At 32.2% G+C, this 60,948-nt stretch overlaps 2 long non-coding RNA genes across 2 annotated transcripts; both read left to right on the top strand.

Moving 5' to 3' along the window:
- The first annotated feature begins 375 nt into the window (after positions 1-375).
- Positions 376-20,477, top strand: LOC143074704 (uncharacterized). The gene is made up of 4 exons (XR_012978018.1): positions 376-658; positions 12,840-12,927; positions 16,645-16,778; positions 20,345-20,477. It is a non-coding gene; the product is annotated as an uncharacterized LOC143074704 (long non-coding RNA).
- Positions 20,478-40,527: 20,050 nt separating this feature from the next.
- On the top strand, positions 40,528-53,128 carry LOC143074705 (uncharacterized). The gene is made up of 5 exons (XR_012978019.1): positions 40,528-40,893; positions 42,769-42,856; positions 45,283-45,416; positions 49,484-49,622; positions 52,987-53,128. It is a non-coding gene; the product is annotated as an uncharacterized LOC143074705 (long non-coding RNA).
- Positions 53,129-60,948: the final 7,820 nt, after the last annotated feature.

Below are 60,948 nucleotides of genomic sequence, written 5' to 3'. Positions count from 1 at the left end.
GGATTATCTGTATACTAACACGCTTACATTCATATCTTATCTGATTATCTATATACTAACACGCGTACATTCATGTATTATATGATTATTTGTATACTAACACGCGTACATTCATGTATTATCTGATTATCTATATACTAACACGCGTACAGTCATGTATTATCTGATTACCTATATACTAACATGGGTACATTCATGTATGACGATAAGATTTTTTCTCTATTTCCTTTTTTTGGCGACTGAATGATATAAAAAAACTTTTCATAAACACGTTAGCAGAGTAGTTATACTATGATTTGTTTCAGATAGGTGTTAGGAATTTCTTTATAAACCTATATCAACATTATAAATATTTTGTATTCGTTCCAGGACAATGTTGGTTATTAAAGCAATGGTCACTCACTTACTTATCACAATATTGTATGTATTAACTGGTGGAACTTTTCATAGTGGAAAGTACCTTGATTCCAAGATACTGAAGGTGTTTTTCAATGTAGGACCAAGAATGTGCATGTTAAGATGCACCAGATTTGCTGGATGTACTGCTTTCAACTTTGTAAAAAGTCATTTGTACTGCGAACTGCTTAACAGGACTCAACAGGCCACAGCAGTAGATAAGGAACATTACATGTACTCGGAAATGTCAACTTGGACGATAGTAAGTACTAGCAAAAAATATGTTTGATATCTGTAAAACTCGAATTTCCATGTTCCCTCTTTCAACAGCAATTATTGTTTTATTCAGGCATCTTTTGGGAAAATTATCATTTTCAGTATTAAGTAGAGTATATACTGCAACAACTTTTGCCAATTAAACACGCTTTCTTATATTTTGTTCTAATAAAATAATATAATATAAATGTTTAAACCCCCCCCCCCCCCTCCCAACAAAAATACATGTTGTCCGTTGTTGTTTTCCGAAAAACTAAATCATTCAAAAAATATCGGAGTTAAGTAAAAAGGCTTCTGATTTTCACAAATATGAAAGATTATATAAAAAAAACTTGTCCCTTACTGGTCTGAGTTTATTATAACTAAAGCATGTGGTACAATTTTGCATTTTTAGGGTCTTTTAAATTTTGTCCCAAGTGATAATTTTTCTCCTGTTAGGCCACACCAATTTGATTCCTTGTTCGGACCCGCCCGCACCTATATTTTTCAAAACAGATTTTTTTTATTTTTTTTATATTCCCGCTTCCCGCATCCGGAAATGTAATCATGTTCATTTCCTGCACCGTTTTTTTTTTTGTAAATATTATAAAAAGATATTAACATTTGTTTTTAAAATCACAGTCTAACCTGTATATAACGATTTTAAACATAAAAGTACCCCACCACACTTTGTAAATATCTGTGATAATTTTTGTTTCAGCAAGAAACCTATTTATCCAAAGCGGGAGTGCTCCGATAACAGCGGAAATACCTGTAAAGAACAAAAAAATTGTTACTTTCCCCCTTACTTATATTCCCTATGAAAAAATGTTCGTTGTTAGAATAAAGTACAAAGAACTTCTGCAGGATTTGCCCTCAACTGCAAATATATTGTATGCTGGCGAAACAAAACTATCCATAGCCGCTGCATGTTTATGCACCTGTCCTGTTTGATTGAGGGGCCTGTCGTTCAGCAGTTATCGTTTGTTGATGTTGTTCATTGGTATTTTCCCGTTTGGATATACATGATATATAAATTAGATCGTTGGTTTTCCTGTTCGAATTGTGTACGCTAATAATTTTGGGGTCCTTTATAGCCTGCTGTTTGGTCTGTATCAAAGCCCAGTGTAAAAGGCCGTACTTTGACCTGTGTTTGTTATTATCAGGTTGAGAACAACCCTCCCTCAGACTGTCACGGAACAGAAGCTCCTTCATAATATAATTTCCAAATGGAACAAATATTATGGAATATTATTTCCACAGGAATAAATATTACAATAGATGTACCTAACGGAATAAATAGTATAGAATATTTGTTCCATCAGGTACAGGTATTATGACATTGTTTATAACAAAGTTTCCACTGGAAATTCTGTTAGGTGGAACAAATATACGTTGACAAGACAAGGGGTCATTTTACTGATGTAGAAAAGAAAATAGAAATACCAAGGATTTGAAAACTTAGAATTTTGTACTCTAAAAGAGGAGAGTTACATCATATTTTAAACAACTTTTTCTAAAAGAGGGGTCCACTTATTTTGAATAATATTAAACTGTTAAAGTAAATGTGTTAACATGGTTAAAGTCCAGGAATATTACAAAATTCTTGGACATGTTTTGATCATTTTATACCAGATAGATATATAGTTCTTTGAGAAAATATGAGCCCTTTTGTACAAACAAATATATTATAACTTATATTGCTCCCTCATAAAACATGTAAAAGGGATATTTATAACATTAAGGGGTTGTCCCCAAACTGATTATGACTTGGATTGAGAATTGTCTCATTGTCAGTCACACATACATAGACCAGATTTAATTATTTCTTGGTGAACAGGGAAAAAATACTTCAGAAGTTAAAGAAATGTCAAAGTACAAGTGATAAATCAAGCTTTAATATTGTCAAAACCTACTATTTTATGTTTACAAAAAAAAAATTATAATCGCTAGCCTTTACTTTTCAAGCTTCGCCTAAAAAATTTGCAAATTAAATATTTTTTTATTAAAATTTTCAAATCGCTCGCTCGCCCCAAATTTTGGAGTCCAAAAATCCGTAGAACAAGAAATTAAATTGGTGTGGCCTTGCCTCTGCTTTTTCACCTGTGGTGACGTTTGAAAGACCAATGTTGATTTCTTGTAATGCAATAAGAAGAGCATTATTTCCTGAATGTTTGATTCCACATGTATAGGTGAATGGCTGCAAGTTTGAAAAAAATCGAACTCCCCTAAGATCAGAATTTAGAAAAGAATAATTATGTTGTTCTCTCCTGTTACAGCCTTTTTGTGTACCTTTTGAGAATGTTTCATTGCCAGCACTATAATTATAGTAATTCTAATGCAACAACGTTTGTAACGTTAATTTTGATTGGATAACGTCACTTATTTACATGGTATCAATTGACAATTGATGCTATGGAATGTACGCGCAAGCGCAGACGACATGTGACAGTTTCTAAATTCATGTTTTAACGTTATTTTCTGTCAGTTTCATAAGAATGGAGATAACAATTTGTAATTTAAGCTCCGACGGCATCAATTGGGGATTTGGTGGTCGCAAATACCCGTTTACTGTATCCGCTAACTCGTCGCCAGTAAACTTAATTTGCAACCATCAAATCCCCAATTGATTCCGTCGGAGCTTAAAATAAAATACAGTTATCTCCTAAATGTGCTTTTATTGTGTCTTATTAAGTTGATATGTAGATGGAAGAAAACCTCTACACAATTCGAATAAAAAGACAAAAAGTACTGTGAAAGTATTCCTTTCTGCTAAGTTATGTCATGTACATGTACTTGATGAAAAGTAACAGCATAGCCATAATCAGTAAGAGAAAGGATATTAAAGACAATTTCACTGATGAATCACATAATTAATATACTATATGCCAACCATTTCGTTAATTATAAGTTATGAGCATCATATTAAATAAATCTCAACATCATATACCGTATATTGAATGAAAAGACACTTTTTTAAAATTTTTATAACAGCAGAGAACATTGTGCAATTCTAGTATAGAAGATGGTAACAAAAAGGAATTTACTTTAGACTTTCTTTTACCTAGGCATATTTTTCATCTTGCAAATACACGTTCAAAAGAAAAATGACATTGTTTGCTGTTATCTAACAATTGTTATCAATTTGAAATCATGTATTTTTCTTAAACCATGGAAAAACGCAATTGTTTTGAAAAAATAATTCCTTCTTGTTACCAACTCCATCCTGTTACATGTCCTGTTACTCAAGATTCTTTCATGTTACAGACATAACTGACTATATTTTAGTATATGTCTTAACCTTTTGTATTGCAAGGGCTACAATAAATAATTTGCACTTGATAAACTATTACAGGATATATTAGTAAATAAACTCATCATAGATACCAGGACTAAATTTTGTATATACGTCAGACGCGCGTTTCGTCTACAAAAAACTCATCAGTGACGCTCGAATCCAAAAAAGTTTAAAAAAAAAAAAAAAAAAAAAGCCAAATAAAGTACAAAGTTGAAGAGCAACCACAAATAGTATCTTTAACTTATTTCTTATTCCCATTAGAAACTTTTTAAAATTGTTTCACTTTGGTAACAGGAAACAACTGGAATTTGTTTGTACAATTTTTAAAATTGCAATAATTACAACATTTAACAATTGTTTGAATTACACTCAACAGTTCTTGAATCATTAATGTTTGTTCTTCGATTTGAGCTATGAAAATACCGGTTCAAAAGACATTTTTTTTTTGTTTTTTCCTATTGCAAAAAAACAGACATTTTCAGATATTGTCTTGTTTATATTTCCCCTTTTCAATATTAATTGTGAAGTATTAAAATCTCAGGACATTCACATATAAAATTATAAACATTTGGCAAATATTTCTGTTCATTCATTTATATTGTTTTTATTCTTTTATTATAATTTATTTCATCTGATAACTGTATGCATGCTTATGTGTGCTGCACATATTTTGACGGATTGTGCAGTCTTACTCTATCAAAATATGAGTTTTCTTCTATGTCGTGTCCACAGTTTTATATTGTTCTGTTGCATAAAACCATCATCTGTTGTTTAACGTTGCAGGTTGACTATAGACAGCTACTCTATGTTACATATTCCTTGCTTGCAAGATAGACACATACATCACATAGATAAAGGTTAAACTACTTACACAATAGTATTTTTAAGCCTAGTACTTTAAGAGATTACATGTTTTCGCTCATTTTAAGTTCAAGACTAGAATATTATCTTCTCTGCATTGATAATCTGAACAGGTTTTTGCAAGAACCAAATTATCATCACCGATTTCTTAGTTTAAGACAGCTTGGTTTCATTTAAACAGAACGAGTACAGTGAGCTTGCTTTAGTAACAGTTACATTCTTACGTCTAATAATTGAATTGATTGTTTAATTGTTTTTGTCTTCTATTAAACTTATGTTGTAGAGTTAAGTGATTGTCCTGCTAATATTGAAGTCACACTAGGCCACGATCGCACTATGATCTGAGATTTTTGACGATCGTAGTGCAATCGTGTAGATCGCAGTAAAGTCGTAAAGCCTTGGTGAGGTCTTCAAGATCATGATAAGCGTGGCTAACTTATAAGAACATCTTCAAAACAATAGTGGTGCGGTTGTGGTGATGTCAGGTCGTAGTAGAAGCATAGTGAAAGCACAGTTAGAACGTGGTAAGATCGCAAAGGTCGCCTTACCATCGTAGTGAGAACATCACGTTCTCACTACGACCATATCACGAGTTATCCGATTGCAACACGATCTTACAACGCTTCGAATGCGATTGTAGCACATTCATACCACGATTATACTACGTCCATACTGCGATCGTTCAACGTTCTCAGCGTTAACGTCAACTTCGTGTTCCATATCAATTCTGTTCCATTCATTCTGTTTCTGATTAATACGTAGATTTCTCGGAAAAAACAGTCATGCCACCAAAATCTACCAGAACATGTGTGCGTGGTGGTAGGGGTATATGTTGAGGCAGAGGGAGCTCTGATAATAACAACTTTTTCAGCAAAGAAATCGGACCGACATATCCAACCTGAGTCACAACCTTATGCTAGTTCATTAAACTTAAACTAAAGATGTTTTAGTGAACGATAGCAGGGATGACACAAATGTGTCAAGCATAGTTGAGACGTTACAGAAAAGAGACAAGAGGTCCAAATTACACACAGACAAACAAAACCTGGAGAGCTTTTATATATTTCATGTGAAAATGACAATAGGCGTGGTATATTTGTGTGGTCGCAGTGAGAACGCGATGGTCATATATAGTGAGGTCGTAATAACGTCGCTGTGAGAGCGTAGCGAAGCCTCTCGGAATAGAGTCGAGCTTTCACTACGCTCTAATAATAATAGTAATAATAATATCTTTATTTAGAGAGAGTAACTCATTTGGATTACACAAATTTTCAATAAGGCTCTCTTAATACAATAATAATTACATTAAAGATAAACAATGCATCAATAATAATGATAAATAAAGATTATATACAATTTAAAATACAATAAACAAATATGGCATTACAGTACAAATATGATGGTAATGTTAAAAGTACAAAGATTTCTATTTATGTTTAAATTCTGATACTGTATTAGATTTTTTGATTGAACTAGGAAGAGCATTCCACACTTTTGGTCCAGTGTACGAGAAACCAGACTTATACAACTCTGTATTTGGTTTTGGAATTATAAAATTATCTGAGGATGAAAATCTCGTATTATAATTTTGGTTTGCAAAAGCTGATAACATAAGACTGGACGTATATTCTGGAGCTAAGCCATACTTTCCCTTAAACATTAGTAATGATTTGTGATAAAGTATTCTTTATGTGATTGGCACAATGTTACGTTCGTGAAATAATTCTCTTGAAGGTTTGGTGTAATCATGTTCGTCTAAAATTATTCTTGCTGCCAATTTTTGCAGTTCTTGTAAACTATCTAATAGAACGTTATTATAGTTTCCCCATATTGAACAACAATAATCTAAGTGAGGTAAAACGTAAGCGTTATACTACATTTGTCTAGCTTTGTCATTTTAATAATTTCTTTATCCTTTTTAGTAAAGCTAAAGAAGAGTTAACTTTTTTGATTATATAATCGATATGAGAAGCCCAAGATAGATTTGCATCAATAAAAACACCTAGAACCTTTTCACATATACTTTGTATAATTTGTTGTCCATTTAAAGCAAGATTAATGTTTTCATTTGATGTAACGGAAAGCTTTTGTTTAGATCCAATGCGTATAGCTTTCGTTTTAGATACATTTACAGTCATTTTATTGTCATCCCACCAGCGAACAATATCTTGTAAAACCGTATTAAGTTTTTGACTGATGCAACTTTTGTTTTGTCTAATGACTGATATGGTGCTATCATCAGTTAATAGATCGGTGTTATGATTAGGATTAGACAAGGGAATATCATTAATAAAAATTAAAAACAACACCGGTCCTAATACGGATCCTTGAGGTACACCAGTTTTTTGTTTTTGTACGTCTGATAATGTATTTGGAATAGATACTTTCTGATATTTCTCAGCCAAATATGATTTAAACCAGCGTAATGAGGTATAAGCAAATTTGTATTTGTTTAATTTTTGAATAAGCAGTTCATGATTGAGAAGATTAAAGGCTTTTGCTGGATCTAGAAATACTGCTCCAACAATATCGCCATCATCAATGGCTTTAGGCCACTTATCTATTAAAGCTGTTAACGCAGCTTGACAAGAATGGTTTGCACGAAAGCCTGACTGCATTCTATACAATAACTTGCATTTATAATAAGGTATTTTACTAAGTGTGTTTTCACATGTTTTTCAAGGATTTTAGAAATGAGTGGTAAAATTACAATTGGTCTGTAATTAAAAACATCTTGTTTTGAGGCTTTTTTCTTATAAACTGGTATGACTTTTGCCAGTTTAAATGAAGATGGAAAAATACATTTTTTGATACTTGAATTAAAAATATGACAAAGTGGTATTGAAATAGCATAAGAAGACATCTTTTAAAAATTTTGCACTTATTGTATCAAGGCCTGTTGCTTTTGATTCATCTAGTGCTTTTAGTTGTAAACACACACAATCATAACTCATAAGTGGTATAGAAAAATACACGTCATCTGGTACATGACCCGATATAAAATCGTCAAGTTTGTTAAAACAACTACTAGAATTGTTTATGTTTTAATCTATATAAAGATTAACTGTGATATTTGTGAAATGAGCATTAACAACATCAGCAATGCTTTTTGGTTCTAAAATTTCCTTTTTGTTACAATCACTTATGATTTGTATACAGGTATGAGTGTCGGTACCGCTGACAGTATGTACGTGCTTCCATAATTTACTGCTGTTGCCCTTTTTTTGTTCTATGATATTGGTATGATAATTTTGTTTAGAGTTTCAACTTCGTACTTTATTTGGCATTTTTAACTTTTTTTGGATTCGAGCGTCACTGAAGAGTCTTTTGTAGACGAAATGCGCGTCTGGCGTATACAAAATTTACTCCTGGTATCTATGATGAGTTTATTTACTACCACTGGGTCGATGCAACTGCTGGTGGAGATTTATTTCCCCGAGGGTATCACCAGCCCAGTAGTCATCACTTTTGTACTGACATGAATTATCACTGATATGGTTATATTTATTAATTTACTGTTTACAAAATTTTTAATTTTTGAAATACTAAGGCTGTTCTACCTCAGGCATAGATTACTTTTAATTAGCTGTATTTGGCAAAACTTTTTGGAATTTTGGTCCTCAATGCTCTTCAACTTCGTACTTTATTTTGCATTTTTAACTTTTTTTGGATTCGAGCGTCACTGAAGAGTCTTTTGTAGACGAAACGCGCGTCTGGCGTATATACAAAATTTAGTCCTGGTATCTATGATGAGTTTTTTTGATGAGATATTTGACTTTATTTCTCCATAGTCTATAACTATACATATATGTGTTCTTATGATAAAAATCACGTTTTCTTATGCTATCTAGAATTTCATCATTCATCCACTCATTTTGATACAAACGTTTTACTCTCTTTTTAATGAGTGGAGCATGATGATTTAATACTTCAGTAAAAATATTCAAAAAAGACAACAGTGCTTCTTCGGGGTCATCGATTTCTAATACACAATTAAATGAACACTGTGATATATGATTGATAAAATCATTTTCATTAAAAAAAAAGTGTAGTAGATTTGAACGTAATATATTCATGAATTTTCTATTTCGATTTTAACCCTCTTTTGTGAGAAATGCATACTGGATAATGGTCATTGACAGAATACTTCGGAACAGATATAAAAGGAATATTATCTGGTTCATTGCTATAAATATGGTCTATCAAAGTGGAAGATGTTTGTGTGACTCGAATGGGAACTGAGACTATTTGAGACAAGTTAAAAATGCTGGAATTTTTATCGACGCCAAATTAACATTAAAGTCACCCAAAATAAGCATTTCCTTATAATCAATATCGACATTTGTTAACATTGATTCAATTTTTTTAATCCACTCTGCATTACTATTTAGTGGTCTATAAATGTTACCAAGTAATATAGGTTTTGAATGAACAAAAATAATTTCGATCCACATTGACTCTATATCATCATTTTCTAAATCATATCGTCTTATTGTGGTTAACATGTTAGAAATATAAATTAAAAACCCACCGCCAGATTTTCCAATTCTGTCTTTTCTGTTTGTATCATAACCCTTAATATCTATTTCTTTATTTTGGACATAATCTGACAAAATGTGTCACTTAAACATAGCACATCTGTGTTTGATTTTGATAGCAAATATTTTATTTCAGAAAACTTTGGCAATAAATGATTTATGTTTAAGTGACATATATTAAGTGACATGTGTGGAATATAAAAGGGTTTGTAAATGGAGATGATTTGTAATTAGATAAGAGAATATGTGTTGCAATACATCAATACAAAATAACAATACTGACAAGATTTCCTAAAATAGAATTACATGTTCTGGTAGTAGAAAAGTTATTGGTTAAATTATTTACCGCCAGTACGTTTGACTGGACACATTTTGTAGTTGAGTTGGTGTGTTGTTGAATGGTATAAATCTCCTCCCTGCTAACCTCACCGATTGAAAATTTGATTGAGTTTCAGATGTACAATTTGAGAATTCAAACAAAGTGTTCACGCAGAAGATAATGTTGTGGCTTAAAACTTTGGCACCAGCAACATTTGTGTGAACATGGTAAATAAGGTAAGATTAGACTGGTCTCCATATAGAAACTCTAAAGTATTGTCCAAAATTTCCGCATGTTGTTCCCCTAGGGAGAATAGATGATTGCTGACATTGTAAATTGTACGATTAGCTTGATAATGGGTTGACCTTGGTAGAATTGAGGAAATTACCAGCTTAGTTCTTGGTAAGCTTTGCCTGACTGTACAAATCAGTTTTTTGAAGTCGTCCATAATAGCATGAACAGAGTCTCCATCTGATACATTGTTAGTGCCCACATGAATAACAATAACATCAACACAATCAAGTCTGCCTTCTGAAATGTACTGAATTAGGCAATCTTCAATGTCTCTGCTCCGTCCTTCCCGGATAGTCTTGACTTTGACTTTGATTTGTTGAGTTGACATTTTCCTAGGAGACATCTTCTTTAGAGTTGAAATCTCAATAAGAAATATTTTTTTTCTTGTCAAAAGACAATAAGTAGAGTTGACTTCACGGTCCGTGTATTTTGTATTTATTAGTGACCTTTGTCTTTCCACATAGGTAGGACTTTGATCATCATGGTTGTTACCTAGATTTGTCCTATTTAAAGAAACTGGCTGATTAGAGCTACTTGCATTTAACATAGACAAATATAATCGTATAATATAATCAAAATGAGGATGTTAATTTGATGTATGCCTTTTTGTGCTTCTTCGTTACATTTGTTGTTTTTATAGTGATTAAGATGATAACACAATGTTGACTGCTGTACCCCTATTTTTGACATTTTTACCTATTATGTCTGTTTGTTTTGTTCACGCATCGGTGACTATATAATAGAATTTGATGCGACTGTCATACAAGTGAGAGGTTTAGCTAGCTATAAAACCAGGTTCAATCCACCATTTTCTACATTTGAAAATGCCTGTACCAAGTCAGGAATATGACAGTTCTTGTCCATTCGTTTTTGATGCGTTTTGTTATTTGATTTTGCCATGTGATTATGGACTTTCCGAATTGATTTTCCTCTGAGTTCAGTATTTTTGTGATTTTACTTTTTGGTAATCCACTTCTTACAGCGTTGCTGTATGGGCGTAGTTGGATCTTAAAAATCGTAGAAAAGGCGTGGCGAGAACGTTATATAATCGTAGGAGGATCGTTATAGAAGCGTAAAGAGGACGTAGTATCATTGTGAAAACAACAAAAATTAAAAGGCATGCCTCTCATATCGCAACCTTACAACGATCTGAATTAATTTAAGATCGCGATGAGCGTTGTGTGGTCGATGTCTAGTGTGACTGGGGCTAAAGGTTAGTGTAGGATCTCTTGTGTTAAGCTCTGATCGAGATAACAAGACCGAGAGATTAGATCTTCAATAAAATTATTTTCTGCGGCCGAATGGTCATGTGCCTGAATCAAGTATTACCTGAATCAAGTATGAACTGGATCAGGTATGACCTGAACTGTGGTTGTCGTTCGTCAAAGATGTCCATGTTAGTTCAAAATGTCAGATCTTTGACAGAAACTGTTTATTTATTTACAAGGTTTTAAGAACTTGGTATATTATAAAATTTACCATTGCTGAATACCATATGAAAACCAATAGATGGGTTTTGAGTTTTAGGGTTACTGTCTCATAATTTCATATTGAATATTACTTTTTATTCTTCCTTTGTTTAATTGTTTTATTTGATCTCTAATAATTAATGAACGAGGAAATGTGAGTTTGGAGATATTTTCAATTGGAAGCTTTCCTTTTCTATATTTAAAAATCAAACAGTTTACTCTTGTTTCCAGAGGATAATAACAGTGTAATTTTAATCTGCACTTTTTGTACTAGTTTTGAATTATCTGGAACATTCTTTAGAAAGGAAAATATGTTTTGGACTGTCAATCCAGTCATATGATTCCGATTTATGTAAATACTTCCGTTTGCGATGAATAAGTTGGTCTGAACATGACGTTCAACCAACTCGTTCCGAAACAACAGTGACGTACAAAATAAATAACTATGAAAGCAGATCGGGACAACAAAGAACTACAACACATCACAAATATATTAAATGAAAACAAAATTTGTCTCAGATTTACAACATTAAGTCGATTAAAGATGGAAGAAAAAGAATATAAATTGATCACTGTTTGTAACAAAAATTTGAATTTTTCGAAAACCTAAGGATTTTCTTATCCCAGGAATAGATTACCTTAGCTCTAGTTGGCAACTTTTTGGAATTTTAGGTCCTCAATGCTCTTCAACTTTGTACTTGTTTGGCTTTTATAACTATTTTGAACTGATCGTCACTGATGAGTCTTATGTAGACGAAACGCGCGTCTGGCGTATTAAAATATAATCCTGGTACCTTTGATAACTATTTGTTCATTTACTATGATCTCAGTTTCTATTAATGCAAATTTAAAACTAAATATCAATATACCTTTTTGTGTTTGAAGCGCTTTTTCTTGATTTACCTTCATCAGGAATGCTCATATCCGAAAAGATATATACTAGTGATCTCATTGAACAAGCAAAACGGAACAAAAAGTAACAAACGAGAGGCTGTAAATAACACCAAGCCAAGATCACAATCTAAAATGCTAAATAGTCGAATACCTCGATGAGTTGTTAAAGTTGTATAAACATTCATTTTTAGAAATTGTGTTCGACTTGGTGTCCCAAATTTTATAGACCATAAGAGGGATAAAGTTCAACTTTCTACACTTGACATACAAACGTATGTATAATTCAGCAAAATAATTCAAACTGGCAGCATAAAAATTTGCAATTGCTGAACGAAAAAAACACTTAAAGAGGTATACGAAAATACCACATTACTGCCAATATTTATATACCACATTCCAATCACAAGGAAATTTTCAATTATGTCTTACCATTGCGAAACTATGTCACTGAAATGCAATTTGTAAAATCTTTTGTCAGATTGAATGTAACCAATTAATAAAGAGTATTTTTACAGGAATCAGACACATGCTGGCCGAATCCTTGTTCATTTGGAGAAACCTGTGTCATCACTAACAAAGACCTTCCAGTTTGTGTTAAATTAGGTATGATTGTCTTATAGCGCTAATACAATGCATTTACTCATTATCTGTCAGCAATCAGTTTGATAGCATTGTGTAAATGAATAACCATATAACCATCCGACTGAACGTTTCAAAGCACATTAATGGAGAATGTCATATTGCTTTTTCAATATCACACATGTATCAACCAGAGACATCAAATTATCAAAGGAGCTCTGCACTAGGGATTAAAGTAGTTGCGGGTTGATGTGCTGTGTGATATTCAAAAGGCCATATAATTTACATTTTATTATATACATGTACTTCAAGAAGAACTAATATATCTAGGATATTTTTCACGAGACGTAACACAATATATATGGGCGATATCTTTTTGCGCTAAAAAGTAACTCATTTGCGCCAATACTTCTTTTGCGCCACCTAATTTTCAAATCTATAGGTATCATTTGCGCCAATATAATAATCATCTAATTGCGCCAATTTTATTTATTTTTATTCATAAATAACAGCTAAATGATTGACTAGGTACCATCAGCAAAAAATTCCTCTGACATTGTACACAAAATTTTTAAATTAGGCTCGCATCCTAATAAAATTATCCCGATCCCTCATTCTGGATCGATCGTTACACAATACAAATTCATCATCTTTAAGATTGAGAATGAAAATGGGGAATGTGTTAAAGAGACAACAACCCGACCATAGAAAAAACAACAGCAGAAGGTCACTAACAGGTCTTCAATGTAGCGAGACATTCCCGCACCTGGAGGCGTCCTTCAGCTGGCCCCTAAACAAATATATACTAGTTCAGTGATAATGAACGCCATACTAATTTCCGAATTGTACACAAGAAACTAAAATTTAAAAAAATACAAGACTAACAAAGGCCAGAGGCTCTTGACTTGGGACAGACGCAAAAATGCGGCGGGGTTAAACATGTTTATGAGATCTCAACCCTCCCCCTATACCTCTAGCCAATGTAGAAAAGTAAATGCATAACAATACGCACATTTAAAATTCAATTCAAGAGAAGTCCGAGTCTGATGTCAGAAGATGTAACTAAAGAAAATAAACAAAATGTAACAACACCTAAATCATCCAATATTCTGTGAAATTCTGCTTGATTTTAAGGTTAAGCCAAACGCAGTTTTCTTCTCTCTCTATACATTGACTGACGCACATATTAACAAATTAATGTTTCTTTTCTAAATTTCTTTCTTCAATTTTGAAGAGCTCTGAATTTATTATTTTTTGAAGGTCGCTCTGACCAGATATTGGTTGCTTTTCTTTTGCACGCAGTTCTCAAAATTTGACGTTCTAATTTCTGGACACTGATAATGAAACTTTACATTTCTTTTTGCAAATGAAAATATGGTATTTTATACTGCCAAAATCTGCTATGAAATTTTAATAAAGCAAAAATGTATTTTATACTCATGATAAAATTGAGAATGGAAATGGGGAATGTGCCAAAGAGACAACAACCAGACCATAGAAAAAAACAACAGCAGAAGGTCACCAACAGGTCTTCAATGTAGCAAGAAATTCCCGCACCCGGAGGCGTCCTTCAACTGGCCCCTAAACAAATATATACTAGTTCAGTGATAATGAACGCCATACTAATTTCCAAATTGTACACAAGAAACTAAAATTAAAATAATACAAGTCTAATAGTTGACTTGTATTTGTATTATAATTTTGCTCAAAACTCTTTATAGAGTGGCTTTCGTTGTTGACTTGTGTTTTAAAAAGCTGTATATTATAAATGTGTAACAAGTGGTGAGACTTTATTAAAGTATTTGTCTTGTCTTGATATAGGTAAAACGGGCCATGCACATTTATGATATGGGTCAAAAATATTAACAGGTAAATGTGGCGCAATTTCATTTCATTTATTGGCGCAATTAATACTATCAAAATAAAAGAGAGTGGCGCAATTAATACCTTTTCAAAACTGCAATAAGCGCAAATTGATTCTGCCCATATATATTAGGGGTTTTATAAAGCTTTTGAAACCGTAACTGATATAGACTACCTGACGTCAAACAGATTAGGGTTGATAAAACCTATGTAACCGTAACTGATCTAGACTGCCTGACGTCAAACAGATTATGGTTGATAAAACCTGTGTAACCGGGACTGATATCGATATCGTCACGGATGGCAGATACAGCACGATTGTCATCAATTGTATTACACATACAATATACCCGTATATAGTACTAAGTATATTATAACATCTCAGATTTACCCTTGTGTTTTTAATATATTTTATTTGCTTAATGTTTAATGCAATGTCTGACTAAAATACTAATATGAAAATAAATTGTATGAAAGTTACTTAACAAACCAGTGGTGTACCATTTTAAAAATTCAAATTGTTATGACAGAGCTATATATTTTGCAATTGTGCAAAGTATTTTCAGCAAGACTGAAAGGACAACATATACATTTACTATGCAGAAAATAACCTCTTATATATTTTAGAATTCTGAAGCTATCATGATGGTATTGCAAAATGTTTTTATTAATATTGTGTTGATAATAAATGAGATTTCCTATGAGAATGCAAAACATAAATCTAAGCGGTCTTCGTGTCGAAAAACTTGATTAAGGTAGTTCGGTATGTGGTGTATAAACATTGTGTCTAATGTCGTAGATCAAAATTTCCTTCTCTTGGTTTGTTCAATTTTGTTGTTTTATGTTGTTTTTTTTTAAATTTCATTTGGCGGGGTAATGGGGCGGGGTAATTGGTTTGTCATACATTCTAGATTGCTTCTTGTACCAATGTATTGTTTAGTTATCTATTAATTAATTAAAAATACAATATTGTCATTCTTTCCTTGGTTACGAGGAATTCACTATACTGATATACGATTTATCAATATTCTTGTTGTTCGTTTTAAAACATTTAAAATTGGTACCCCTGATGGAATATGATTTGACCTACATTTAGATAGTTGTGTTGACGTTCCGCCTAAGATAAGAATGTTGATTCCTCTATTACTCATCTCAAAATTGATGTCAGGAAAAATAATTTGTCTCTCTGAATGTACACCTTAAGTGTTTTCATCGAGGTTATCTGCATATAACTTGTATAACCAAACAAAATATAACAGCAAATATAAAATGTTCCATGTGAAAGTGTTTACATTCTTTAATTTGTTTTAATATTTACCATGTTTACGTCTCCAGCAAGCCTTAATATACTGAGCTTTTAAATTTTAGTCAAATGTGTTCTGATCTATGTGTTATATTATGTATAATATAGCCAATTAGATATGTCTGGATTTATCCGATTGGAGAAACAATCAAATCGTTCTTATTTTGATGTCAAAAGAAGCAAATGATACTTTTAGAAACATCAAGTCAAAAATATTGACAAAACCTCACATACATTTCATTGTAACACGCTGATTGTATAATCAACATTTCAAAACACTGTAAAAGTTATATCGTTGAATTCATTTTTATATGTTAACGGGTGCCACATGTATAGCAGGATCTTGAACACTACCAGAGAACCCTAGATCACCCTCAGTTTTTGGTAGGGTATGTGTTGCTAAGTCTTTAGTTTCGTGTGTTGTGTTTTGTTTACTGTTGTTTGTCTGTTTGTCTTTTCCTTTTTTAGCCATGGCATTGTCTTTTTATTTTCTACTCATGAGTTGTAATGTGGCGTTGGTATCTTTCGCCACTCTTTTATCTGTCTATTATCAACTTTTATTCTTTTTACTGAAGAGACAGCAGATTACTTAGGTTGTTACAAGGATGATACTAGTAGGCACTTGAAACACAACCAGACAAAGAGTGGAAAAATGTCCCTTGCATTTTGTAAGCAACATTGCAGTGGATACCGATTTGGTGGCTTGCAAGTTTGTATCTTATAATATTAATTAAAACTTTGTTTTTATCCAGGATGAACAAAATTCAATTTAAGGTCAAGATACGGTTAATGAAATTATACGTTTAACTGCATTCAAAGCCGTTTGCTCTAAATGAGTCAAATAGCAAATAATCTCAGCAATAAAAAGAAATAACCAAAATCCCCGCCTTCAATCAGGTATCACTCGCTTTGTATTCCTAGACACCTTATAAAACTTTTCGTTGTTATTCAAAATAAGTAGCTATTCAAGAATTCAAGAGAATAGTAAGTAAGTAAGTAAATTATTTATTATAGTGGCATGTGTAAATATGTACAGATTATTTACATATAACATAATTATGATAAATATGAATACACCCGGCCCAATGGACCTATAAGTGACCTCAAATGATATTAAATAATTATAAAACACTTATCCCGTTCTTGAAAATCACAAATTATTCATGAAATTGTCTGTTTGTTGAAGAAAGTTAATTTTAGATATATATGTATATTTTAAACTATTTGTAAACAGAATTGCGTCTTTTGGAATATGCATGTACGATTTATTTGGCTAGTTTTCGAGTATGACTCATATTTAATAGTTTGAGCTTTTCACTATTGTCCATAGATATAACGGAAGTACTTATCAAAAGTTCACCAAAACACACGTTTTCGTATACCAGAATAGAATGTACAGTCTAATAAAAATTGAGTTTCAGTTTCGGTCACGTCTTCAGTGCAAAATCTACAGAGTCTTTCTGTTGGTCGTTCACCAATATATCGAACGGTTTCTATCCTCAGAGGTAATATTCACATTTTAATTGTGCTAAATATGAGCGTTCGACTTTGGTTGAATTGGTTTTTACATATTGTTCCTGATTAAATGCAGATTTGAAAGTTATATAAGTACGCAGTTTTGGCACATGTTTTATATTATCATTCCATATGTTTGAATAAAGGCGCTGAATCTTCATTTCTACAGTTTTCAATTTATAGCAGTTTTTGATTCAAAATAATGTTCTAGATTAAGTTTACAGAAAATGTCCTTCAATTTGCTACACCAGTTGTCGGTACAACGGCTATAGTCTGCATTAAAAGCGAGCAGTTCGGTATGCGATCGTCTTCAAACGTGAGTAGTCTGTTCCAATACCTCACCATGTTTGTCCATCTTCGAAACTGGCTTGGAATCGATTCAATGTCCCCATGTAGGACGAGCGTAGGCGAAAACCGATGAACACCAAGAAAATAACGGATTGTATGGTTTTGAATATTGTCTATTGTTTGAAATTTTCTGTATCCCCAGACAGTTGAGGCATAATCCAAGATAGGAACTACACACGAGTAATACAGTTTTTTCGTAGGCATTAAATCCGAAGTCTTTACTGTTTGGATTTTTTTTTATCTTCCCTAGTGCTTTTCCAACGCCTTTCGACAAATTTTCCGCATTGGTTATGAAATTTCCATTATGACCGAGTGTATCCCTTAATTAGATATTTGAAATTTTCAACCTTCTGCAATTTGTTTTTTCCAACTGTAAATTCAAAATTAGTTTCCTAAAATGAATACATTTAGATCTGTCCGTATTGATTAAATGTAACACCCTCCAACGTTTACACCATTTGTGAAGTGTATTCAACATACACTGAAGATCCTCAGCCGACTTTGCAACAAACGCTTTATCATCCGCATACAATAATGTTGACAATATCGTTTCAAGTAAGTCTTACCAAAGATTGAGGTCATTAATTTCTTGGACAAAATCGTTTATAAATATGGAGAAGAGTGTCGGCGACAAATTATCTCCCTGTTTTACACCAATTTTACAGCAAAACCACGATGTTAGTTTACCGTTTATATGAATGCATGACTCAGAACTTTAGTATATACTTTTATTATTTCTAATAACGCAGTAAATGTATGGTCTTCACATGATCTATTTTTTCTAAACCCATTTTGTTCGTCTGCAAGAATATCATTATTTTCAAGATGACTGACGAGCCGTTGATTAATAAAAGAACTATACAATTTGCTAGTGCACGACAAAAGACTAATTCCTCTGTAGTTTATTGGTACTCGGAGATCTAATGACGGGTCCTTCAAGATTGGACATATGATGACTTTTCTCCAAATGGTTGGAATTATACTGGTGTCAAATATTAGTTGGAAGATCTGTTGTAATATTTGTATGAATATCGGAAACTTTAAAACGGCCGTACGGAATTTGGTCAGGTCCACTTGCTGATTCTGATTTTGCATGCATTACAATATAAGTTTTTAATCAATCGTGATATTCGAGTTTAGATCCTCATTCGGCATAAACAACGGATCTTCCATTTCAGATTCCAATAATTGTTTATGAACTTTTGACTGATTATAATGATCGTTCTCAAATCGGTGTTGTTATTCCCCTTGTAAATGATTACTTTCAATTGAATTTGTACAATTTATACCATGAAGATAATTGACATAACATAATTCAATCTGAATGAACTGCGTTTTGTTTTGAAAAATAAATTAATTATTCTTTTATAAATATTAAACTGAAAAAAAATACTGCTAATAATTTATACTGCTCCATATAGTTTTTAATTCTTAAATTCCTTCCTGGTCATTCTCTTACCAGATTCTTACGTCTATGTTAAACTTTTGCTTGTTAGATTGTCAGTAATCACCAATCCAAAACATGCAAAAAAAAAAGAACAATATTGAGCTTTTTATTTGCCTTCACTCTTCAACCGTCTTCATCTTTATCAAGATATATTCTCTGAAAACATTTAGCCAATTTGAACTTACATTGGAAGCATTATTCCTTTAGAATTTGCAAACTCCAGTAATGGACCAATTGCTAACATGCTGAAGATCGTTCTCTTGAATATACAAAATATTAATTCCTAAAAGGTTGAAAGATCAAAGGTCAAAGATTGTTTCTTTAACGTCTTAACTCTTTAAGTTGTTGTTTTTCGTTTTCAGTTATTATTGGCGATCATCACATTTATCTATATGTAATAAATGAAAATCCGAAACATTTGAACAGCTATATGACATAAGAAAGGTATCGAAAAAAAAGGAAATTCTTCATTGTCAGTAATTATTGATTTCAAGAAATACAAAAGGGTCGAGGAGGGTGAAATTTGCAGTCTTAACAACGGAGAAAAACATCTGGATACGTTTTGACAATTCGCCGTTTTAAAATCTAAAGGATTATGGGTAATCTGGTTGTTCGTACCCCAAAATAAAAATAACGTCATGTCATTAGTTGAATTTCCTATGTTTAAGACGTTTCATGGCCAATCACTACGTTTTGATATACGCTTTTGAAAATATTAGCCAGAATGCTTTAGATTTTGAAACGGCCAAATACGTACCTAGTATGAATATTTGTTACGTCAAATTGTAGAATTTTATAAGGTTTGGAGAATATGATTACCAAAAGGGTACACACAATGCATTTGTCATGTTTGTGAATAAAAAACCCACATATTGTGCCTAGCGAATGTTAAGTCATTTAATAAATTCCATGTACTTTTTATCGACATGTCCAGCTGTATACCAATTACAATTAAAATTTTGTAGTATGGTACATATTGTTTGTGCGGAGATGTCCTCATTGAAAGTAAGTATCCGAAAGTCCCGGAAACAGAATGCAGCTTCGACTGCAGCGGAGAACCAGCACGGAAATGTGGTGCAGGATATAGGAATTCAATTTATTTAGGTAATAAAATGTCTTGCACTCTAATAAATATTATCTAGTCTCGGTTAAAATTGAGTCTTGGATGAATACTACAAGACTGAAAAGTCGAAAATAAATCATGGCCAGCAGAACTATAGGTCTCTAGGGTCCTGGGTCATTTTTAAGATGTTAGAATACAAAGTTTAAGCATCAAGTTTTGTTAGGGGACGACCATTTGATATTCTGGGGGGGGGGGGGCAGGAGGATTTGTTTTTTATCAGTTATTTGTTTTCGTAAACTAAGAGGACAGATTATTCATTTTCTGCACTATTGAAACAAGATTTTTCATTTTCATTAAAGCAAGGGACTGATTATCCATTTTCACAACTATATTAATGATATTCGAAATTGTGATTATCAAGGCCAAGTTATCTATTTTCAAAATCCTCATGCCCCCCCCCCCCCTCCCCCCCCAGAATATCAAAAGGTCGTCCCCTTAGTTTCACATTTTGTTCTTCGTCAAATTTGGGGTATTCTCACTATTGCAAGTGTCAATATTTAGGGACGTTTTCTACTCTTGTTTTGACTTTTTGTCAGTTATTTTAGAATATATTTAGAATACTCTGGATTTATCTATGTAGTGCAATAAAAAGTTTTTTTTTATTTTTTCATAGTTTTTGAAAGAAAAAAAGCAAAAGTTAAATGTTTGATGCAAATATTTAGTCTGCAACGTACGTGTTCTACTAGGAGTGCCTTGTAAAGTAATTTGGAATAAATGAGCACTCAGGGAATCTCACATGAAGTTCTTCATGGTTTCAATGAACATTATATTGAACAAAAAATCGGAGCACTTACTGTGTTTGTATTAGATACCTAAGTTTCAAAAAATTCCGTACAAACAACGATACAATAAGAATAAGAAGATGTGGTATGATTGCAAATGAGACAACTCGCCACCAATTACCACTTGATAGAAGTTAACAATTATAGGTCACCGTATGACCTTAAATAATGAGCAAATAGTACTTTGGTTGCTAGTTGTCTGAATGATAATCACATCTCTTCTTCTTGTGTATATTTTTTTTTATATAAAACCCATACTACATAATCAATAAATTTGCAAATGTCATTGCTAAAGGTCAATAACTCCTCTAAGGGTCGGACAGAATTCATTATTTAAGATTAATAACTTATAAAAAATCATTTGGAGACTTTAATCGTGTAAGCACTTCTAAAAGAACTCGACTTACTAATAATTTTAGCGGTTAGTAAAACACAAAGTTGCATTTATCTTTTTTCACATTTAATTACATTGAATCGGTTTTTCCAAGAAAAATTAAAAAATATCACTTTAATTGATGTTTTTGATAATTTTAGTTTTTAACGCCACTTTTAAGCACCACTTTTTTTACTATTTCGTGGCTGTCAGTTGTTATTGGTGGAGAAAGCTGGAGTGCATGGAGAAAACCACCCACCTTCAATAGGATAACTGACAGTCCTAGTCAATTAAGATTGGAGTCGAGTGCACCTGCACGAGCGGGGTTCGAACTCACAACCTCAGTGTTGACTGGCTAGTGATTACAGTAGAAACTACTTGTACTTAGATCACTCGGCCACAGAGGCCTCTAAAATAACACTTTAGAAATCTGACTCTACCAAAGAGCTTTTCTACATTTATCATCATCAGGAACGCTTAAAACAAAAAAATTGAAAGCCAACACAACAAAGGCAACTAACGACTAAGCAACACGAACCCCACCTAAACTGGGGTGATCTCAGGTGCTCCGGAAGGGTACCAGTTCCGGTTCCACATGTGGCACCGGTCGTGTTGCTTATGTTAATACAAATCCGGTAAATAGTCTAATTCGGTACGTCCCGTTCGTGAAAAGGGAAAGGGATAGTAGTTACGACATAAGGAACATATCCGAATTCATCTGTGAAACGGTTATTCCAGAACGGTCAACCAACTCGTGATGGCGTCCGTAAAAACGAAGGGATGTTCAACTTCACCATTTGGAACCCAATTTGATGGCAGAGATAATAGATTTAAGTTTTATATATTCCCAACGATTAATATTCATGTCATTTTTTCTCTCGCTATAAAGTCGCGAAAATAAGAGGTTTTACAGTATATATACATAGAAGCATTACGTCACCTTGTCTCCTCTTGTTGGCCTATCACTTATTATGACGTATAAACTAGTGATATGACTAGGATTGACATCATCATAGTATTTCTTAATATTTCCAATGAATTTTTCATATCGGGACCTTTTATTGTCAACTATGCATTATTGGTTTTCTCATTTTTGAAGGTCATACGGTTGTCTATAATCCTGACAATCGAATTAAGGTGGATAGTTGTCTCATTTGCAATCATATCACCGTCTCCATATTTTTAAATTCTATTGTAATTTCACGCATCTGAGTCGATTTTTTATTGTGAATTGGCTAAATTCAGCACTTCATTATTTTCTATTTGAACTTATGAAATATTCGTGAATTTGATTTAAAAAATAACTATAACATGCGATATGAAGAACAATTACATCTTACAAAGCCTTCAAAATTATTTTGCCAAAAAATTAGGAAGTTTTGGTACATGTACATGTACTCAATGCTCTTCAACTTCGTACTTTTTATAGGCCTTTTCAACTTTTTTTTTTTTTATTCAAGCGTCACTATCAGTATCATTGTAGACGAAACGCGCGTCTGGCGTAAATACAAAAATTTAATCCAGATATCTATGATAAGTTTACTTAAAATTACAGCGACGATAGTTTTTTGCTCCGTGTTGAAGGCGTTTTTGTTGTTTTGCTGTGCATGAACTGATTTTTAGCCATGAATGGATACCCCATATCCTTTGTTTTGATGAACATAAAAATGTTTCTTTTTATACAAATGTGAGCCATTTACAAAATATAAAAACTCGATGGAAATATTCCAATAAGCTTACAGACACTAACATACAACTTATATTGGACAATGTTAAAATGTCAAAATTAATATAGATACTTTTCAGTCTTGTATCATCATACTAATTATATTTATTCTATCTATTTTACAGTTTGAAGGGAATCCCCACTGTATTTAAGTACAGAAGAGAAGTATTGGTGAACCATGCAGTTGACTTGTTGTCTTATTTATATATATTGTTAATTTGGATATGTGTATATATTCTAACTGTTCATACCTGTGCAACACATATATTGGTTTTGTTAGATGTTGTAACGTTGCAAGCTTATATGTTGTTTCCATTCATAATGCTAAATACTTAAGTTTTCTAAGCATATCCGTATTACATACGTTACGACTCGAATGATTCCGTAACTTCATCTAATGATAAGAGCATTCGTCTCAACTCGGCTGCTTTCGTACCCTCATCTATGAGAGTAGAGGATTCTACCGAGGATTGCCGAATGGATAGAAGAGGAGTAGCGGATACACCCGAGGATTGCCGATTGATCCGCATTAATGTAGCTCACCTGAAGCAAATAGTAACTGCTTGCTCTTGCGATCACAATCATCAATCGACAACGAATATGTTTGACAAATTTCTCATATCAAACTACTGGGATAACCAACAATCAGTATGAATGAAAATGGTATTCAATCAACGTGCTGATCATGAAGTAGGACATAGTATGACATAGATTGTTTACACCAGTGTATTAATTTCAGTCTAACTTTATGCAGGCCTTTTTTTTGGTGGACTAGATCAAACCAGCCATTCAAAATATTTTCTGAACTATAGCATGTTTATGTTTAAATAAAATTTGTTATAAACAAAAATTAGTGGTGTGTTCCAATTGTTTTGGTGTAATTGGTCTATTTTATCTTAACTTTATTCTGTAACAATTACAGCTATCATATGCGTACTAATCGGCGCGTACACCTGGTATATTTATTTTTTTTTGTTTTTTTTTTATATAGTACACACACATATAATCCGTTCATCCTATTTCGACTCTTTAAAATTCAAGAGTCTTTCCTAAATTGAGGTAAATTATAAAAAAAAATATTGCCTTCCAAATACTGTTTCGATCCCTAACATCAATGAAGGGACATTAATATGGTGTAACAAAAAATATAGCACCTTGTGTTGTGGTTTACCATATTTGCCGCAAGTTTATTGTTTTCTGTTAGGTATTAAATTTATTTAAAGATCCATTTTGTTACATCTTTGTGATCTAACCGTGGTATGATTGACAATGAGACAACTCCCTACCAGAGACTAGACTAATAATATACTATTTAATACAAATCATTATAATAAAGAAAGATGTGGTATGACTGACAATGAGGCAACTCCCTACTAGAGACCAAATTACATAGAAATTGTGTATAACTATAGGTCATCAAGCAACGAGGAAAAACCCATACCGTATAGTCAGCTAGTCAAGGCCCCGAATTGATATATTTTTTAACAATTCAAACGACTGTGCTTGAATTTAACACATTCTATTCGAATTTCTGTCTGCTTTAGGACCTCAAATTTCAAAGATAGGGCATGTAAGAGTATATGGCATAACAACCTGATGACACACAAGGTGTATGTACAGTCTTCAACATGAGATACATTCTATACAACACTAAACGATGACGAGATTACCTGTAAAGTCAGTCTTAACATATTTGTGAAAACTTGGCAGTGTAAAACCAGATTCGTTACATCCTCGGTTAACGGACGAATGCGTACTGAAGTACAGTACATATGTAGCCCTTGTGGTTGAAACATATTAGATTTTTTTTCGAGTTTACATAAAATTGTGTATGTGTAATCAAGTGATCATCTACGGCAAGCTTGCTTTTTAAATATCATGAGTATTAAAGTCATTTTTAAGACTATTTTCAGTTGTTGCATGTCGAATTTTCATATAAAATAATAATGAAAGTTCACCTGCAAAAAATCCACATCAGAAATGATTGCACTTTCAGTGATAATTCAGCGCAACTATAGTTAAAATGAATAGAATCCAGTCAACAATATTATGGATTGAGCTGCTTTAATTACATTTTTTTGGACTTTAATCTTGTGATTATAAATTAGAAAGTTATATTCTTATTTAATTGTGTTAAAACATACATTTAAGTCAATTATTTCGTACTTTCAAAAAGTAAACAAACGCAATTTTTCCCGTCATCCTTTATTCTACAATAGACAACCTCGCATATAACAGTGAAAATGAACAAATTGGATTCGCAGTAATATTGTATAAATGCATCGTGTATAGTATCACTTAATTCTTTCAAATGTTTTACTTTTTATGTAATGATTTAGTATGGTGTGCCCTAGAATTGAAAATATGTCTAAATTGTACACAGCTCACAATATTGGCAGCAGAATTCCATCCTGAAACTTAAAAGGAAGCTATCTTGGAATGATGATTTTTTATAATTGGTTATTGGTTTGAAACTAGGGTCCACTAAATCAACTTTTTATTGTTTAAAACCGATCTGGTAAATATTGCATGTATGCCATGATTAAGGCGAAGAAGGGGTTGGGGAGTCCGCAAACATGTTTAACTCCGCAATATTTTGTATATACTGTCTCACGCTAAGTGTCTGTAATGCCGTGAATATCGTTTGTAACTGTATGTCAGATGTTGCTTTTTATTTTGAACAGAAATTAGGCTGGTGGTTTTCTTATTGGAATTCCTATACATTGAATTTTGTCGCAGGCTTTTATAACTTACCTAGACGTATGGTTTTGCTCATTCTTGAATGTTGAAGGCCTCTTGATGACATATAGTTGCTAACATCTACGTCATTTGATCTTAGGTGAATATAGTTGTCTCATTGGCAATCGTATTGCATCTACTTATAACGTATTACTACATGTACATTGTATGTGCGTTCTTATGCCCTTTTGTGTTTCAAATGAAACAATTGTTGTTAATTTTGATAGTAACTCTTCATTTTACACGATAAGAATTACATAACTGATTCATGTCGAACATGAACTAAACCATCACACGAATGAACCGAACCATGACACGGATATTTCAGTAATTTTTAATTGAGTGAAAAAGTAGGTATTTTTCAGAATAATTAACGGCAGTATTATATCACGAGGAAAGTATGTGATGCAACAGACAGAAAGATAATAACTTTTTTAATGCACGTTTAACCAATTAGCAACTTTTAAATTTTGACATACGCAAGCTTTGTTCTGTGTTAAATCATTAACTATATGATACAACTTGAGATGTACTAACATATTTACTTCATACAAAGGTACTTACTAGCTTGAATTATTGATCAGAAGTTCCTTTTACAAAATATCCGAATGTTTACATTTTTGCACTGATTGTCATCAAAAACACTTAACACCGTCATGTCAAACTTATCCAAACTATGACAAAATCACTGTACTAAACGCTCCTCGATATAACGACCTTACTATCCGTGATTTCGATATCCTCATACATATATCTCTTGACTCTATAGTTATGATAGTTCTGTATTTCAATCAGAGTGGACGTAAAACATGTATGGTGAAAATACAAACTGAAGTAGAGCGATGTATAAAAAGTAAAACAGTACAGGCATTTTCTTATGAAGCAAATAGTGGAATAAACCCGGTTATATAGCCTTCCAGAGAGCCGTGGTGTAGTGCTTAGTGCATCGGCCTACTATCACAAAGGTTCCTGGTTCGATTCCCGTTCGGGATGAAAATTTCAGGAACTCAATTTTTGGCTCTCCCTTGACACCATTTGCGAGTATGGTCTTGAGGAAACGACGATAGTCCGTCGGAAGGGGACGATAAATGGCTGACCCGTGTTAAGAGAGCCATATCTCTCGCACGTTAAAGACACCCTTGTAGATTTCGAAAAAAGAGCAGGCTAATGCCGCTACAAGGCAGCACTCGCACCCGCAAATTGGAAAGGGATTAATATAAGTTGCAAAACTTATTTCCCAATCCACTATAAATAAATATGTTCTAACTAAACCTCTCACTCATATGACAGTCGCATATAAGATGCTACATTGACAACAATGTGCGAACAAGCTAAATTCAGACACACCACACCGGTCCGTGTTACACTTATCAATTCAAAAACACTTCTCAATTCATTTTTTTTTTTAAGTTTTCAAATTTTAGTAATTCAAATTTTTTATCAAGTTTTTAGATATTAAAATTCCAAATATTTCATTTTTTTGAAAGAGGCAGGGCCAATTTGTCGGGATTTTTTTCATTCGATAAGATGGGTAAATCATGTTTTAAATAGCCCGATAAATGCTTATTATAGTACATGAAAATACGTCACATCATCTATTTTCATACCTTGAACAGGTATTCCTACAAAAATAAGGCTAAGACTATTGATTTTTTAATATCGATTTTATCCTTTATGCAAGGTGCCATACCACGTAACTTGTCAAGGAGCCAAATAATATCGAACAAATTCTAATTGTGTTTTTATCATTCTGAATATAAATATATCTGTATTTGTCTTGTTCTTTAAATCTAAGGTTTTATCGCCTATTAGATAAGATAAGATAAAACATGTATATATTTTAACAGGAGAAAATCTTACATCAGTTGGTCTTAGATCACTGTGTGTTACTAACACAAGTTATATTTCCTTTTCTGGCATTTTAACAAATCGGCCGTTCGTTGTGATATAGATGCAACAGCTTCTTGATGTTTTATCTACAATTACGATTTGTAGTGTAATTGATTTATTCTGTTGTGTGTTTTTTTTTTAATTTTATGATGACTTAGGTACCGTTGTAGGGACAGTGGTAAAAATTTCAGTGCTAGTATCTACACAGTTTGTGAATTGGCGACGAAATCGCTGTTGACTGCATTTGTTACATATAATCCGATGTTCAAAAAAGATTTCGAAAAATTGTCTGTGCTGTTTGAAACTTGTATACAAAGGCCTTATTTTAAGTTTTGTGTATTTTACACCCGCAACATTTGGGCTTCATTGCTATTTCAATTCTCGTGTTATTGGTTATGTACAGGCACCTACATCAGTATGACGGCAGTTGTTCCTTGAATATATGTAATAAATGTAAACACATGAATAGAAAGTAATTAATTCAAAAGTATGGACATTCATAGGACTGCACACAATAAGCGTTACATTATTTTTTTCTTTAAAATACAAGAAAAATGATATACTAGTAAATTATATAGTCAAAATGAACCAGACTGACTCTATGAATTTAGCAAACATCAAAACAAAATATGATAGAAACATTAAAATATTATATAACAACACAAAAAAAAAATGCAACATTTATGAGCGAGATTCGAACCCTTTCTTCTAAAACCATGATTTATAACTAGTTCTGTGCTGTACTGATTGAGCCACGACGCTCCTTATCAATAATTTTCTGATCAAAGAGCTATATCGCTACAGTTTTGCAGTGTTACAATTTGTCTTTAAAAAGTTTTTTTATGTAATAAGGACACACTAAACTTTTTTATTTTTTATTCTGTCGGCACTTTTTGAAATTGGCTCTTCTGTAAAAACATTTCCGACAAATTGGCCCTACCTCTTTTGAAAATTCCACAAAAATATAAATTCCGTTTGTGAAATGTAATAGTTTAGGTATTTAAGCAAACTTCTATAATACTAAACTGACCTACAGTTTTGATCATTTCGATATTAGAAAGTTTGAATGTTTTGATTTTTGATAAAAATATAGGAAAGGGTAAAATTCTTAAAAGTTGATATCTGTTACAAGTGCAAAACGGAATAAGAACGGCACGAAACGAAATGAAATTTACAAAACCAAATCAAAACGAAATCAATATTTTCTGAAAAACTTGATATAATATAAAATGAGTCTCTACCTTGCTTGATACACAGAATGAACATGATAATGTTCTTTAAGTAGACAAACTCGTTAATTAGACTTGATTTTGACACACTTAGATTCCCTTAAGTTATATATACAGCAAGCAAAACAGGCTCATATCCAGGAATTTGAACAAGTTGAGGCATAGTTAGCCAACGTTTTGACTGATGCTTTCAACAATTATATGTATTTATCAAATATGTAGTTCCATTAGGGGTTGGTGGACTTCCTGAACCCTTAATTCACCTCTGTCTTAATAGTGTATTGACTTGAAATATCACGATATGAGGATTCGGCCCGAAACGGGGAAAAAGCTCGGCAGAGCCTCGCATTTCCCCGTTTCTAAGCCTCATCCTTATATCGTTGATATGTCAAGTCAATACACTATTATTGTCTATTAACAATAGCTCCATGTAAAGAAATAAATAGTAATAGTTTGTTTGATATAAAAAAAAAAGAAGATGTGAAATGATTGCCAATGAGACAACTTTCCACAAGAGACCAAATGACACAGAAATTAACAGCTATAGGTCACCGTAGGGTCTTCAACAATGAGCAAAGCCCATACTGCATAGTCAGCTATGAAAGGCCCCGAAATAACAAATGTAAATATAAATCCAACTAGAAAATCTAAAGGCCAAATTTATGTACAAAAAAGAATAAAACAAATATGTAACACATCAACAAAAAAGTCAAACAAAACGTAACCACTGAATTACAGGCTCCTGACTTGTGACAGGCACATACTTACAGAATGTGGCGGGGTTAAATATGTTAGCGGAATCCTAACCCTCCCCTAACCTTAAGTCGTCTTAAGTAATACCCGACCATATATAAGCTAAAGACATTATATGCCCCTTCATAGGTAATGAGGGCATTACTTAGTAAGTGTTGCCCTTAACTAATTCTTGCCAAAAGATGACTGGTATATTGAATTAAAAATTGATATTTAGTTTGTAACTCTATAATGTTTATGTCATACCGCATCATCATTTTTTATGTCCCATTTATAGGCATTATGTTTTCTGGTCTATGCGTCCGTTCGTCTGATCGTTCGTTCGTCTGATCGTTCGTTCGTCCGTTCGTTCGTTTGTTCATTCGTCCGTCTTTTAGGTTAAAGTTTTTGGTCGAGGTAGTTATTGATAAAGTTGAAGTCCAATCAACTTAAAACTTTGTATACATGTTCCTTATGATATGTGATCTTTCTAATTTTAATGTCAAATAAGAGATTTTCGTCCATTTTCACGATCCATTGAACGAAGAAAATGATAGTGCGGATGGTGCATCCGTGTACTATGGACAAATTCTTGTTTTAGATCTGTTGAGCAAAAAACTATATTAACCGTCATTGAATGTACCATTGTACTTATTGAAAATTTTCTCTAGAAACGACGTTCAAGACCCATGGCATACCAGTAACTTAATGGTAATATATACATGTATTATGTATGAATACGTGAAAATATATGAAATATAAAATATAAAATCAATAAAATTAAATTATAGTTACTGTCCCTTTGGTATTTTTCGTCCCTCTTAATCAAACGATTATAATTACACCCATCAGTACTATTGTAGTACACGTTCCTTTACATTTAATTCAAATGTTTTATCGCGTAATTACGAGTTTTTAATGGATACTAGTATATTATCATATTATATTTCATTGTTTAACATTTATAATTCATTCATATCCATATATAACATAAAAAAAATACAACAATATTTTTTCAATACCCTTTTTTATTTTGATTATTATAGCATTTTAGATATTAAGACATATTGAGAAGATGTTCATATCCACTAGTAATTTTGTCAGATGACTACGGTTACAGTAGCAGTTATGAGTCTTTGAAGCATGCTCCTAAAGGTTCTTTTGTTAATATTATTTTCATACTGGTCAACACTTTGTTTTGCTTTCACCAGGCTTTGGAGAAGATATTTTTCGAAGAATTGATAGAAAATAACATAGCAGTTTACTATCTAGCTCATCTTACCCAAAACATCAAGTCAGGTGCTGTCATTACTTAAAATCATTATATGTCTTCTAATCTGGGAAACAATTTTAACATTTAAATGAACTTTTTTACTTATGATCCTGGGAAGATCCACCACAAAGTAACATATATAAAACCATACAAATAGTACACAAATACATGTTTTCATATATCATCTGCAATATAAAAAAAAATACATCACCAACAATTAAATCTTATATGTGTTCCTCTCCTAGCTACAAGATGCGTCCAAAATCAAAGATGTGGAACACATTCGATCATAATCATTTGGTAGCCAATGCAATAAGTGTCTCCATGACAGTCTCGAACATAAAAAAAAACTTAATGTCAAATAAAAAACACTCTTTATAGTAGTCAGCACTTCGGTGTTGACATGAATATCAATAATATGGTCATTTTTATAAATTTTCTGTTTACAAAACTTTGAATTTTTCGAAAAACTAAGGATTTTCTTACCCCAGGAGTAGATTACCTTAGCCGTATTTGGCACAACTTTTTGAAATTTTGGGTCCTCAATGCTCTTCAACTTTGTATTTGTTTGGCTTTTTAACTATTTTTATCTGAGCGTCACTGATGAGTCTTATGTAGACGAAACGCGCGTCTGGCGTATAAAATTATAATCCTGGTACTTTTGATAACTATTTATGATCATATTGGCTGTCATTGTGCAACATGTTTAATAATATTGAACCCTATGGGAAAACAGAGAGCTCCTTTTGTCAGAAAACACTGTCAAACATCCAAACATACTATGTTTAGAATATAGATTAAATAGAATACTTTTAGAAAGAAAAACTATATGAAAGCTTAGTTTGGACATTTTTATAGCAATTCAAAATAATAACAATTCCTTCAGCATGGAAATGACTATAATTTACCTATACAAACTGATAAACTGAATATGTCACAACATCATTAAAGTGAAGTTAAAGTCTTATAGGATTGTAAGTATGTTTTATCTTATCATCTTGCACTTTCACTACTTGACTGTGGTTTTCTACAGCAGTTAGTTCAAATTTCTGACCAGTTGAACAATTTGATTTTATAAAATAAATTGCAATTTGGTCAGAATTTTGAATAAGGCAGTGAGGTCGTTGATACAAATCAGAATTAAGAAACTGAACGGGTCTATCAATGCCCATGCTACGTCAATCTTTAAAGACCCAAATGTTGTAAAACACCTATCCTACCTCCATGGCAAATATGTTGTTGTCCCCGCAGATAAAGCAATATCGTTTTTTGTATGTAAAACTCATTACATTAACTGCTTGATAAACGAATTAGGTATTGACAATTCACTTGGAAACTCAACATATACCCTCACGACACTTATCAAAGGGGAAATCCTGGATAATCATAGGTCTGTTCTGTGTTCCTTTGGAATTTCAACCAAAGCTGAAGAACTGGATCTGCCATCACCGTATTGGATACCTAAACTACATAAGTGTCCTTACAAACAACGGTATATTGCTGGGTCTTCCAAGTGCTCCACTCAACCTCTTTCTAAATTATTAGCATCTATTTTATCAGCAATCAAAGACGGGCTTCAAAGTTATTGTGAAACTGCCTATTCTAGAGGGAGCGTGAATCAGATGTGGATACTTAAAAATTCCAAAGATCTTTTAGAGTACATACAATCTAACTCTCTTTCATCTTGTAACAGCATTAAAACATTTGACTACTCTGTACGCTAGAATTTCACATTCCAAACTAAAGACAAATTGAAAGAGTTGGTATTGCTTTGCTTCGTAAAAAAGAATGGCCAACGTAGATACAAGTATCTTGTCTTAGGGAGGGATAAATCCTACTTTGTAAAGGATCACTCTGATTCGCACAAAAAAAATCTCTGAAACTGATATTATCAAGATGCTTGATTTCTTGATTGAAAACATATTTGTTACGTTCGGAGGACGTGTTTTTCAACAGACTGTCGGCATTCCAATGGAAACAAACTGTGCCCCTCTACTTGCCGACTTGTTTCTTTATTATTATTAGGCTGACTTCATGCAGGAACTTCTTAGGAAGAAAGATAAGAAGTTAGCAATATCCTTTAACTCTACTTTTCGCTATATAGATGATGTTCTTTCACTAAATAATTCAAAATTTGGTGACTATGTGGAACGCATCTGTCCAATCGAGATAGAGATAAAGGATACTACAGATACAGTTAAGTCGGCCTCATATCTTGACTTACATCTAGAAATTGACAATGAGGGTCGGTTGAAAATAAAACTTTACGACAAAAGAGATGATTTCAGCTTTCCAATTGTGAACTTTCCATCTCTAAGTAGCAACATTCCAGCAGCACCTGCATACGGGGTATATATCTCCCAATTGATACGATATTTCCGTGCTTGCATTTCCTATCATGATTTTCTTGATAGAGGGTTGCTGCTCACAAGGAAGCTATTAAACCAAGAGTTCCAAATGGTGAAGTTGAAATCATCCCTTCGTAAATTTTACGGACGCCATCACGAGTTGGTTGACCGTTATGGAATAACCGTTTCACAAATGATATCGGATATGTTCCTTACGTCGTAACTACAATCCCATTCCCTTTCATGAATGTGACCTACCGAATTAGACTATTGATGAACATTTAATGGTTTATCAACAGACACGATGAATACTAATTTGACGAACATTTAATGGTTTATCAACAGACACGATGAATACTAATTTGACCAACATTTAATGGTTTATCAACAGACACGATGAATACTAATTTGACCAACATTTAATGGTTTATCAACAGACACGATGAATACTAATTTGACGAACATTTAATGAAACATTTCAATGAAAGACATTTTAATTTGCGATGTTGGTTTTCAAGATCTGCTTACCCTTCCGGAGCACCTGAGATCACCCCTAGTTTTTTGCTGGGGTTCGTGTTGTTTATTCTTTAGTTTTCTATGTTGTGTCGTGTGTGCTGTTGTTTGTTTGTCTTTTTCATTTTTAGCCATGGCGTTGTCAGTTTGTTTTAGATTTATGAGTTTGACTGTCCCTTTGGTATCTTTCGTCCCTCTCTTGCAATTGGTGGATAGCAACAGTTACAGTCAAGTCACTGTAAAGGATTAAAATTGAAAACATCAAATAGAAGACAGTTCATGATGAAATAAATAAATAGTGAGATGACAATAAAGTCTTCTAATAATTCAGTATTCACATCTGAAAGATAAAGAGATACTTTAAGTAATGTAAAGGAAGACAAGTTAAGTTCCAAAAAGACAGCACTTCAAAAATAATTCTTAAGATGGAAAAATGTTTTGAATTTAGCAGAAATTATTTATTATTGTACAGTTGATCAAATTTACCCTCTGATTAGAACAGCACACTCTGGAGTTAACATTGGTCATAGGGGCATACAAACAATAGTTATAAGGAGTTAAAAAATAACCACAAATTGCCAATATAAGCAGAGACATTATCCTGATTTTCACTCGGTGGATGTGGGCCCGTAAAAGGCAAAGCGAGCAGCTGAAGTGGCTTACCAACTCACTGACATTGTTTTTACTTTTTGGAGCTCCACATATCCTGCATAGTGATAAATAATGGGAATTTCTTCTTGGTCAGAGCTTTGATTAATGCATGATAGACAACTTCCCCCTCAAAGTCATGTGTCCATAATAATATAGAACGCTGACATAAAGAGTATGATGATTTCATGATCACACGAGAACAACTGACATTGGTCAGAATGATGAAGAATTGTGCAATCTATATAAAAAAACAAGTAAATAAATAATTATAATTAAAACCCAACTGTAAGAGAACAATTGAATAATTGTTTCCCTCCATCTGATCATTTTTGTCCATTGAAAAAATAAAAAATCAAAATAATTGGAAGAAGATTATTATTTTATTTATTCCTTTCAATGACTCTGTCACTTGGCACTAGTAGTCCGTATTTTAGTTCCACCTAGTTGTTTAGCCCAATATGCTCAAATCGTCATGTTTGCTGAAATTATTGCTTAAAAAAACAGATGGAAGAAAGAAACAAATAAAACTAAAAGATGGCGAGCTGTACAAGTTATTATCTTTTTCTCAACAAAAACTGTCCAGGTAATTACTCGTACAATTATATTTGTACAAGTAATAACTTGTATGATGTCATAATACGAGTAATTACTCTTACAAAGTTTTTGTACAGGTAATAACCTGTACAAAATAATCAGATGTACACGACATATACATAATGTACGCAGCAATGTATCACCATCACTGCTGGTGATCCGATGGATAAATCTGTTGTAGAGTTGTCACTGACTCAGACGTACTTATATTGTATACGGCCTATAAAATACCCACTCCGTAGTCTCCGGAATAAAACATATTACAATTCAATTCATCGACAACCATTGAAATACAGACTCCTGATTTACTACTGGCACATAAAGAAGCATACTTTACATACCATACAATTATATGCTCTAAAGATCCAGTTCCAAATGTATACGAAACATATCTATCATATGAAACGAAGAACACCAAAGAAGAATGAGATTTAATTGAGCTGCGTTAATACAATTGTTTACATAAAAACTTTCACCTGTGTTTATGTACGCAATAAATGGACTTCTTTTCTAAACCGGTTATTTATAGTTAAAGGTAAGATGGTGTTTGAAATTGGTAAAATTGCAAATCTTATTTCAAGAAAGTAACATTTGTTAAGTCATTTTGTTATTTATTATATACTGAATTCACATTTACTACATTGTCCAGAATTCACACTCTCCTCAAAGATAACTACCAGTTTTCATTACTGCCATGATTTGTACTCTTACTGTTCGTCTCATAAAAGTTTAGGCATTATGTAGGGTTCAAACGCTAGGACTCGGGAATAAACTGGATTAAATGATACATTTTAAAAGTCCCTACTTAAAGTAAGACCTTTCCCCACTTTATTTAACTTCTGAATTGTTGTACAACTAACTGTCATAATATTAGAATATTTATTGTGTATTTTGGTATAAAATGAATAAGATAATTTAGGTATTATTTCTTTAAGACTTCCCTGCCTAGAATGCTGGCTTATACTTGTCCAAATCAATATCCGGTCAAGTATTAGCTTTTCCTCCCAGGGAATTGTCCGTTATGTCGGTTACACTTGTCGCCTAGTGTGACAAGGTGTCCAGGGCAGAACTGGTCTTCATAATTTATGAAAGAACCTGGGTTAATTTGGTTATTGCGTGGCTGCGCTAGCATTAAGTAAAAAGGTATTCGGACAACGTTACTTTTACTTGAATGTTAGATCAGTCCTTTCAGTGACAATATAATTAGTAAAATGGTTACTTACATGTACATGACTAAAACACTAATAACCTCCTTTTGTCTTAATACATTTCTTAAATTATGTGACAAATAATAGAAATTGATGTTAGACGGTATTTTTTTCTCTACATAGAATGTCGTAAATAGATCTAAATCTTAGCGAAATGATACACAGGGGGTGGATCCAGGATTTTGGAAAGGGGGGTGAAGTTTTGAAAGATCGCCGAGCGGAGCCAGGCGAAAAATGTCTGTGACCTTTTGGGGGTCAAAAACATAAAATAAGTGTAATATGCACTTTTCAAACGGTTAGTGGCGTGGGGAATATACATTTTGTAGTTGTTGTAAAGTGTAAGGGTTGGATATTTTTGATGCTGTATTCTCTCTATTAATTGTCTATCATAAAAAGATAGTATGGATCCAAAGCTATGAACTGATAAATTTGATGTGGGACTTGTCAATAGAAAATAGACATGGAAAATTCTCGCTGTTTTGTTGTAAGTTAAGTTATCATAACTTCACAGATTTTTTGTTGTAATCAAGATATACGCCGGGGTATTCACAGAAATTTACAATATGGCCTGCACAAGTTAAAAAAGACAAACAAGCAATTTCTTATCCAAATGTTTGGTTGATATGTTTCACCTAACAAAATTAAGGGAAGTGAGGGGTTCCAAAGCAATCAAAGGCTGAATGAGTCTGAAATGACAACGAATTTATGAATGACGGTCGACAAATGGAGACATAAAGGCCACATCCATCAGGCAGGTTGCAGTCTGGTCTTGAGAAAAAAGTATTTGATATATCAGTTCGGCGAAACAGACATTCCGTTGAGACATGCAAACCCCTGCCACCAAAAAAATGCCCGTTTTTATTCATCATGTTTATTTAACTGTTAAATAATTCTGTTGATAATTTGTGTTTCTAATAGCAAAAACAGTGGACATGATAATTCTTGTCAATCCAGATACAGCCAGAATGTTTGCTTATGGCAAAAATCAGTTATTTTCTTTTCTCAAATATCTCAGACTGTCTCCTCAACTCAAATGGTTCGTACGTTAGACCATAAATATATCTAGAGCTTATACTGATTGGGGATCATTATTCAGCTATGTTATTTCAAAATTGACTGGGGCGTTTGGGGTTAAACATGTTTTCGAAGGTAAATAATATTGACGTGGAACTTTTTTTCATGTGAGTGTAATAGTCTATAGATTGTTTGGTGGAATAGTGAAATAGAAGTTAATACATTCTTGCTCAATTCTGTGTCGCGTTGAAGGTGTCATGATTGTCATCCTCAGCCTAATCAATGTGTTACTGTAATTTGAATTCACAAATGACTAAGCGATGTTTTTTTCGACGCACTGTTCAACTCCACCATAGAGAATTACATGACTTTGACAATCAGTAAATTCCAGCGAAAAATATTTTAATAAGTAAAGAATTGTCGCATAAAAATCAAATACTACAGTATATGGGAAATGGCAAAGTTCACGAAGTCTAGTCTGATTAATCATTTTATCAAAAAAAAAAAAAAAAAAAGTCCGAGCAAAAGGGGGTGCGTACGCCCTCTACGCCCCCTCTGGATCCGCCACTGGCTATGAAAAACGAGTTAACAAACTGGGACGCAGAATTGGTTGCTGAAGATCTCAAAGATTCAACCATCATCAACAAAGTTGACCTAAGACTCTCTATTCTCAAGCCGTTACATGCTAAATGGTTGAACAAAGTGTTTCCCGAGTTAAAGTCAAAGAAAGCCTCACATTGCTAGATTGGAAAAAGTCTGGTATAAGTGACTGTATAAAGTGTTAATTGATTGTATCTTTAATGAACTACATGTAGTGTTGAACTTTTGCTTAATGAACAATAGTAGCGTGTGATGATTATTGTTATTCTTGCATTCAATTTTATAAATTGACACTTACATAAACTATTGCCATACTTGTGCGTTATGAACAATAATATCTAATGATGATTTTTGTTATTTAAAGTCTATTATTTATTTATTGTGATAACTATTATTAGATAATTTGTTTTATTTCTCACTTTCTTACGGTGTTTACTTATACCAACAATACACATGCTTCACTGAATAATTTCAAACAATATTAAAGTCATAAGAAACCTCAAATTAAAAAAAAATAATGCATGTGTTTTTTATAACTAAATGGATAGTTTACATTATAAAACGTATGTACATATACTTTTTTCTGAAGAAAATTCTTTAATTTATTCATATTTAGAAGAAGTTTACTTTATTTTAATTTCTTCCTTCCAGGAAGCAATTGCCCCGACATATTTTCCGTATGCAAAGTGACCTCAGAGTGACCCATCTCGTAAAAATCCGGTGATCGCAATACGCATGGATGTCCTTAAAATAAACTATTATCTGAATTTACATGTTAAATACGTGCTCAATTTCCATGCTTTTTTGTTGATTTGTTGTTGATTGGTGGCAATCGTTAAACTTCGGCTTCAAAACACGAACTTTAATTACCTGTCATATTTTCACAACAAAACTGACCGATTGATAAAAAAAAATGATGATTATACGAAATTTATGCGAAAAAAGTGAAAAATTCTTGAACAGAAGACTAAGTTTATGATGTTTGTATGCATTGGTTCAAGAATTGGAAGAACATTATTTTTCACCGGTCACTCGTTTCTTATGACTTTAACAAAATAAAGTAACATCGTAATTTGTCACTGGATAAAATAATCGAACAGCATGTCAATAGTTATTTTCCAATTCATAAAATTCCCGGCAGCATTTTATTAAACACAAACTTATAACAGACACATTTCAATCAAAATTCAAAGTGTTATAAAAATGGCACCCGGCTTCACGGATAACACAGATTAGCGGAAATCAGTTGTAAAAATACATTAACCTTAAATGCCACAGATGAAAGGTTACTTACATCACGCCACTGAACAAAGGGAGATAAGTCAACCACAAACTGACGAATGAAAAATGAAAGTAGGAGTGGGAGGTTAAATTTAATATTGCGATCGTCCGCCGGTCGCATTATTCGCATTAATAAAAACCTTGCAATAATTTCTGAATTTACACTACTCTGTTACTTCTGTTCTCTTCTGTATTTTGTTTGTCATGTATTGTATATATCTTCGTTGCAAGTATATGCTTCTTGCGAATATAGCATTCATTCATTCCTTCAATTCACTATTATGTTTGTTATGTTTAATTGAAATGGATCGATGAAGCTTTTAGTAAAGGTAAAACACTTAATTGTTTTCATAACTATATTTTGTGTGTTTATTTTAAACCACTAAAGTGAGCACAATGAATTATTAATGAGACATAAGGATTGCAATTTTGATACTTTAATTGAAGAACTGCATGAGTACATGCATCCAAGGTAACATCAGCCATGTATTCAGCATCTATGTGTTGACATAAAATATCTGTTATACATAATTTATTGAAACTACTAAAACATTATAAAATTATTTGAAGCATAAAGCTCTTTATCAAATGATTCTAAGCTTCAGGGGAACCTTCGACTAATTTATCAATTAACAAAATGCAAAAAGCATATCGACACCAAACATATCAACAAGACTGTTGTAGAAATCAGTCAGATTTGGCACCATTATTTAGAATATTTAGTTCAAATGTTTTTCAACTCTATTTCTTATTATTTTTGTTTTAACTATTTTGATAATTGTTTTGTTTAGTATAAGTTACAGTTTAATAAATTGATTCGTATTCACATTAAATCTATATACTAAAATACGTACATTCATATATGATTGATTGCTGGTTGCTTAATGACATGTGACAATCTAATCATCAATATACTAACATGCGTACATTCATGTATTACAATCTGATTAGCTATAATATACTTACATGTGTAAATTTATGTATGAGAATCTGATTTTTCTCTGATTAGTCATTTTTCTACAAAATGAGATGAAGTAATTTTCAGTATACACGTTTGCAGATAAGATATACTTTGATTTGTTTCAGATTGGTGTCAGGGATTTCCTTATAAACATATTTTAACATTGTAAATATTTGTATTCGTTCCAGGAAAATGTTGTTTATCAAAGCAATGGTAACTCACTTAATTATCACAATGGTGTATGTATTAAGTGGTGGAATTTTTCAAAGTGGCAAGTACCTTGATTCTCAGATACTGAAAGTGTTTTTCAATGTAGGACCAAGAATGTGCAAGTTAAGATGCACTAGGTACGCTGGATGTACTGCGTTCAACTTCGTAAAAAGTAATTTGTACTGCGAACTTCTTAACGCGACTCAACAGGCCACAGCAATAGATAAGGAACAATACATGTACTCAGAAATGTTAACATGGACGATTGTAAGTACTTGCGAAACATGTGTTTATATGTCCACTTTTTTTCACTTTTAAAAGCTCGGTACATGCACATATAAAATATATACATCTCCCAAATTTTTCTATTCATTTATTTATATTGTTTGATACTTTTTAATTTGAACTTATAACTGTATATGTACATGTATGTGTGATGTACATATTTTGAGAGATTGTGCAACCTATCGAAATAGGAGTTGTGTTCTAATATGTAAGGACCACAGTTTTATATTGTTCTGCTCTACCTAATTGATTTTAAGTTTACATTACGTATAGCAGAAACATATATTAAGGGATACAGACCACCTAAGGGAGTTAACTCTTGAACAAAACAGCTGAACGTTGTAATCACATGCTATTAGTGAAGCGAAATCAAGCTTCTTATTGTTCAAAATTAGTGTTTGTCAATCTGATATATATATCCAATAAAATTATTTCGGTAAAATGTGTGAATTTTTTATATTTGTATCAACAGCATGAACAGGTCAAAGAAAATATTTTTTTCAAAATGTAATGAATGTTAAACGAGCCGAATCTGTTTTATTCAAAGTATTTGGTTCCTCCTGAATAATAAAGGCTTTTGTTGTATCAAAGTTCAATCAATTGATAAGCATTCTTATATGTTGTAAGATAAACAGAACAACTTGTTCATTGTCTCTCATTGATGGAAATGTTCTGCTGATTCATGTTCTTATATTGAATGTTTATTCTCAGTTAGCCTGGTATAAGCATGGTTAAATTTCAATTTACTATATTTAATTTGGAATATCTTTTTCCACCTGACAGAATTTACGACAAATAGAAAAAAACTGTACACTCCTTAATATAACCAAACTGTCTGTGTTATCTCCTTGTATACGCTTTTAATAACATTCCTAACACAAAACCTGGTCTCTATAAAAAAAAATCACATAATTTTCTGCATGTGAATGGACAGTTTTATAAATAAATAACATTTTTGCCTATTGTTTTATTGCATAGACACACAGATAAAGATTAAAATGCACATTAATTCGCTCATTTTAAGTTGAAGGAAAACTGAAATGTTCTGTTCTCTATTCTATATTGATTATATGAACAGGTTTATTCAAGGCTCAAATTATCACATCTGATTGTTTAGTGAAAGACAGCTTGGTTTCATTCAAGCAGAACGAGAAATGTGAGCTTGCTTTAAGTAACAGTTACATTCTTACTTATAATTCAATTGATTGTTCTTTACTTGTTTTTTTTCTCTCTATTAAACTCGTATTGTAGAATTAAGTGATTTTACTGTTAGTAGGCTTATCAACTAAGACATTTACTTTTTTCAGTTTACAATGCAAATTTAAATTTATTTAAATATGAAAATACGTTGCGTTCGATGCGCTTTTCTTGATTTACCTTCATCAGGAATGCTCATATATATCCAAACAGAAATAGAATGTGATCTTATTAAACAAACAAGACAGAATAAAGAAGTAACAAACAAAAGGCTGTAAATAACCCCAAGCTCACATTCTGAATAGTCGAACACCTCGACGAGTTGTTAGACATGTTAGGGTCGTATAAATATTCATTTTTAGAATTTGTGTACCAAATTTCATAAAACATGAAAGGGAGAAAGTTCAACTTTCCACACTTGACATACAAACTAATTCAAACTGCCTGCATAATAATGTCTAATTGCTTAACGAAAAAAAAAATTAATTGAAGAACTATTCAAAAATACCACATTACTACCAATATTTAAATACCACATTCCAATCACAAGGAAATTTTCAATGATGTTTTACCTTTGCGAAACTATGTCACTATGTTACTGCAATTTTAAGATATGTTGTCAGATGGGATGTTATCGATTAATAAATTGTATTTCTACAGGAATCAGACACGTGTTGGCCGAATCCTTGTTCATTTGGAGAAACCTGTGTCATCACGAGCAAAGACCTTCCAGTTTGTATTAAATTAGGTATGATTGTCTTATAGTGCTAATAAAGGGCATTTACTCGTTATCTGATAGCATTGTGTAATTGAATATTCATATTACCATCCGACTGAATGTTTCAAATCAATTAAAAGAGAATATAATATGGCTTTTTCAATATCACACCGGTAGCAAACCGAGACACTAATATAATAATCATAAGACCTCTGCACGAGGGATGATATTGGTTGAGGGTTGATATGGTGTGTGATTTTGAAAAGTCCATATCATTAAACCTTTATTATATACTTATACCTCAAGTATACAACTAATATCTCTTGGATATTTTTCACGAGATATGACGTAATACATATAACGAATTTGATAAAGCTTTTTTAACAACGACTGATATTGATTACGTGACATCAAACAGATTAGAATTGATAAAGCCTCTGTAACCGGGACTTATATCGACATAATCAATAATTGCTGATACAGCACGATTGTCATCAATTGTATTACACATACAATATACCCATATTTACTACTAAGTATATAAAAACATCTCTTATTTATCCTTGTGTTTTACATATATTTCAGTGGCGTAACGTTTTATACATTGTCTGACTAAAATTCAAATTCGAAAATACATAATAGGAGAGTTACCTCACAAACTAAATGGGTACCATTTAAATCTAACAAAATATACCAAGATTACTGTGTCAGAGCTATTTTGCAATTGTACAAAGTATTTTCAGCAAGGATAAATGAAAAACATATACATTTACTCTGCATAAAATAAAATAACAAATAATATATTTCAAAACATCTGAAGGTCTCATGATGTGTATTGCAAAATGTTTTTACTAGTATTTTGTTGATAATAAATGAATTCTCCTATGGGAATGTAAAACATAAATTTCAGCGGTCTTTGTACCGGTGTGTGGCGGGTAAAGATTGTGGCTAACATCATGGAACACAATTTCGTTCTTTGGTTTGTTAAAAGTTGTTGTTTTATCTTTTGTTTTTCTTTCGGCCGGGGGGAGGGGGGTAAATTGGTAGTCAAATATTCTAGATTACATATTGCATTAAAGTGTCGCTTAGTTATCTATTAAGGATTTACTAAGGTGAGGTTAGGTGAAAATTAATAAATTAAGAAGTTAAAATTAATACTATAAACTAGTAGAGCATCAATTAAGGATAAAAATAAGCTAACAATATTGACAGGTCATGGACTTCCTTTTCGAGATATTTGAGATTTAAAATATGGCGGGAAAAGGCCGACTTGGACTTTTACCTTATATTTGCATTGGTATTATTAGTTCTCAACACAAAAGAAAGAAAATGAAGAATCTTCTAAAATTTTGGTAAATGACCTTTCATGAGCTATTAAGTCTTATATGAAAAAATAAATGGGTGTTATGGGGCACAATATTTTACATTGTATTGTATGGAAAAACACCAAGGAGTCCGAACATTTGACACAAATTCTAAAACCTCACCTAAGTACATCCTTAAGGATGCAGTTAAGTCAGGTTTAGGAATTTTGTCAGATGTTCGGATTCCTTGGTTTTTTTCCCTACAATACAGGGTAAACTATTTTGCCCATATCACCAATTTTTCTTTTCATAGAAGACTTCAATAGCTCATAAAAAGGTTATTCCCAAAATTTAAGCAGATTTTAGATTTTTTTCTGACGATTTGAGACCCAAATAAAGCCAATGCTAAAAATAAGGTAAAAGTCCGAGTCAGCCTTTTCCCGCCATTTTTTAAAAATGAAATATCTTAACAAAGAGTTCCATAACATATCAATATTTTTGTTGTTGCTTATTCACTGGGACGTCGGTTGCAATAAATCTGATATCAACATTACAGCTTTTTATAAGAAAGTAAAACATTACTACCGACGAAACAAAATAGGGTTCAGCATATTTACACAACAGCTCTACTTTTGGTTAGCAATGGAAAGTCTGAAAAAACAAAGACACGGGAAATAACTGAAAAAAATCAAAGAAGGGAGAGACACATTTTGGATATGCTGGATTTAACTGAGAAACAATCCAATCGTTCTTATTCTGATATGAAACTAAGCAAATGATACTTTTAGAAGAATCAAGTCAAAAATATCGACAAAACATAATATGTATTTCATTGAAACACGCTGCTTTTACGAACAACACTTTAAAACATCGTTTATATTTTATATGTTAACGGGTGCCACATGTATAGCAGGATCTTTAATACTTCCGGAGCACCCGAGATCAGCCTCGTTTTTTTCTGGGGGGTCATGTTGCTGAGTCTTTAGTTTCCCATGTTGTGTTTCGTGTACTGTTGTTTGTCTGTTGGTCTTTTTGCATTTTTAGCCATGGCGTTGTCAGTTTATTTTCGACTCATGAGTTGTAATGTTTCTTTGGTATCTTTTGCCACTCTTTTATCTGTCTATTATCGGCTTTTACTTATTTTTACTTCAGAGACAGCAGATTACTTAGGTTGTTACAATGATGATGCAAGTAGGCACTTGAAACACAAAATGATTCAGAGGGAAGACATGTCCCTTGCATTTTGTAAGCAACACTGCAGTGGATACCGATTTGGTGGCTTGCAAGTTTGTATCTTATAATATTAAAAAAAATCTGTTTTTATTCAATTTAAGGTCAAGATACAATTAATGTAATATACATTATCAACTACATTCAAGGCCGTACGCTCCACAAGAGTCAAATAGTAAATGAGCATGTCATTACCACAACTAAGCATAAGGCCTCCTCGGAACATTTAAATGTCCCCACTATGCATTGGTTACAAAAAAAATAAAAGTAAAATATCGTTCATCGCGGCCTCTAGTGAGTGTTCTTCTTATAATTGTTAAGTGCTTTTAACGAGCTCCTTAACTACTGTCAAGGAAATTGTTATTAAATTTTGTAATAAAACACATGAAAATAGTGGAATTAACTATTATCAGAGTGTAAAAAAATCTTTAGATGTTTTGGATAAATTACGTGCTTTTAATGGCACTTTTGATTCGGTTGAAAGTGTTGGCTTTTCCACTCATTGTACTACACTTCCAAACTACCCTTGAAGCAAACATTTTACTATTTAACTAACCGATCGTTTGATCAATCTGATAGCAAACTTATTTGATGCATCTCATATTAAGCCTTTTTTATTCTCTAATGATAAAGGCAGATATTTTAGATATACTTATTGCAATGAGATTATATTAAAGCTGTAAATTTTCTCCTTGGCAACATTTATGTACGTTTCGGAAATAAAGTTTTTCGACAGGATGTATGTATTTCTATGGGCGACAATTGTCCCCATTGGATAACAGACTTATGTCTGTACTGTTATAAATCAAAGTGTATGACCAAACTCAGAAACCAATCCGTCTTAATTCCGATTAATTAATGAATTCAACAACACATACCGTTATCTTGGTAATATTGTTGCGTTAAATAAGTAAGAATTCTCTAAATATACTGCTCAAATTAAGCAAAGGAACTTACTTTAAATAAATCAAATATTAACAGCTATATCTGTCCTTTCCTCGAATTAGATACATTTGTATTTCAGTTTTACACCAGAAACTCGTTCTCTATGCCCGTATCTGTAGTGACGTTTTTGGATTTCGATGAGCGTAATATATTATTGGTAGACAATTAAGTCGGGGTTTTTGTTACAACAAATCACTTTAAACCTTTACTAAATTCTTCCATAGATACAAAGATTTTGTTTGCAAGTTTTGCAGAACCTACAGTTATCCTATTTCAAACAAAATATCACATCCTTGCTGAAGGTAGTGTTGTTAACCTAGCACGGAAACTTTATTACTATCCGCGAAAACTTATCAACCCTTTAAATAAAATCATTCAACAAGGATATAAATTCAACATCGTAATATATCTTCGCATTTTGTGTTGTTGGTATTAATATTGATTTTGTTATCAGTAAATTCAAACGATACTTAATATAATAGTTATACAGATATGCACTTTAACGGTACACCAATATGTGGATACCTATATTTTGGCATTGCACAAGGTGACGGTTTTTTTTTACTCTTAATTACGTCTTTACAGTTAATCCGTTGGATAACAGGTTGAATGTGAGCTGTTATTTTAGTCTTAGATACACTATTTTAGTATTAGCTGTCAGTAACTGTGAGTATTCTCAGATCTGTACTTTGTGTCGTTTTGGTTGTTAGGGTTTTTGTTTCATTTTTTTTCTGCTTTGTATCGACCTGATGAGTTAAGCTTTTTTCAACGGATTTTAATAGTTTGTTTCATGGTGTGCTGTAACACCACTGCACAGGGTTAGGGGGTGTTGAGTGCTTACAAACATGTTCACCACTGCCTAATTCTGTATGTGCCTGTCCCAAGTTAGGAGCATGTAGTTCAGTGGTTGTCGTTGGTTCGTGTCTGTCATATATGATTTTCATAATTGTTTTGCTATAGCATAGTTTTCTCTAGTATTGTTTCATATTTTTATGCCGGGCATTTAAAAACCGTCTATACAGTTTTTTTTCCCTTATTTTTGATGGTCGCTCAGTTGCCTACAATTGCTTACACACACTTCATTTGAAATTTGGCCGATAGTTATCTCATTGGCTATCATACAGCATCTCCTTGGTTTTATACAGTCACAGCTTTACGTCAAATTTTGCATACAACTTTGGCTCGTTGAATTTAACTCTAAATTCTCATTTTTTCCTGAAAAAAAAATAAGGACTAACTCTTTCAAAACAGATGCAAATTAATATAGAAGCTTATACAATTGGTGAAAAATATTCTTATATTCTCGAAGAACCATCAAATATTAAATAATCATTACATAGATTTTTCTTAAGTTCAACGAACCAAAAAAGTTGTATTCAAAATTTCTGTGACAGTACCTTGACCTTTAATCTATTGATGTGTGTCTTCATAATGGAGTACCAGGGCTCATTTGAGGTATGCGTATACAAACTCGCCAATCCTTTGTTTAACTCTACTTATCTAGCATGTCTAGTTCCTTGTATTCCTCATTTGTCATGAATTTATAAGTAGCAGGCGAAGTAAGTTACACGCTATATAAAGATATATTCCCTTAGAATCATTAATCTCTAATCTTAAAAAATGTGTCAATATTCAAAATAATGTCCTGTTTTTTCAAATTATTTAGTTTCAAATCTGTAGCTTTTTGTGTCCCCTCAAATGAAGTTAAAACCATGTTTGTTTTTCGAAATCAACGTCATATAATTGAACTTCGACAAAACTCCAAAGTTAAATATTCATATGCCCCGCCTTCAATTGGATATTCCTCAACTGTCATAGCAATGCTGTCATCATCATGTTAAAAAACATTAACATGTTTTGAATAGCATATGATGCTTGTTATCACATTTTCTGATATATTTTCCGTGATTGTTTTTAATATAATATTATACATGTTATAAAACACTTTAAATTCCTAAAAACTTTATTAGACGTTTTTTGTAATTTAGAAAAAGTAACTATTCAAGAAAACTTTAAACAATTTATATTTTTAAGATAATTGGCATACACATATTCAAGTTAACTGAAATGTAGTGTATTTTGAATAAGAGATTGATTATTCACAGAGAAAAATAAAATGCTGCATATAATTTATACCTATTCGTATTGTTTTAAATTTTTAAATTCCTTCCTAGACATTCCAATTAGATTCTTTACATCTATGCAATCTAATTAAATATAGTTCTCTGATTTCGTTATACTCGTATGAGATTTAACAACGATGCATATATAGTTTCACTTCTGCATGTGACTTTTTCAACCAATCAGAATTCGAGTTACGAATCTGAACAGCGCAAAAATAACATATTACTGAATGAGGTTCATTGAAAGGTCCCGAGGGTATTTAGAAATTAAAAAAAAAAACAACGGGACTGACAAGTTTATCGCTATGATTGGTACATTGGTTAGAAATAGTTTTGAATCTCCTCTTTTGTCGTTATGACATCATAATATATATTCTGATAGAAGATAATGACTATAACTGTGACCATGAATATTTGAAGTATGTGACGTTAGTCATAGTTTTCAGATGTGCCCAGTACACTTTTATGGCTTGAGGGTGGGTCGTAATCGTGGTAATTAGAGTACAGTAACTACTTATTTAAACTGTAGCGGTGCTTCCACTCAACAGATATGGATGAAGGAGTTTGAAAAGGATGGGGACTAGGCATCGTTTAGAATTAATCTATACATTAACCATGCATGTAAATATAGCTCCATAAGACCCCCCCTAAGATCTACATCTGCTTACCTAGTAGATAAATAACTGTCCTCCAGTATCTGCGTTGGTGTATTACTTCTTAAGCTCTGTTGGTAGAGGGCTTATTGTCCTATATTTGTGAACTGTCAGCTTAAATCTAATTCGTAGGCTGGGCTATATATGTTTATTCACTATACTATTCCCATGCTGTAAGGGATAAATGTACCCAAAACCAATTAAATTGGAACGAAAAGTAGTGGTTAGTAGGCAAAAGTTTTCAGTAATGCGTTACATGGATTTAAACCAGAAAATTCCGAATATATGGCAAAAATATCAAAAACAAGTAGAGCAAACATCCTTAAATCATTAAATAAATTCTATGCACTTGTTATCGACATGTCCAGCTTTATATCAATCAAAGTTTATGAAATTTTGTAGGGTAATTCCTATTGTTTGTGTGGAGATGTCCTGATTGATAGTAGGTATCCAAAACTTTCAGAAACAGAATGCAGCCGGAATTGCAGCGGAGAACCTGCACGGAAATGTGGTGGAAACATGAGGAATTCAATTTATTTAGGTGATTAAGATATATTGCACTATTATTAATAGTCCAGAGTCTCGATTAAATTGTAATGCCGATTGAATACTTCAAAAACAGAGTAGAAAAATCAGAACATATCATGGATGCCATTATGATCCTGCGTAATCTTTTAAAATGTTGAAATAGAAAGGAGAAGGTTCACGAAGGGTTAAAATTGACCCTAAATTTTTGATGCTTTTTAAAACGGGCCAAAAACTTACAAATTTCACAAAAAAGTACTTGTGATAATACTATTAAGACAAAAATGTATTTGTCTGGCACCTTCCTTTACAATTTATGAAGCTATGACCCCTTAAAAAACATTATTTGTATTTTAAGGTCAATTTTGGTACTTTTTCCCCATAATTTCAATTGTTTTTGGCATAATTAACCATGGCCTCCATCCACGATCCAAAAAGTATTAAGTTTTGTCTCCTAAGAGTTTTATTTTCTTCGTCATATTTGAGTGATTCTTACTATGACAGTTGTCAAAATTAAGCGCAAAAATTGGCACGTAACCTTATGATTCATTTCAGTAAAGGTTTCACTTCAGGAATGACTAATATGTTTTTGGTCTATGAAGAAATAACATAAAAAATTTGTTGCACACTGATTAACCAGGGTAGCGATTTATTTTCAAAGTGTGCACCACATTTATGAGGTTTTTCCTAATAGACAGAAAAAATATTACATTCATTTTTTATAATTTAATTCTAAATACCAGTTTTAAGGAGTAAATCATGAAAAAAAAAAAAAGTTGAAGACGTCACGGTTACATGACAAAATTATGTCTATGAGCTAATACACAAAAAACCTTTCCGCAAATCAGAAGACGTGTTACATCCAAAATTAAATTATTGGCACTTAACCTTATGTTTCATTTTTAGTGAAGGTTGGCATGTTCGTTGCTTGATTAGAATATAATTTATGAACTTAAATCTGAAGACGGTAAGAATTAATCATGACAATCAGTGTTGAAATTGGTGCAGTTTGCAGTTTCTATCCCTTACAGGTTTTTTTTAGAATAAAAGTTATAAAACAGTAAAACAACATAAATACGAAGATGCAGTATGATTACCAATGGAACAACTCGCAACCAGAGACCTCTTGATAAAAGTTGACAACTATAGGTCACCGTATGTCCTTCAATAATGACAAAACACATACCGCATAGTCGGCTATAAAAGGCCCCGAAATGACAGATGTCAATATCATAGTAAAACTGAATAATTCGTGTAAGGAGGAAACTTGTAATTTTTTCAGTTTTTATAGTAATTTTTATAATCTTGTATTTGTAACCGTAATTGAAATTTACAGTTTCTGTTTTTATTATTGCTTTAACGATAGAAAACAAGAGCTATAGGATTGGACAAAGTTCATTATTTAAAGTAATAACTCTTATAGAAAATCAATTTGAGACTCTAATCATGTAAACCCCTTATAAAAGAACACGAATTGCTAACAATTTAGCACTAATCAAAAAATTGTATTTATCTTTTTTTCACATTGTGTTAACTATTATCTACAAAAAAATTTAAAAAAAAACGTTTTATAAATCAGACACTAGCAAATAGCTTTTCTACATTTACCATCATCAGCAATGCTAAAACCAAAATTATGAAAGCCATTATAGATAGAAAATCATAATTGCAGTTGCTTTGATATTGGTATATGAAAAAAGAGTGATACAATGTCATTCAATCTGTGTGTAAGTTTTAATAATAATAATATGAGTAAAATGGTTATAGGGGTGATACGCTTTAATATGATGGCAGAGGGGATCTTCGTGTTGTCTATTCTAACACAACTTTTGGATTTGTGTTTAATCAACTTTCATTTCTTTCACCACCACTTGCACCCTTCAAAAAGACAATATGCATTTACGTTATGTCTTTTGTCGAACGTATTTTCTTACATTAAGCATTAGAACAAAGTGTTAAATTTTAATGGATTTGGGTTCAAAGTATTATGGCCATTGAAAAATATATCTTAATAGGATGAAGTATCATCCACATTAACAAGATTATAATGAATGGTATAGTAGTGTTTTATCATAGAAGGTGATATCTATCATGTTTGATAAATAGAAGCATTACGTCATTTGTCTCATCTTGCAGGTCTGTCAGTCATTATGACATATTCGACCTCACTAGAGGTAATTTGGTTGGAAATCATCATACCATTTTCCAAGATATCTGCAATGAAAATGAGCTTTAATGATCATTTCACGGATCTTAGGCTGCATTTCTTTCTCACCAAAATTTAGTAAACGTTGTGTGGCGTTTGTTGTTATTTTCTAAACGCTACGAAAGTAGAAACAAATACAACGTTCAATAAGTCTTTACTGGCCCAGTTTGAACTTTCAATTATGCATGCACATGTTGTTGGTAAACAGATTTTTTACAAACGTACAAAAAATATATCGTTTAATCAAGTTCAAATTAGAAACAAATGTAGTGTTTGTACTAACAAACGGCGAACGACAAACTGTAGACTCATCTTTAGCGATTGCATAATTTGTCAAAGTTTATGTAAACTTTGCAAACGTATGTTAGAAACAAATGATCAAAACATGTGCGCGCTTAGTCGTTTGCATCGTTTGTGTTAGAAAGAAATGAAACCCATGTCAATCATCATTGTGAAAGGGCTAAATTTATATTTTTATAATATTTTATTTTGAACTGATGAAATATTCCTGATATTGTTTTATCAAATAACTATATTATGCGATATAAAGAACAACATATATAAGACTGAGATTGAGAATAAGTATTTTATTAGTTTAAAATCCAAACAATAGAATTGTTACTAAAGAGAAACATATAACACAACATGCACAACTATAGACAGGAACCAATACAAACATGTACATGTAACATTGAAAAACAAATGTTAATATCTATTACAATACTATTTTTGACACGTGACTCCTCATAAAATTAACATTTCAAATATCTTGATCATATATATATGTATATGATATTAGTCGTGAATCTTACACAGTTCACGTATTGACTTAAATGTAGTTAGTTTTCTCATTATACATTTCACTTCGACTGTTTACAAAGATAAATAATATATCACAGTCTTCACAATAAAATATAAAATCATTTTTTTCTTCATTATTCATTAAATTAAAACAGAGAATAATTTTAGAAATTTCATTAAAATTTGTTATTCTATGTTTTTTAAGTATACATGTTATGTGGGCCTTTAATAAAATTGAAAACGCCGAGGAAAATATTCCTATTATATAACAGACACTTCCATGATCATGCAACTCATATTGGACAATATTAAAAAATCAAAATTAATATCAGTCAGGTATCAAAAGATAATAGTTTTTCTTCATATTTTACAGTTTGAAGAGCCTTAACCTAGACTACCATTATTCAATAGAAGGACCCAGTATGTACCTATCAAAAACATTGTTTGTCTAAATTTGAGACGAAAAATATAGATATTATAGTGTTAGCTCTGTGTAACAACGTGTTATCCGATGGACAGTGTCTCTCATAAAGTTGTCAAATAGTTGGACGTGTATATATAAATATTATTGGTATAGGATATTTGTGTATATTTTAACTGTTCATACCTGTGAGACACATACTGATCTGTTAGATGTTGTACTGTTGCAATTCATTCATAAAAACTAAAGTGTTGTAAACATGTAAGGAACTATATCTTTTTTCTACGTATTCACAATTTGTTTTGATCCACCGTTATCGACGTCTTGACAACGCATATTGTTGTATGAAGTCAGAGAGTGAAATAACCACGTTTATTTCATATCTGAAATTATCGGTATTTATTTAACTGGGAAATCATTGCAACCAATGTAATAATAAAAAATATCAATTGGAAGTGAACTTCAATAAAACGGAAGTAGCTAAATGTCTCAATTATTATCGGCAAAAGTATGTAGAAACCTATATTTTTGGATTCAGTTTGAAAAAAGCTATCATATGAGACCGGAAGTTAACAATGATCTCCCTTCTTTAAGGCAAAAATGTATAGAAACGATATCTTTTTATTTAATCAGATTGAAGAAACCTATGTTTAGACGCCAAAAGTAACGTTGAAACAGGAAGTAACGTCTCATTAAGCATTTAAATAAAACAACAAATTGTTTTTAATTATATATTTATATTTTTTCAATTGACGCAGAGACAACCAATTAAAAGCGAGAGAACCAGTAGAAAAGATAACATTGAATTTGACTGAACATATTAAAAAGAAATAATCTCTTTTGATGTCCAAATTAGAAAAATGTATGAACTTTTTAGGTAATAATAATATTTTCCTTATGCATGGCACTTCCTGTTTGTCGATGTTTGGATATAACTTAGATTTTTGGAATACATAAGAACTTCAACGTTATATTTTGATTTGGTTTGCAAATAGTGTAACCCCGAACACCACTGAAAATACACTGATTGTCGAAATGATTATTTCATGTAGTAAAATGGATTTAATCTAATTTGATTACAATAATTTTTATACTGCACTCGTTCTATTTGAGCACTCAAAATGCGTTGTCATACACAGTCGCTGACCCGATATCACTTTTTCTCATGAATATTTAAATAGAAGTTGCCGAAATAATATTTAATTATTCATACGACCTCTTCAACCTGTCCTTGTTTCCAATGCATACAACAATACGTGGAACGACTCAACCTTGTTTCTTTTGCAATTATTGGAAAAACATATTTCATTTGTTAATATTTTTTGTTTGCAACCTATAAATCATTGTTTTATGCTTATGGTTGATATTTCAGTCCATACTCAAACGATCTCGTTCACCATCGAGTGTAGGATTCAACAGGTAAAATTAATGTACAGTTCATTAATGTGTTGTATACTTCTCCGAGAGCATGATATGAGGCCTTTTTAAAGGAGATTTCCCCCAATATTTAAATCAAATAAATAAACTTAACGCATTAAACAACAGTTAAAAATGTTTTTTTTTATTAGATTACAGAATAAAGACAATAATAGTGCATTGACTTGACATATCAACGATATAAGGTTTCTAAGCCTCATGATCATCCTTATATCGTTCATATGTCAAGTCAATGCACTATTATTGTCTATATACTGGGTCGTTGCGACTGCTTATCAACAATAAGTCCAAGAAGGTATCACCATCCCACTAGCTCAATACTTTGGTACTGGCATGAAAAAAGGTTATAGTTTGAAAGAAATTTTTCTGTTGCAAATTTTGAGAAATCATCTGAAATTAAAAGAAAATATATCCGAAGGTCACATTATCCCTAAACACTAATTTATTTTAAAATGAGATGATGTTAATTCAAGGATGGTTGATATGTTTGTGCAAATTGTCAACCGTAAAGAAATTTAGTTATATATGCAGATAGTTTTGCTGTTTAGATATAGTCTTAATTTTATTTTTTTTTATATACAAAAATAACAATCACTGCATTTTGAAACAAAATTTTATGTCGGAAATTAGCACATGTAAATTCCAAATAAATATGTATTGAGCACGCCTCTGTTATGAACTTAGTTTAATGTGAATATCCGAATGTAACACAAGCATTGCTTGTCTTCAGGCGGCTGTTTATCCTGTTTATAGACGCGATGCTCTGCATTGTTCATAAAAATCTTGCATCATCACGGAAAACAAAGAAGTATGTTAAGAACATGACTGTTAAAATGAACAATATAACTTCTTGTTGAAAAAGTAAAACTGAATGAAAAAATAGGTACACAAATTATGAAATTATAATGTATAAAGAAACTTAAGGTGGTACCTAACACTACAGGGAGATAACTCTGTAAAATCAACTGAACGTTTTAATTACGCTGTGTTGTTAATGGAATATTAAGATTCTCAATGATCAAAATAAGTGTTTGTGAAACTGCTATATAACCAGTGTATTTTTTCTGATATAACGGTTTATTCAAAATTTTTGAAATTTTTATATTTTTGTTAAAGGATCAAAGTAAATACTTTGACAAAATTTTAAGAAAATTAAACGAGCCAAATTAATTTTAGCGAAAGTGTTGGGTACCACCTTAACGAGTTCTGTGCCATGGGGCCAATAAATTGGCCCCAGCAACATCTGAAAAATGCCACAAGGCCAATATGTTGGCCCTTAATTGGTAAACATATTTTTCACATTTTCTGAACAAATACGGCTTAAAAAGTTTATGTCTTTTGAAATGTTGAAAATAAGTTGGTTTGAGAACTACGACAGTTTAATTCAAATAATTTAACGGTTTTATTTTGTATACTGTAAACAATAGTTTGACGTTGACGTTTATTACGTCACTTTCACAACAACAACAGGTACCCGCGCTGAAACAAACACAACGTTAGAACACTGTAGCCATATATGAAACCAAGTTCAAATTAAAAAAAAATATATATTTCTTATAGACTTGAATACATCGGTTTTACTGTGTTAGAAAGTTCTTCATAATCGAAATCTTCATACATGTTCTTCCATCAAATTATTATCTATACAATATATGCATGTAATAAAATCATGAAAAGAAAAGTAGGGATTATCGGGCCAAAATTAAAAAAAAAAACAAAAAAAAAAACACGAGAATAACGAACTACCTCTCGTTAGCACTTGCAAGTGCAAGGGGAAATCCGTGACGAACGAATGTAAACAAACGTACACTGCAATGAAAATAGTAATACAAGATTTTGAAGGAATAAATCAAATACACCTAATCATTTAACAATATGCTAAAAGGAAAATAGTTTGATTTTTAACACATGGAAACCCATGGAAAATAAAAAAAAGTAGCATGGCTCTATAATCAATTCAATTATTTTTCATATGCAACACGTGCTATGTTTAATTTTAATCAATGCCACAATCCGGTAAACTTCGGCACCACACTCGAAAGTTAATAAACTTCCAATCAACAAGTACTGAATGAAACATCATTTGTCAGTAATACGTTATAGATTGGTAATAAATGTGCATACATGAATTATTTCCGTATAAACATTATGCATACATAAGTTCAATAACTTTTATGACCCTGTTAATGCAATAAACTCGTTTCATGTAAAGTGCAATTTCGAGACTAAACATACACTGATATGATTTATCTGAGATTACATGTGTTATAGTAATCTCGGGATTTATAAAACAAATGTTGTTGGTTTTTTTTTTAAATTGAAATGTTTATTGATAGTTTCAAAACATATCTGACCGGCATTTACAAGTTCTTCTATTAGCTTTGTCTGTGTATTTGCAAAATTGATATTTTCACCAAATACCATTTACATTGTGAACATGGTGAAATAGGAAAACTAATGAAAAATTCTTAGTCGACTTTCATATTCGTGCATTTTTGACGTCAAATGGAACTTTGCATAATACGTCAAATATGGCAACTCCTTGTTTCTGTATTTTTCCGCTGGAAAAAAATGCTGAAGACCCCAAATTTATTTGCGAAAGGGTTGTAAAGAATATATACTAGACAGAGGAGCTCCTGCAATAGCATATTTTATGCTCATGTTTACAACTAATCTTATGAAGAAGATAGTTCTTGAAACAAACAAGTAAAACTGTTCGCTTTTCTAGTAGTTCTGTTTTCATGAATCTGATAAACTGTTATTGATAGAGACTAGAGTATATATTTTGTTATACTTTAACGGATTATCCTATATATATCTGTAGATAAAAGTATAAATTTAACAGAAACACTTTCCGACTGCATGTGAATTTCCTAAAATCTTATCTAATGATTATTTCATCTCCCCTATAACAAATCCCCACTTAAAAGAATATAAGCACACTTTCCCGATGTTCAAAAGAACTATTGTAGTCAATGTACAACCGTTAGAAGAAAAGGAGTGAAAAGTCTAGAGAAAATATCATAGTAAATATAACCAAAGGCATTATTGAAAAGTGTTTCAGTATGTCAATATGATAAGTTAATGAAGCAAGGTTGTTTGTTTTTGTTTTTTGTTTGTTTTTGTTTTGTTTTTTGTTGTTTTTTGTTGATTTTTTTTGGGGGGGTAGGGTGGTCGGATTAGGGTGCGCGTATCGTGAAATTAAACAGTTAGTGTATGATAATGATCGTGTGTTACTTCTTTTTGTTTGCGACTGAACAGAATTAAGAATCGTTGAAGTCCAATTCTTATTTGCAGACGAAAATAATGTAATACTATAAACATCTCAGAAATTCAATATTCCTTTTTGAATAAACAAAAATCATTTATTTAAGTGTCAAAATAATTGTGTGTTTCTATTTCATTTCTCTTAATGGATAAGTGAGAAACCCCCTTTATATTTCAAAACATTAAATATGTACTACATGTATTTATAGATACCCACGTCTCTCGCTCCAAGTAGAAAAAAACAACACAAAAAAATTACCAAAACGTTTTAAAAAATCTTGGCAAAATGTTTTTAATTTCATGAACATAAAATTAACGAACTGGAATGTTAACAGACAATCGAAAACTATGAAGCGGCTAGCAAAATTATTTCCCCTGAATGTCTAAGATATTTTTTCGCGAAATTATCGATTAAATCGACTATTGATTGATTTCTTATTACATATATTGAAGTATCTACAGCACGGTATTACAAAACGTAAAGTTTCAGGCAGAAACGATGCCACTTTAATCCATCGGCAAAGTTAAAGCTGATTCTTCATTGAACATGCAATCTAAATATCTGTATACACCTGAAAGAAACCATCGATTGATTGACCAGTTGGTTGGACCACGTGCACGCTCTGTAATGACACAATATATACCATCAAAAAGCCTCAAATTTGGCATCAAACTTTGGATGCTGGTTGAATCTATTTCCTGTTATCTCATACATACTACTGTTTGTAGAGGCCGTCGTTTTGATCCTGAGTCTGATGGGGAACTTCAAAGTAGCATTATATTTAAAAGATTTATGATAAATTCGTACACTATCACGCCTACGGTTTATTCATGAAGTAGTTGAATGCTTATCAACAGAACACATAAGAGATCGATTTCTGTGTCAGTTAGAAAATCGGAAGCAAGAACTTTAAAGGTTAGTCAACGACAAAGTGAAAGATTGTGCCGTATGTTCATATGGGAAAAACGGAAGAAGGAAGCGATCAAGACTACAATGTTGCATAACCACATTGTAGATCTCTCAACGGTGTACAGTCTGTGTGTCAACAGACATTTAGTTCTATGTGACGAACAGTAACTGTTTGACATTTACAAATAATAAACTCCGGATTGCTACTTGTTATTAATTCTAATTCATTATTTATAATAATGATTTCTGAAATAAATAAGTGTTATTAGTTGTCAAGAAACTGCCCCCCCCCCCCCCCCCCTAAAAAAGGCAATTAACTTTAAAAACACTTTTTAAAAATGTAAGTTTTCCCGTGTAAGGTCGATGGTTCTAATTGGGCCGTTCTAATAGGGGCACTCTGCCTTTCCTCCTACGAAAAAAAACAAAAAACCAAAAAACCAAAAAACAACAAACTGAGCGTCTCTAACTATGCAATGTCTTATAATCATGCAGGGAACGATATTCAATGTTACATGGAATTCAAATCATTATACATGTAACATGTTATTTATCATGTTTATACATCTATGTAATTTATATTAGTGAGTTTTATCAGCTGTTACATAATATAATTATATATATTAACACGTGTGAAAATGAATGCCACAATTAAGAAAAGAGTACAAAACAAGAAATTAAAAATTAGATAAATATATAAGACAAGATAGTTAATTATCATCCCATTCTGGTAGAATTTGACATTTCTTTGAATTGCAACTTGAACTTGCAGAAATTTACTACGTTTATGTCTTCTTTTTTTCCTTGTATAGGGTTGTATTAGCCATAAAATCATGTAAAAAACGTTAAAATTGACATGTAAACACACGTGTAAAAAAAGAGGAGATGTGGTAAATACGGACGGTCAATGATGAATAAAAGGAGATGTGGTAAATACGCACCGTCAATGATGAATACAATGAGATGTGGTAAATACGGACGGTCAATGATGAATAAAAGGAGATGTGGTAAATACGCACGGTCAATGATGAATACAATGAGATGTGGTAAATACGCACGGTCAATGATGAATACAATGAGATGTGGTAAATACGCACGGTCAATGATGAATACAATGAGATGTGGTAAATACGCACGGTCAATGATGAATACAATGAGATGTGGTAAATACGCACGGTCAATGATGAATAAAAGGAGATGTGGTAAATACGCACGGTCAATGATGAACAAAAGGAGATGTGGTAAATATGCACTCCGGCTTCCTCCACCAATAAAAACTGACCGCCACGAAATAGCATTAATCCGGTGCTTAAAAGTGGCATTAAAACATCAAACATCATAATGCTGTCATATATTTTTTATAGGAAAATGTGGTGTGAGTGTCAATGAGACAACTCTCCATCCAAATAACAATTTATAAAAGTAAACCAGTATAGGTACGGCCTTCATTGTTTTGTTCGTTTACTGTAAACAGTTGTTTTTTTGCAATTGTTTCTTTTTTTTTTGTTGCAAAAAGCAACTAATTCTATGCTACTAATGTGTACTGCTACTCTCCTAAATTATACTCAACCGCCACAGTGTGCATTGAAAAAATCGTATGCATCCTATGCATGGAGAAGGGTAGCAAACGCATTAGGAACGTCAACGTTGAACATCTGATATTATCGGTGACGTCGTAATATTGTTACGTTTCTAACGTCTTGGCAATTTTGAAATTTGGTCTTGGCATTGAAAGGGAGTCGGAAGATACCAAAGGGATATTCAAACTCGTCATTCGAAGCCAAACTGACTTTACATAGTACAGTAAACAGACATAGAGACATTTATTTTGTAGTTCATTTCTTAGAACAAACAATAAATACAAATTTAAAGAATCGCACCTTCTCTTTCTCATTATTATTTTTACAATGTGGTGTACTACTTTTTGGACCAACTTTATCAAAGTTATAGAAAAGTTTACCAACTCTATGGACAATTTTATGTTAAGAGGCCTATAATTCAAATTGACAGTTTTAAACATACTACGTGTTGAATGTTTTCAACATGACCAAATTACTATCTTTAAAACGGACGACTACCTGGAATTCTTCCTTCTCATTTATGCATAAAATATGAATCATTTATGCATAAAATATGAATCATTTATGCATAAAATATGAATCATTTATGCATAAAATATGAATAAATAAATGTTTGTGTGTGTGTGTGTGTGTGTGTGTAGGTGTGTCAGTCGTGTCAACTGGGGACACACACGTGTAGGAAACCTTCAATTGGGGACACATATCAAACGGGGACGTCCCAAA

Source organism: Mytilus galloprovincialis, chromosome 5 (genome assembly GCF_965363235.1).
Source record: "Mytilus galloprovincialis chromosome 5, xbMytGall1.hap1.1, whole genome shotgun sequence".
NCBI classification, from domain to species: domain Eukaryota; kingdom Metazoa; phylum Mollusca; class Bivalvia; order Mytilida; family Mytilidae; genus Mytilus; species Mytilus galloprovincialis.
Note: the sequence above shows the minus strand (reverse complement) of the source record. Positions and strands in the feature narration are given on the sequence as shown.